This window comes from Heterodontus francisci, chromosome 27 (genome assembly GCF_036365525.1).
Source record: "Heterodontus francisci isolate sHetFra1 chromosome 27, sHetFra1.hap1, whole genome shotgun sequence".
Lineage (NCBI taxonomy): Eukaryota > Metazoa > Chordata > Chondrichthyes > Heterodontiformes > Heterodontidae > Heterodontus > Heterodontus francisci.
The window spans coordinates 37,123,452-37,195,540 of NC_090397.1; positions in this window are offsets into that span (position 1 = coordinate 37,123,452).

Consider the following 72,089-nt stretch of genomic DNA (forward strand, 5'->3'; position numbering starts at 1 on the left):
GCTGATTACCACCTACCGTCCTCCTTCGGCTAATGAGTCAGTACTCCTCCATGTTGAACAGCACTTGGAGGAAGCACTGAGGGTGGCGAGGGCACAAAATGCACTCTGGGTGGGGGACTTCACTGTCCATCACCAAGAGTGGCTCGGTAGCACCACTACTGACCGAGCTGGCCGAGTCCTTAAGGACATATCTGCTAGACTGGGTATGTGGCAGGTGGTGAGGGAACCAACAAGAGGGGAAAACATACTTGACCTCATCCCCACCAAACTGCCTGCCGCAGATGCATCTGTCCATGACTGTATTGGTAGGAGTGGCCACCGCACAGTCCTTGTGGAGACGACGTCCCGCCTTCACATCGAGGATACCGTCCATCGTGTTGTGTGGCATTACCACCGTGCTAAATGGGATAGATTTCGAACAGATCTAGCAATGCAAAACTGGGCATTCACGAGGCGCTGTGGGCCATCAGCAGCAGCAGAATTGTACTCAACCATAATCTGTAACCTCATGGCCCAGCATATCCCCCACTCTACCATTACCATCAAGCCAAGAGATCAACCCTGGTTCAATGAAGAGTGCAGGAGGGCATGCAAGGAGCAACACCAGGCATATCTCAAAATGAGGTGTCAACCTGGTGAAGCTACAACACAGGACTATCTGCGTGCCAAATTGCGTAAGCAGCATGCGATAGACAGAGCTAAGCGATCCCATAACCAACGGATCAGATCTAAGCTCTACAGTCCTGCCACATCCAGCCGTGAATGGTGGTGGACAATTAAACAACTGACAGGAGGAGGAAGCTCCACAAATATCCCCATTCTCTACAATGGGGGAGCCCAGCACATCATTGCGAAAGATAAGGTTGAAGCATGTGCAACAATCTTCAGCCAGAAGTGCCGAGTTGATGATCCATCTCGGCATCCTCCTGAAGTCCCCAGCATCACAGATGCCAGACTTCTGCCAACTTGATTCACTCCGCGTGATATCAAGAAACGACTGAAAGCACTGGATACTGCAAAAGCTATTGGCCCTGACAATATTCCGGCAATAGTACCGAAGACCCGTGCTCCAGAACCAGCCGCGCCCCTAGCCAAGCTGTGCCAGTACAGCTACAACACTGGCATCTACCCTGCAATCAGGAAAATTGCCCAGATATGTCCTGTACACAAAAGGCAGGACAAGTCCAACTCGGACAATTACCGCCCCATCAGCCTACTCTCAATCATCAGTAAAGTGATGGAAGGTGTCATCAACAGTGCCATCAAGCGGCACTTGCTTAGCAATAACCTGCTCAGTGATGCTCAGTTGGGTTCCGCCAGGGCCACTCAGCTCCTGACCGCATTACAGCCTTGGTTCAAACATGGACAAGAGAGCTGAACTCAGGAGGTGAGGTGAGAGTGACTGCCCTTGACAACAAGGGAGCATTTGACTGAGTATGGCATCAAGGAGCCCCAGCAAAACTGAGGTCAATGGGAATCAGGGGGAAAACCCTCCGCTGGCTGGAGTCATACCTTGCACAAAGGTAGATGGTTGTGGTTGTTGGGGTTCAATCATCTGAGCTCCAGGACATCACTGCAGGAATTCCTCAGGATAGTTTCCTAGACCCAACCATCTTCAGCTGCTTCATCAATGACCTTCCTTCAATCATAAGGTCAGAAATGGGGATGTTCGCTGATGATTGCACAATATTCAGCACCATTCGTGACTCCTCAGATACTGAAGCAGTCCGTGTAGAAATGCAGCAAGACCTGGACAATATCCAGGCTTGGGCTGATAAGTGGCAAGTAACATTCGCGCCACACAAGTGCCAGGCAATGACCATCTTCAACAAGAGAGAATCTAACCATCTCCTCTTGACATTCAATGGCGTTACCATCGCTGAATCCCCCACTGTCGACATCTTAGGGGCTACCATTGACCAGAAACTGAACTGGAGTAGCCATATAAATACTGTGGCTACAAGAGCAGGTCAGAGGCTAGGAATCCTGAGGCGAGTAACTCACCTCCCGACTCCCCAAAGCCTGTCCACCAGCTACAAGGCACAAGTCAGGAGTGTGATGGAATACTCTCCACTTGCCTGGATGGGTGCTGCTCCAACAACACTCAAGAAGCTCGACACCATCCAGGACAAAGCAGCCCACTAGATTGGCACCCCATCTACAAACATTCACTCCCTCCACTACCGACGCACAGTGGCAGCAGTGTGTACAATCTACAAGATGCACTGCAGCAACGCACTAAGGCTCCTTCGATAGCACCTTCCAAACCCGCGATCTCTACCAACTAGAAGGACAAGGGCAGCAAATGCATGGGAACATCACCACCTGCAAGTTCTCCTCCAAGTCACACACCATCCTGACTTGGAACTATATCACCGTTCCTTCACTGTCGCTGGGTCAAAATCCTGGAACTCCCTTCCTAACAGCACTGTGGGTACACCTACCCCAAATGGACTGCAGCAGTTCAAGAAGGCAGTTCACCACCACCTTCTCAAGGGCAATTAGAAATGGGCAATAAATGCTGGCCTGGCCAGTGACGCCCACATCCCATGAATGAATTTTTTAAAAATTTACTATTTATGACATTTCACCTGTAAATTTATTCTGTGTTTCCCCTAATGGCCCTATCGCTATCTTAATTATACTGTTGTTATTTGTGTGTCTGTAGAATCCTATTTCTTTTTATATTCTTTGATAATTTTATTTTGTAGTTCCTCTTTGCCTTCCTAATTATGTTTTAGACATCGTTCCTAACCTGTTCATATTCATTTTTGTCATCCTCTCCTTTATTGTCTATGTACTTATTGCATACCTTTACTTTAGTTTCAGTTTTAACCTGATATCTTTAGTCATCTATTGTGTTTCATTACTGGCTAGTGTTTGATTATTTTAGTGGATTAAATTTCTCAAATTCTAATGATCAACTTTTTAAATATTTCCCACAGCTGTTCTCTCTCTTTGTTTCATAATCGTTTTATTTTTCAGTTTACCCACCCTGTTCCATCCTCATTCTCTCATCATTAGCTTTTTTCAATTTATTATGGTCTTTGTCTTATTTATATCTCCCTCAGTTATTATGTTGTGAATATTATTGTCTATTCCCTAGACTTGCTTCTTTCATCTGCTCGGGCTCACTTCTCAGTCTTAGATCCAGCAGTTGAGCTTCTTACGTACTGGGTAAGAAAGGAATCCTGTACACACTGGAAAGCTCCATTCCCTCTTCCCCTTCCAGTTTACTTGGAGGCAATTGAAATCTCCTAAGATTATTATTCTTTGTATTTTACGCATTTCATAGATTTGTCTGCACATTTCTCCCTCCATTCCCCTTCTACAATTAGGTAGATCCTGAAGAACATGATCAATCCCTTCTTATCCTGTATTTCAATCTTCATGGATTCTGTTTCTTTCTTAATGTTAGTTATGTCCTTTTTTGTACTACCATTAAGTTATCTTTCATTAGTACAGCTACCCCACCCTCTGCAATTATTTGGATGGCACTGCATGTTATTTACTGCAGGGACCAAATGTTATTAAAGTCTTTGCCAAATGTTTGCTGCTATATGTACTGTGATCAATTCTACGAGAACAACTTGTTAATCTGTTCCCCTGATATATTCTATTCAGAGTAAGAATGGCACCTAATCATAATTGTGGTGCACTATCAAATATCAGGTGAGGAAAATTAGCAGATAGACACTACATGAGTATCATGTAATTCTCAATCTATTAATAATAAATTACCCTATAGAATATGATAGTTGCAGATTATGAATAGAAACATTCTGCTGCCTTATAAACATGTTAATCATGTCTTTTGTTCTGCAGTAAACTCTCTTGATTTTAATTAATTTAGGTGAATTAATGTGCTCTGCTATGACTGTCAGTTTACAGAGCAACATACAGCAGCAATTCGAAGCAAAAACATAATTGGTAAAAAGCATAACATCAGCCAAATAACTAGCTCATGCATATTTAAATGAAGGCATGACCCCAAATCAAATCATTGATGAACTGAAAGGGCATTTATTATTGTGTTCGTTTATAAACCATTTAGTTTTTCTTCCCCCACAATGCATCTCTGCCCAACAAAACTGGTGGTGGGGAATTTATATCCAGCAGCTATTCATGCAGTTTTGCAACCAGGGGAAGCATAGGAATAATATATTTAATCGTTCTTTCAAATTGTACTGTACTCCTTTGGAGAACCAGTCATATTTCATTGTTTTAGCTGAAATTGTAAACTTAATTAGGGTTAATTTTTGTGCGTCTCCAGCTGATCATTGTTCCTGCTGATATCAAAAAGCGCAAGCAATTCAGCAAGCTTTTAAATAACTGGGCAAAAGGTTTAATAAGGTAGTCATAGTTTCAGATCACCCAGTGGGGCAAAAATTGGTATACGTTGCACCTATTTTTCATGTGTAAAACAAGCAGAAAAGATACCAATTTAGCAGTGGGTTGGACGCATATGTTTGTCCCACTCCCACATTCATGGCGACCAAAGTTTAGGCATCACTGGTAGATATCTAAACAGGGACTCAGTCTCTTTTATATGTAAATTAGAGACAAATACTTGTTGAAGGACCCCTTCCACAAATGAAGTCATGCCATGAGTGGAGCAGGTGTCAGATTGTTCAGCAGCTGCCAACTAAAGGTAAGGCTTTGATTTTGTTTTTCAAAAATACCTTCTTATGAAGTCTGAAGGGCCATGAGTGCTCCCCTGAATCTGCAGGAGTCGTACCCTGCCCCTCTTCCCTTTCCATGCCATATGCCACAGCAATCCCCTTCCAGGACTTAATCTGAAGACAAGATCTGTGGAGCAAAATTGGTTTTTCGTGTGGGGCAAGCTGCCTGCGGTGGCAGCTCACCCCGAGAATGCAGACAAAATCTGAGGACCAATTTCTGGCCTATTGTTTCAGGCCCAGACTAATTTCTACCCCTCTACTTTTAACATTTAGGATATGATGTGCAGAATTTCTAGATAAATATAATCTAGTTCTTGAGAAAGCTGTAATTTTTGAAAGAGTAATTTTATACCTAAATCACTGTAAACTGTTATTGTAATTATTTTTCTGAATGAGTTATGTGAACATGTTTGAAAATGATTGATTATCTATTGGATTATATACATTTTTCTGCTTCATTGGAGAAAGTTGAAATTCATCCTGTGTATGATTTATTATTTATTAACATGACATTTATTCTGTATTGTTGCTGAAGGTGTTCAACCAAAACTGTAGAGAAATACTTATACGTGGCCACATGTAGCTATGCACTAATCTTTTGATAACTGTCAGTCTGTAATTTTTCACTACCAATATTGCATTCTTAAATACAAAGGCTGCAAAATTCAGCTCTATAGCACTTGCCTTTTCGGCGTTATGTTGCTGCCTTGGGTGCAAAATGACATTGCATCCCACACGCATGACTTATCATGCAGACTGCGCCGGACACCATCTTGTTGAGGTCACTAGCACGGATGCCAGGACCATGTGCCGGAAGTATATAGACAGGTCATGGCATCAGTCAGCATGTAACTCTGATTTGACACTAGAGTTGCCATTTTCAGCCTCAACGCTCGAGCTACCACTCTCTGTTAAACATGCACAGCTGAACATGCATTCAGCAGCAGAAAGGACCGCTCCCCAATAAGCACTATTTAAAGGGATCATCAAGCACTTTTAGGTGAACTGTTGATTGATTTTTACTGGCTGTTACTGAGAGTGTAAAAATGCTGCAAGCTTTCTACCACAATTTAAGGTTGGTGAAATCAATAGGGAGTAGTGTTGCATATGGTGGAAGCCTTGGTTCTGACTTCAAGGGTTCTGCTCAGACCACTTGATCCCAGTCATGGGTTCTGTTGTTACCACCCCCCTTGGCCTGCAGCATGACAGGGAGGTTGAGAAGAGGCAATACAAAAAAGGACAAGTTGCTCAGAGAGGGAGGAAGGGAAGGGAAGGAGAGGAGCCCGCTCAGTAGAAGCCCTTATCCGCTCAGGGTCTTCAGGGAGCATTTTGTTTACCTCAGCCTCAGCAAGGAACGGTGTTTGCAACATTTCCATTTTATGAAATGTCATGCAGACCCCCACCTGCCAAGAATGAGGCATATTAATTTCGTCATATAAACATTGATTTGAAACTGTTGTTGGAGTGAATAAAGAGATCAAACCTTTGACTGGAGGACATTTGTATACTAAGAGATGGTGCTTGAGGTGACAAAGGACTACTCACTGGTCCATTTGGTCCAAATGGATTTTGATCACCAGACATTGAAGGTGTAAGGAAGCGCTTTCCAGGGACTGCTAAAATATGCAATCCACAAACCTCGCAGGACAGACTGTTCCAAATAAAGTGCTAGTCACATAACTAAACTGCTGGGCAACCTGGAGTTGATTGGAATTGTGCCACACAGAAAGGAACAGAAGGCAGTTTGCAACTGAAGCTGGAACAAGGAAGCCTCTCTCCTGGCTGTCTCTCTCTCACTTTCTCCCAAGTCACCATGGAAGACATGTAAACCTCAAGAGAGAAAAGACTCCTACATCGAACCAAGTTGAAGCATGAACTGGGCCCCAACGAACAACAGGACTTACCAGCAACCAAAGACTCTACGTTGAACTCAAAAGACAGTAAATAACTAACAGATATTGCCTCAAACTTTTCCCCTTTACTCTTTCTACTTTTTCTGTCTCGACCTGCATGTGTGTTTATCTCGTATGCATGCTAGCGTGGTCATGTCACATTCTTTTGGGCCTCCTTATCTCGAGAGACAATGGATACGCGCCTGGAGGTGGTCAGTGGTTTGTGAAGCAGCGCCTGGAGTGGCTATAAAGGCCAATTCTGGAGTGACAGGCTCTTCCACAAGTGCTGCAGAGAAATTTGTTTGTTGGGGCTGTTGCACAGTTGGCTCTCCCCTTGCGCCTCTGTCTTTTTTCCTGCCAACTACTAAGTCTCTTCGACTCGCCACATGTCACATATTCGTAGTTATTAACCGGATTAGAGTTTAAGATTAATAAACTTCCACCTTTCTTGTTTAAATCTAAGGAAACCTGTCTGATTTCTTTGACTTACAAGTGGAGCAATGAACAAGGATTCACTGAGGGGGGAGCTGAAAACACAGTGTTTCTAAAATTAAACCCTATTAGGGTTAAGCAGGCAAAGACTGAGAGCGAACCCCTAGACCCTTTCTCACTTGATCGGAACGGAAGGAAGTGCTCACTGAAATCTGTCACCTCTTGCAGGCTGACCTGCTGTCTCAAAGCAGGGTAAAGATGATGTTGCCAGTGGCTGTAAAGCCATCCATCGCCATGAAATTCTTCACTTTGAGATCCTTCCAAGCTGAAGCAGGCAGCCTCTCTAACATTTCCCAGTGCCATCCACTGCAGTACAAGGGAGGTCACTGCCGCCCATTATGCCTGGAAAGGAGAATACATAGCATTCTTTCCAGTGTGAAGAAGGCAGGGCATGCAAATGGCTTTACCAGGATCGTGGGCTTCCACATGATGCAGGGTGTATTTGACTGCACCACCTGGCTTTGTGGGCATCCCATCTAAACCACTCAGGTTAGGACTCACTATACAGTTGGTATGCAATCATGCTCAGCACATCATGTAGGTGAATGCCCGCTATCCTGTCAGCAGTCATGATGTATTTATTCTGCGCCAGTCCATGGTACCATCAGTATTTGAGCCACCATAGGAGACCTAGTGGCTATCCACTGACCAGCTGACTCATGACTCCGGTGTGTAACCATACAACATGCATATTACAAAGCCATGCTGTCACACAAAATATCATTGAGCAGACCATTAAGGTGCTTAAGCAACACTTCTACTGCCTGGTCAACTTTGGAGGAGCCCTGCAGAAGCCGACAGTGTGTGTCACAATTTGTCATGGTCTACTGTATCCTGCACAATCTCGCCATCATGAGTGCACAGCCCTTGCCACCAGGTATACAGCGTGTAGCTGAGGAGGAAGGGCAGAAGAAACCAACACATCCCCTTTCCAGCCAGGCTGTCTGTAATTGACTTATATGACTAAGGTATCATCGAATGCAACCACAATTCCGCATTCACCAACAGTCCCACACCTTACCTTCTCTCTGTTACTGACCATTATAGTATCCTGTTGGCCACAGTGCTGAAATAAAAGCCAGCACAAAACATCCATTCCAAAACAACTTCATCAAACAAAAACATCCAATCTTCCATGCAGAAGTCAAACTGAACTAATCACCCTTGTACATTCCCTTAGTGCCTGTCTTCCAGGTGCCTTTGCCTGGTCTTGTGCTCCTATGCTGTGCTACCCCACTGACTGCAGCATGGCTGGAAAAAAGCTGCTGATTCTCAATGGAGAAGACTGGCCTTGAAGAAAGACCTCGAGCAACTCTGGCCCAGCATATCTCCTACTTAGGACTGCACCACCAGTTTGGGTTGGCTGGCAGACAGACAAGAACAAGGGCACTGGGGGAGTGTCGGTGTTAGGAGGACAGATGCTTTCATCCTAAGGGTGGACAGCAGGTTGTTCCATGGAGTCATTGCCACTACCCCAAGGTGGCACCTCAGCTTACACAGGTGGTGAACGAACCAACAAAAGGGAAATCCTGCTTGACCTCACCCTCACAATCAACCTGCTGCAGATGCATCTGTCCATGATAGTATTGGTAGAAGTGACCACCGCACAGTCCCTGTGAAGACAAAGACCCTACTTCACACTGAGGATACTGTCCATTGTGTTGTGTGGCACTACAACTGTGCTAAATGGGATAGATTCAGAACAGATCTAGCAAACTCAAAACTGGGCTGCCATGAGGTGCTGTGGGCCATCAGCAGCAGCAGAATTGTATTCAACCACAATCTGTAACCTGGTGGCTCAGCATATCCCCCACTCTACCATTACCATCAAGCCAAGGGATCAAGGCTGGTTTGCTAAGGAGTGCAGGACAGCATTCAAGGAGCACCATCAGACATACCTAAAAATGAGATGCCAACCTGGTCAAGCAACAACAGAGGACGACATGCATGCTAAACGGCAGAAGGAGCATGTGGTAGACAGAGCTAAGCGATCTCACAACCAGCAGATCAGATCAAAGTTCTGCAGTCCTGCTACATCCAGTCATGAAAGGTGGTGGACAATTAAAGTAACTGAAGGAGAAGGCTCAACAAACATTCCCATCCTCAATGATAGGGGAGCCCAGCAAGTCAGTGCAAAAGACAAGGCTGAAACATTTGCAACCATCTTCAGCCAGAAGTGACGAGTAGATGATCCATCTCGGCATCCTCCTGAGGTCCCCAACAGATGCCAGTCTTCAGCCAATTCGAATCATTCCACACAATATCAAGAAACGGCTAAATGCACTGGTTACAGCAAAGGCTATGGACCCTGACAGCATCCCGGCAATAGTACTGAAAACTTGTGCTCCAGAACTAGCTGCACCCCTAGCCAAGCTGTTCCGGTACAACTACAAATCTGGCATCTACCTGACAATGTGGAAAATTGCCCATGTTGTCCTGTGCACAAAAAGCAGAACAAATCTAATCTGTGAATCAGCAAAGTGATGGAAGTTGTCGTTGACAGTGCTATCAAGTGGCAGTTACACAGCAATAACCTGCTCACCAATGCTCAGTTTAGGTTTCACCAGGGCCACGGCTCCAGAACTCATTACAGACTTACTCCAATCATGGACAAAAGAGCTGAATTCAAGAGGTGAAGAGAGAGTGACTGCCCTTGACTTCAAGGCAGCATCTGACCGAGTATGGCATCAAGGAGCCCTAGCAAAATTGAAGTCAACGGGAATCAGGTGAAAATTCTCTACTGGTTCAAGTCATACCTAGTACAAAGGAAGATGGTTGTGATTGTTGGAGGCCCCAGAACATCACTGCAGGAGTTCCTCAGGGTAATGTCCTTGGCCCAACCATCTTCAGCTGCTTCATTAATAAACTTCTCTTCATCATACAGTCAGAAGTGGGTACATTTGCTGCTGATTGGAACTGAACATTGTGTATTTGTGACACCTCCAGATACTGAGACAGTCCATGTTCACAGGCAGCAAGACCTGGACAAAATTCAGGTCTTGGGCAGATAAGTAGCAAGTTACATTTGCGCACACAAGTGCCAGGTAATGATCATCTCCAGCGAGAGAATCTAACCGTCTCCCCTTGACATTCAATGGCATTACCATTGCTGAAACTACTATCAACATCCTGCAGGTTACCATTGACCAGAAACTTAACTGGACCAGCCATATAAATACTGTGGCTACAAGAGCAGGTCAGAGGCTGGGAATTTTGCAGTAAGTAACTCACCTCCCGACTCCCCAAAGCCTGTTCACCATCTACAAGGCACAAGTCAGGAGTGTGATGGAATACTCTCCACTTGCCTGGTGGAGTGCAGCTCCAACAACACTCAAGAAGCTCGACACCATCCAGACAAAGCAGCCCGCTTGATTGGCACACCATCCACAAACATTCACTCCCTCCACTACCGACGCACAGTGGCAGCAGTGTGTATCCCGTCTACAAGATGCACTGCAGCAATGCGTCAAAGCTCCTTAGATAGCACCTTCCAAACCCACAACCTCTACCACCTAGAAGGACAAGGGCAGCGGATGTATGGTAACACCACCACCTGCAAGTTCCCCTCCAAGCCACATACCATCCTGACTTGGAACTATATCGCCGTTCCTTCACTGTCAATGGATCAAAATCCTGGAACTCCCTTCCGAACAGCACTGTTGGTATACCTACCCCACACGGACTGCAGCGGTTCAAGAGGCAGCTCACCACCACCTTTTCAAGGCCAATTAGGGATGGGCAATAAATTCTGGCCTTGACAGTGATGCCCACATCCCATCAATGAATAAAAAGAATACATCCAGGACAAAGCAACCAACTTGATTGGCACCCCGTCCACCACCTTAAACATTCAGTCCCTCTACCACTGGCGCACAGTGGCAGCAGTGTGTACCATATACAAGATGCACTGTAGCAACTCACCAAGCCCCCTTCGACAGCACCTACCAAACCCGTGACATCTACCACCCAGAAGGATAAGGGCAACAGACGCATGGGATCACCATCACCTGCAAGTTCCCCTCCAAGTTGCACATCATCCTGATTTAGAATTATATTGTCATTCCTTCGCTGTTGCTGTGTCAAAAACCTGGAACTCCCTTCCTAACAGCACTGTGGGTGTACCTACACCACATGGACTGCAGCTGTTCAAGAAGGTGGCTCACTATTGTCTTCTCAAGGGCAATTAGCGATGGGCAACAAATGCTAGCCTTGCCACCGATGCTTACTTCCCATGGATTTTTTAATTCTTTCTAGTCATCTCTTGGAGGACAGGTTACTGGACTGCTGTGATACCCTGATAGCCCCTTTGAACACTGGTATCTGCAGCCATGGTGGCAGTTGTCTAAGCCAGCATGGCAATAAGCTGGCCTTGCATGACAGCAGTCAGAGCTTCCAGTGCTGCACTCAGATGTTGGGTGGCTTCTGCTTGCGCTGTAATGGAAGCTGAGACATTGGCCATCGGCTGCTGCATCATGGTAGGGTCAGCATGTTCTCATGGAGTTGGCCATCACTTATATGCTAGAAAGGATGGGCTCCAAGCTCTGCACAAAGCCCTGTGCCATGTTCCTCCATGCTCCTTGATTGTTTCAGCAGGCTTTCTGGTAGGCCTGCCAATGCAACAAGCGTTTCAGTGTGCATATCTATCAGCCTTTTTCTCTACGCCACCCCATTGCAGTCCTCATCTGAGTCCTCTGCAGCAAAATTTGTGTGCAATCTCACCTTCTGTGGAGCTGGCAGCTGTAATACCCTTTCCCACTGCTCTGGCTGCAGGCCACTTGTGCCCCGGACTCAACACGTGAAGAGCCCACCTCTATGCTGCCTTCTAAACTACATGCACTGTCAGTATCTGAGTAGGTGGTTGCAAGTGTGAGATCGTGTGATGGTGCTTCAGCATCATCTTCAGTGCCTTCTTCCTTTTGCTCTTCAAGCTCCTGTACCACTGCTTGGCAAGGTGGCAGTCCTTGGGTATCTGAAACAAGAAAGGCACAAGGGTGGGTTGCTGTGAAGGAAGGGGGAAGCAAGTGGTACATGTTTACACCATCTGAAGCTTGAGAATCAGAAGAGATTGTGGGATGAGGGGAAGTTGGATGTGAGAAGGAGGATTAGATAGGAGCATACCCCATCACTTTCAATCCTTTCAGCCCTGCCACAGGCCAAAGCCTCAGTCGTGCCTGCTCCAATGATGACAAGCACATCTCCTGTACCAACATCAGTTAAGTGTTTCTGTCTCTGGTTAAGCACCAACTTGTACTGCAAGTGAGAGGGAAGTGTGTCAAAGAGTGTGGAGCAATGTGTTTGCATCATGTGCCTGTCATGGTTGACTAGCTGGCAGCACGTACAACGTCTGAGATGTAGGTGTGAGGCTTGCAGCATTGCTAAGTGTGTAACGGTAAGGTGAAGCTATGAATGTGAGATATGAGTCATAACTGATGGAGATTGTTGGAAAGTGAGTGATGGGAGTGTGGTGCATTGAACAGTGTGTGAGGCTGGTGGTGCAGTTGATGGAATGGGGCATTTGAAGATGCATTCACTAACCTTGACCATTCGTGTGAGTTCATTGAACTTCTTGCAGCACTGCATCCAGGTCCTCGGGGATACACTAGTTGCATTGACCTGCATGGCGTTCTGCTCCCATTGCCTTCTCAGAGATTGTCTGAACAATCTCCCGGCCCCTCTGAATAGAGGAGGTCTCTGGTCCTGTTCACTTCCTGCACCAAGGCCTCTGCTATTACATTGGAAAAGCTTGAAGCCCGCTCTCTGCTATGTTGTGCCATTCCGGTTTCAAGTCACTTCTGCAATGAATTCCAGCACCGGTTCTAACCAAAATGCACCTCCCCTTTAAGAGATGCAAGCTGGCTTTAAGTCATGAACTCGTGCCAATTGCTCAAGATTTTGTTTTCCCTACTCGAGCATGCATCCACTCAACAGAGTGCTTAGTGCTGGATGCACATTGCAATCATGTAAATGAGCAAGCAACATGAAGTTCATCGTGCATTGCGATTCCCCCATCCATCTTTGGGCAGTATCCAAATTTTCCTCCAAAATCTGATTGCTTCTGAGTTGAAAAGCTGCAATGCCTTACTCAATCCTTCAATAAAATGGCTTTGGCTATTATTTAATTTAAGCCCCAAGTGTCTAAAAGTGTTGCACCTTCATACACTTCCTGTTGTGTAACAGTTACTTCCTGTCACAGTCACACTTTTGTAACTTCACTCTTCTGCTGTCACACTTTGCTCATTGACTCCAAGTCACACCACAGGTCATGGAACAGACTAATTATGTACATATTTCTTGAAGGTAGCAATTGGCTAACAATGGGAAAGCAGTGGGGGCGGGCAGGATAGTGGTATCGGGTGAGGCAAAAGGGCCCTGTTGATGGAGGAGGCCGACAAGAAAAGAATTACATCAGAGGGGCCTAATGGTCTTAAAGGGGTCTTGGTTCAAACTTACCTGAACCTTACCATCCCCAATACTACTATACCAGTCAAGACAGACCCGTTCTACCAAACTTGGTCCCTCTTCATTCTTTGATGCCAACCTCCAGTTCTCCTGGACATGAACCTCAATTCAGATGATTCCTCCAAATCAAAATTGCAGATTCCTGCTTCCAGGGCTCATTAACCCCCAGAGCAGACTTCTAGAGCCCTGACCACTTCCATTTTCCCCATAGTGATCTTGCCGAAACATATAAGATTCTGAGGGGCTTGACAAGGTAGATGCTGAGGGGATGTTTCCCCTCATGGGGGAATCTAGAACTGGGGGCCACAGTTTTCAGAATAAGGGGTCTCTCATTTAAGACAGAGATGAGGAGGAGTGTCTTCTCTCAGAAGGTCAGTAATGTTTGGAATTCACTACCCCAGAGAGCAGTGGATGCTGGGTCATTGAATACATTCAAGGCTGAGCTAGACAGATTTTTGATCTACAAGGGAGTCAAAGGTTATGGAGGGCAGGCAGGAAAGTGCAGTTAAGGTCACGATCAGATCAGCCATGACTTTATTGAATGGCAGAGCAGGCTCGAGGGGCCGAATGGCCTACTCCTGCTCCTATTTCTTATGTTCTTATATAGAAACTGGACACCAGCCCCCAAGCTCCAGGAACCTCCTCAAAATACTGTTTGATCCTGCGACTGTCAGAACTCAGGTTAAAACTTGTAATACATCTGACTTTTTCCAGTTCTGACAAAAAGTCATTGACTCTTTGTTTTTCTCCACAGATGCTGCCTGACCTGCTGAGTATTTCCAGCATTTTCTTTTTTTTTTATTTCAGATTTCCAGCATCTGCAGTATTTTTGCTTCCAAGCAGGTTGTGACTGTAGCAAAAGAAGTCACATGATTTTCACTTCTAGTTACTTTTCAGTATTGCAAACTGCAGAGGATACATGTGAAATTACTTCAGTGAGTGCTTATACTGTATTATTTTCTTAGTAACATAAGACACATGCACAATTTGATGACATACTTGAAGTGTATTCTAAGGGCAGTTTTTGCTTTGAGACACCAAGTTATTCATCAGCATCCTCTGATTTTCATAGATTTATAATATAATATTATTTGTTTTGTAATTTGCAGATCCAATTAACATGCTACAAAACCATGCCTTAAAGTCACTTAGATCAGCAGAGGACATAGTTAGATTCTGCTGTTGTCTTATTGATTCTTTGGGTTTGATTAAGTCCATCCTCTGCAAATCCATGATGACCTTCAATGTGTTTACATTTTAGAAGCTGTAATTAGGATCCGTTTGAGCAATGAATATCGAATACACGGCAAAGTAGAACTTCAAATGTCAAACCTTATGATTCATGCTATCCTTTAACATACAAATGGTTTGAGAAAAAAACACATTTTTAAGGCAATCTGGTAAGAATCCAAATAATCTGTCTCTCACACACACACGCACACACGCACACACACATCCTATTAAAAGTTCATGGAATGTTTGTTGCAGGTTTGCTAAATGCAGCATGGCTGATGAGCTGCAGTAATGTATTTCCCTCCAAGTCTATTTTGCATCATTAGTTGGAATGACACTGATGACATTTTTCTGAAATAAGCGAGAAGATTCGACATTTAATTTTTAATTGGTTTTTGTAGAAAATATGGCAACGTTATGCCAGAATACACTGTGTTTAGAATCCTGACAAACACGTAAGTAGTTTGCCAGGAAATAGGATGCACGGTAAAAGGTTGTTCTTGCACCAGGAATTTTGTGTATTAGGTGTTAAAAATAGCTCATTTAGAAATCTATGTACCATAGTTGGATTAATCATTTTATTCTTCAATCAATGTATCGAGTGGAATGTGTAATGAGTGGCTGATGCGATGCTGTCTATTTGCGATGCTGGCCAAGGTGAATTTCTATTCCATTGTGACTGTTACACCCTGCTTAATCCACCAGGAGCCATGTTTGTGAAAAGAGACCCACTAGACATCTTTCCCTCTATTTCCATCAAGATTAAAATTTGAACTCATGCCTCTACACCAGTGGTTCTCAAATGTTTTTGTCCACAGACCACCTAAGTAAGGCAAAAGACCACAAGGACCGCCTACTGGTCCTACCCCATTCACTTCCACTTGCCGCTGCAAGAAAACCCATCAGAATTAATGAGAAAAATGGCACTGCTTTTGATGAGACACCGATGAGGTGACGTCTGGTCCTAAGCCGGAGAGATTCAGTCTCATGTCGGGCTCCACATTCAGCCAGTTCCTCATTGATTTCTGTCCCACAAGTGTTGAGAATCCGATTTCACAATTGTAAGTTGTAACAGTAACATAAATCTTGATTATAAAATGACATTGTTGTTGCTCATGCTTAGGGAGACTCGTGTCATGCACGCAGGAGCCGGTCTGGTTGTGTGACGTCACGTGAGTGGTGGGGTAAGGGTTTTGGCCTGTTTGATCTGATGGCCTTACCTGTGGTGTTGCACATCAGTGACTTGCATTTTGGACCAGCCTGGGTACTAACCACACTTTGAGAACCACTGATCTACACGAGTCCAACATTTGAACAGTACAGCTAATAGGATATCCATCTGCTTAAATCATTAAATAAAGATATTTTATAAATCGTCCCAGTAATGGGAATTTATGATACCTTCTTTCAGTTGTGTAAGGCCCAAGAGTCAGAAGTACCCAAAGTAGTGACAATCATCGTTTATACAGGTGAAAGAAGAGTTTTAATGGTATGATGTTTTATTTATTCTAATTACATTCTGTTAATTAGACATATTCCAGAATGCATTTAACTGCTGTTAGTTATTCCTTTTATTGCAATAGTTCCATCTGCAGGTTGTTGCTAACATTTCTAGAATGCTTTTTTTCGAGGAGATGGAGTGGAGATTTTCATGTGATTTCTAAACCAAGTCAGTAATGTCATATGAAAATTCTACAGTCTCTGGAGAAACCAATGGATAGGCATCACCAGGCTTTGATTTACTTTTCTTATTAATCATGTGCTCTGAAAAGTATTATCAAAGCTCCTGCCCATCTTCCAAACAAAAAAAAAGAGAAACATGGATATCAACAGCTTTGCAGTCACACAATACAGAGATTCTGTACATCTTGCTGAAGTCAATCTATAGTCAAATACTTATAAGAAATATTCCAGCACTGAGGTCTCCCCTCAGCAGTCATCAGATTTTAAAGCCTCACTATTTTCATCAAGGAGCATAAAAATATGCAGGACCAGACAAGGCCACTGTGGTCTATCAGATTTTTCTCAAAGTTAAAAAAGACCATTCTTCATCTCATAAACCGCTCGATCAGATGTTTTACCAAGAGGCTAACCAGCTTCCTTTTGTATTTTCCAACAATATCTCCACTGTCTCCCTGAGCACTCTGTCCCACATGCTCACCATCCTCCGTTTAAACCCAAGCTGTCTGTTCATATTCCTTCTCCTGGAGTTACAGATTATACAAATCATTTTATCAGGGTTTAGTAATCCAAACCCACTTAAACGCTAAAACTATGATAAGATCCTCTTACTAAAACTACTCTAGTGTCCCTATAGAAGGCCTTAGTTAGGCCCTGCATAGAATATTGTGTCCAGTTCTGGTACCCATGTATGGTGGGAGATATGTCTTAGAAAAGGTTCAGAGGAGGGCTATTAGATTAATATCTAGTTTTAAAAAACCTTAACTATCACAATAGGCTCAGGGAGCAAAGTCTCTTTACTCTCAAAGCATAAACTTCAGAGAAACTTGATTTGAAATATATAAAATGATGAAGGAACTAGACTACACTGTATAAATGTGTACAGATTATTTGAATTTCCTGGAATTTGTTTTTTCCAAAATTAGCTTTGGCATTTTTAAGTTTGACTTTTTTGCCTGTGAGGCAATTCTATAGTTGTTGGTGGGCGGGAAGTGTTTGAGTCATATTGATCAATTGCAGCATGGCTGAATGGGTCAGAAACAATGAAGCAACTAATCTTTTTCTTTTCCTTCTTTCACATGTATGTATACACCAAGAGCTTTCTTTTCTCCGGTGTAAATATTCCGGGTTTTCTAAGTCTATCCTCAAAGCTCAAATGCCTAACACTCAGTGAGTTTAGTTTTGTTGTCCTCCTCTGTACCATCTCCCAAACCAGAATGTTCTCATTGTAGTAGAGTCACTAGAATTGTACACCATACTCCAGATTGTACAGAGCACTGGTTCAGTCCTATGTCAATAATGGCCCCGGGACTTATGTTCTATCTTCTGGCCATACAGAAGTTGATAAACCTTATTCATGTTTTGGATAAATTGACAACTCCTTGCTGAATAGAGAAGCATTGTTCATATCATCCACCAAACTGGAAAGAGGATCAGTACTTTCCAAATGGCTGACTTTAAATCTATTTAATGTTCAGACTTTAAGAGGAGGTGAAGGCATTGGAGAGGTTACAGAAAAGATTTACTAAAATGGTTCTAGGGATGAGGAATTACAGTTCATGGATGGACTAGAGAAGCATGGGTTGTTCTCCTTAGAGCAGAGAAGGCTAAAAGCAGATTTAATAGAAATGTTTAAAATCATGAGCAGTTTAGATAGAGTAAACAAAGAGAAACTGTTTCCAGTGGCTGAAGCATTAATAATGAAAGGGTACGGAGTTAAGTTGACTGGCAAAAGAACCAGAGGCAAACTGAGGAAAAACTTTTTTTAACGCAACTGAGTGGTTAGGATTAGGAATACAATGGTGATACAGTAGTAGATACAAATTCAATAGTAGCTTCAAAAAGAAGTAGATAAATATATGAATGAGAAAAAATTGCAGCGTTGTGGGGAAAATATAGGGGACTGGGTTGACTGCATTGTTTTTTGAAAGAGCAGGTATCGACTAGATGAGTCAATTAGCCTCCTTCTGTGCTGTACAATTAAATATTGGTAAGATTGAAGCCATTGTTTTCAGTCCCCGCTCCAAACTCCATTCCCTAGCTACTGACTCCATCCCTTTCCCTGGCAACAGCCTGAGATTAAGCCAGTCTGTTTGCAACCTTAGTGTCGCATTTGACCCCGAAATGAGCTTCCATCCTCATATTCGTGCTATCACTAAGACCGCCTATTTTCACCTCCGTATCTTTGCCCCATCTCAGCTCATCTGCTTCTGCAACCCTCATTCATGCCTCTAGACTTGACTATTTCAATGCACTCCAGGATGGTCTCCTGCATTCTACTCTCTATAACCTTGACGTCATCCAAAAGTCTGCTGCCCGTGTCTTAACTCGCATCAAGTGTCCTCTTTCTGTGCCTTAAACTTTCGATGATTCTATGATTCAAGTCCCATTTACCAAACATCTCTGTGCTTGCTTGCTGACCTACATTGCTGCAGGTCAAGCAACATCTTGATTTTAAAATTCTCATCTTTGTTTTCAAATCCCTCCATGGCTTCGCCCCTCCCTATCTCTGTAATCTCCTCCAGCCCTACAACCCTCCAAGTAACTGCGCTCCTCTAATTTTGGCATCTTGTGCATCTTTGATTTTAATCACTCCATCATTGGTGGCCATGCCTTCAGTTGTCTAGGCCCCAAGCTCTGGAATACCCTCCCTACACCTCTCCATCTTGCTTTCCTCCTTTAAGACACTCCTTAAAACCTATCTCTTTGCCCAAGCTTTTGTTCATCTGACCTAATATCTCCTTTTGTGGCTCGGTGTCATATCTTGTTTTATAATGCTCCTGTGAAGCACTTGGGACATTTTATTACGTAAAGACACTATCTAAATGTAAATTGTTGTTGTACTATTCTATGATTTCCTCTGAGTTTATGATGTTATGATTTTAAAAAGTTACATTTTCCCCCCAAGATAATATTTGTACTCCAACAATAAAATATAATTTAGTTTCAAAGTCATGTTTCTGTCAGTTCATCCAGTGGTATAAAATATATTGAAAATTGATTGGGCCTCACCAGTAAAGCTGGAACACTTGTTCAAACTGGAAGATAGAGGTTTGTTTCTATTATTATGGTTGGTGAGCTTGCTTGACATCAGGGCACACAGTAGAATATATCATTTCTGCAATTGTTACATGTACAGTAGAAAGAATTACTTTCATGTATTATGAAAAACAAGATCAGAGAGTGATGGATTGAGAATGGGCTTATTATTTCACTACTCCTTGCACATACAACTTTCATTTGTATAGTGCCTTTAATATTGTAAAACATCCCAAGATGCTTCAGAGGAGTATGATGAAACAAACTTTGATATTGAGCCAAAGAAGATGATATTAGCATAGGTGACCAAAAGCTTGGTCAAAGACATAGGGTTTAAGGAGGGTCTTAAAGGAGGAGAGAGAGAGAGGTAGCAAGGCAGAAAGATTTAGGGATGGAATTCCAGAGTTTAGGGCTAAAGTAATTGAAGGCAATGCTGCCAATGCTGGAGTGAAATTGGAGGTTAGCAACAGTGAAGCAGATATGTTTAAAATTTGCCAAATGATTTCTGAGCTTTCACAAACCTTTGACAGCAAGTTTTCAACAAAATGCCAAAGAGAACACATCCTAAGAAACACATCACAGTACGTTGATGATCAGAATTGCAAAATTAAATCAAATAAATAAAATAATTCTTGCAGCCCGCTGAAAATTAGTTCTTGCATGCAAACCCAGCACTGTTATTGTTCCTACAATTTGATTTGAGGTTTCAATTCTTATGGGTCACACAATTTTCTCTCACCCTCTTATCTTCGAGTATCCTAATTCAGAAGAACAGATTAAGGTGCTGTAGTATCATAGTCTGGGAGCAATCAATCAATTTCACACACAGTTATCAGTTTATGCAGCAAATGAAACAAAAAAAACGTCAACCAAAAGCTTTTCCCTTTAGACCCTTTGACAGTAGTCACGCATATTCATTGTTTCACAAACAAATGCTCAATTTGCACATCAAGCAGTGAAAGCTTAATGAATGTTACAGGGACTTGCATTTGCAGAGGATTTTTAAATATAATAGTAACACTGTCATTCAAATATCTTCCCTACCCTTGATCTACAATTAACATGAAGCTGTTGCTTACCTTACTCCTCTCTCTGTTCGGTGACACATGCCAAAAGCAGGTAAAATTGTGACTTGACAAAGGTATAAAGGACACATAATGAGCAATAGTGGATTGTAAAATATTATTCTATTCACCGGGACAAAACAAAATTGGCTTTCTGTGAAGTCTCACTTCTTTACAGCAAGGTGCACTTTGTACCACCAACAAACACCTGTACAGGATATATTTTGCAAAGTCCTGCACTGGCAACTTGCATACAGCCAGTGGATATTGGAAAATACTGGATATATCTGCAATACAGAGCTTTAAAAAAAAATTACCCTTAAGTGCACAGTCTGTACATTCTTAAAGGGAATTCACTGCAAACTAACCTTTCCATCCCAATGTAGTTGCATGATGCATGCACACATTATCACAGATACTGTGAACTGCACCTTGATACTTGTGTAGGACTCTATTAAGATGATGTGATAGATGGAATTGGACAGCAGTATCCAATACCAGCGTGAAGGGCTGAGGCCTCATATGCCCCTAATTCACTTTGCATCCCAATCTGACTGTCTTGCCGATCCTAATATCGTATTGTTTTCAGTATTGCCATAATTTTTCAGCCTTCAATGGCCAGATCCAGCAAAGGAAGTTGGTGTATGTGAAGAAAAAAAGATATTGGCAGCAAAGATTGGTCAGCCAGAAGTCATTATATACCCACAACCTGTCCCCCAATCGCAACCCAGTAGAGCTTCCAGTAAAATATGGACTATGTACTACAGGTGTTATTAAAATATTTAACTGAGCTGACCTTGCATTATCATTAGTAAACTGGTGGAAGGTTCTCTAACTTCAGGCGACTGATCAATTTTGAGAAGGTCCTTCAGATTTTAGAACAAAGCCACTTTGAGAAAGTTGATTTGGAGCTAAATTGGACAGCTTCTAAAAATGGGTGCGGCGATCGAGATGCCCATTTAACCCACACCCATTGCTTCCAATGCAGGCAGCATGTCAACTTTGTGTAACCTGCTAATTTGCATAATGGCTATGCACAGCCAGCACTAATCATGTGGAGTGGCTACACACCTCAGCAGAGGGCCCAAGTTTGTGCGAGATGAGCACCACTTAAAGCTAGCCTGCACTACTTAAAGCCAGGCTGCATGTCTGAAAGGGGAGGTGCATTCTATCAGGAGAAGGTGCTGGAATGGTTTGTGGAAGAGAGTCTGAGCAAGAAGAACAGTGAATTATGATGCAACAGGGGAGATAGCGTTCTCTAAGGTTTTCTGACGCTGCACTGGATGCCTTGGTGGAAAGGAGGAGAGTTGTGATCCATACACAAGGGGCCAGGAGGCCGTCCAGTGAAGTCAGTGAGACCAGTTAGCTGTGGCAGTCAATGCCAGGAGTCTATCTCCAAGTACCTGGAATCAATACTGTAAAAAGGTCAATAATGTCACATGAGTAGTCGATGTAACTTCAAATGCCATATCCCACCCTCTGCACTACCAGCCTCGCACACTGCTCGATGCACCACATCTCCATCAATCGCCTACGAACAACCTCTACCAATCACAACTCATAGCATTCATAGCTTCAGCTCACCCCCACACTGCTGTAAGTCTCACACCCACATCTTGCAACTTACACACCCAGCTATTCAACCATGACAGCCAAATCACCCAATCACATTGCACCACACTCACAGACACACTTCCCTCTCTCTTGCAGAACAAGTTGGCACATAACCAGAGCCAGCAGGACCTAACTGGTGGAGGACAAGCATGGCTGCATGTCCTTACCTTGACGGAGAGGGTGGTCACCATCATTGCAGCAGCCATTGCTGAGGCCATCAAAGGTGACAATATCCTCATAACTGATCCCACTTCCCCCTCATCTGAATTACAAGCTGCAGATGGTGTAAGCTTGCATCTCTTGCTTTCCACCACCCCCCACCCCATACTCATCACAACCCTATTCTTGTGCCTTTCTCCTTTCAGATATCCAAGAACTGCAACCTGGCCAGGAAATGATAGAAGAGGAAGAGATGGAAGAGCAGGAAGGCAGGACGAAGAAAAACCTTCCCTCACACTCATACTCAAAGCCACCGGCTAAGATAATGACACTGTGCGTACTTTAGGGGATAGCATAGTGGCAGGATCTGCATGTAGTGAGACACCGGGCACGAGCGGCCTATATCCAGAGTAGGGAACAAGGGTAGCACAGGTGTCAGCTTGCTGGAGTGTGATGTCGCACGCAAGTTCTGTTGCGGAGAACTCAGATGAAAACTTCAATGGGGTGGCCTACAGAAGAGTGCTGATGGGTATGCATAATGAAATGCTCACTGCATTGACAGGCCATCTAGAAAGCCTGCAGTCAGTGCAATGGAACATGGAGGAATCCAGCATAAACGGTGCCTGTGCAGCACTTGCAGCCCACTGTCTCCAGTGTGGAAGTGGTGGCTAACTCCATTAGCACACTGAGGACCCAGCTATGATGCAGTGTCTGATGGCCGATGTCTCAGCTTGCATTGCAGCACAAGCAGAAACTACCCAATGCCTGAGTGCTGCAACGGAAGCACAGACCTCTGTAATACAAGGTCAGCTTGCTGCCATGTAGGCTGAGACTGCTGCCATCATGACTGCAGATAGCAAAAAGGGTCTTGCAGGGTGTTACAGCATCCAGTAATCTGTCCTTTAACACATTACTAGGTTTGCTGAAGCACTGCCCAGAGAGTGCAAGTGCCTCCATGCAGCATGAACCTGCTGTCCTCTCTCAGGATGACAGCACTCCTCCTCCCACTGCTGCCACCCTGCCTGTGCCTTTGCTGTTGCCTGTCAGTCAATCAGTCAGTCAGCCCAGAGTGTTGCTGCTCATGCCGAGATGGTGCCTTCCAAAGCCAGGCCTTCTCGATCCAGAGCTGCTCGAAGTCGTCCTCCAAGGCCATCTGCAGTCTCCCCCACTGAAAGTCAGCAGCCTTCTACCAGCCACTGGGTAGCACTGAGTAGGATCACTATGGTGGGTTAAAGCACATGGAAGACAGGAACTAATGGAATGTACAAGGGTGAATAGCTGACGCTGTTTGCAATATGGCATAGTTTGAATTATAAATTTAGTTTGGAATGTTTATTTTGTGTCGCCTTTTATTTTAGCATTGTGGCCAAGCATGCACTGTGATGGTTAGTGACAGAGAAGAGAAGATGTGGGATTGTTTCTGAATGCGATTTGGGTTGCGTTCACTGGTATCACAGTCGGATAAGCTGATCACAGACAGCATGGCCAGAAAGCGGCTATGCTGGTTGCCTCCGCCCTCCCTCTTTCTCCTGCTCTTATTCCTCCTCTTCCTCTTCCATCACTCTTCTTCTTCCTCTTGCCCTCCTGATGGCAGACCACCGTGAATCTTGATACATGCTCTGCCGTGTAGAGCATGGCTCCTACAGAGCAATCCAGGCAGCAGAAATGTTGTTTCAGCACTCCAATGGTCTGCTGTATCACATTTCATATGGCAGCATGGCTTTCCTTGTATGCATGTTGCCAACATGCCAGCTTGTGCAGCAGAATCATCAAAGGATATCCCTGCTCATTCAGCAGCCACTCTCTAGTTTGTCAATGTGGCTTAAATGCAGGTGGCACACTAGACTACTGCAGAATGAAGGCATCATGCCAGGATACTGGGCATGGACCTGCATGATGTGTTGAGTATGGTCACACATCAGCTGGATGCTGAGGGAGTGGAATCCCTTTTGGTTGCCGTACCTCTCTGAGTTGTCGTACAGTGTCTGTAAAGTAACGTGTGTGCTGTCAATGACACACTGCACCATGGGGGAAGCCTGCAATCCTTGCAAAACCACATTCCCACTCCACCTGCTTCTCTCTGCAAGACAGAATGAAATGTCTTCGATTCTCTGAGAATACAGAGTCTCAGTTACCTCCCTTCTCCAACAGGCAGGTCGACAGTGAACTGGGAGATGTTACAAATATCACCTGCTCCAGCCTGTAAGGAGCCAGACACATAAAGGTTCATGGCCACAATCACCTTCACAGCACTGGCAATGCCATCATTATCCTGCTCTGAGGATGCAGTTGTGGTCATTATATTTCAGTGATGTTGTCCTTAGTGAAAAGCAGACGTCTGACATGTTGAACTGGAAATTGGCGTGCCCTGGTTTTTGGGTGCGTGGGTCGCTGTTTATGACCTGCCTGTGCCAGTTTAGATCGAGGTAGGAAACACACAAACTTGGTGTACCCACCTCATCTGAATGATTGTATCATTGGGCCTAGCTGCTCTTGCGCTGCTTCTCTCTTCTCCAAGCTGCCTACAGCCTCTGCACTCTGCAGGGTGGCCCGGCAGTGTTGTTTCCACACCACGTGCTGCAGGCAGGCTACTCCTCTTATAGGCTCACTCCCTATTAAAGGGCAGCTGCACACCTGAACTGAAGGAACCACAATGGCATAGCACACAAGGGAGCACATTTCCTGGCTCAATAGGGCCACATTGGAGGCTCTGGTGAGCGAGGTGGACTCCAGGAGGGACATATTGTTTCCCAGGATGGGCTGAAAGCCCTCATGCACTATCCTGAGGAAGAAATGGGAGCACATCACCAGGGAGGTTAACTCCAGGAGTCTGACCCGCAGGATGTGGCAGTAGTGCCAGGAAATAGTACAATGACCTCACATAGGTGGTCAAGATGAGTGAAAGCATCCTTACATTACATCTCATACCTACCTCACCACTAACCTCTCACTGTGCTCAATTCACCACAACCCCATTGCTCACCCAGCAGCACTATCTGGCACTCGGGACTCATGCCTGGCAATCACACACTGCACCTCACCAACACACGCCTTCCAATGCTGCCAGCATCACACCACCTCTTACTGCCTCCACAGACCTTCACCTATTCAGCTATGGCAGGCACATCATACAGCTATGGCAGGCAGGCACATCACACACAATCATTGAATGTCTTCCCTCTCTCTTGCAGGAAAAATAGTGCCCAACAAGTGGGAGCCCCAGAAAACCAAAGTGGGGGCTCCAAGACTCCATCCCCTAAAAACCTTGGAGGAGATGGTGCTCCTGACCATGGACTGGGAGGTGACATAGCTCATGGCATCTGGTCCTGCAGAGGCAGTCCAGGATGATGGTCGGTGATTGCCTTATGCTACCTCTGAGCTATCTCCTCACCCGATAATCCTGAGAAGTGGCATCAAGTGGAAACTTCAGATGGTGTGACCATGGAACTCCTGATTTCCTCCCCACCATCCCATCCATCATCCCAACCCTTCTGTTTTGCTTGTATGCTTTCAGACACCCAAGACCTACCACCTGGACAGCCTCAGCAGAGCCAGGAGGAACAGGAGGAGGAATCCCACAGCATTGATGAGGAGACCCTGGCACTTGATTAGACACTCACTGTCATCAACTCCACAAACTTTAGAGGCTAGCATAGAGTTGAGCTCTGCATATAGTAGGTAGCCAGGCACCGAGGGGCTGCAGCCAGGCCAGGTGGAAAGGGAAGCTGATGTGCCTGTTTCCCGGAGGAAGAGATCACAGATGAGTTCTGCTGCAGGGGACTCAGATGAGGACTCTGAAGTGGGGGGCATACAGGAGGACGCTGATGACCATGCTTGGAGCATTGGCAGGCCTGCCAGACGGCCTCCTGTCACAGTCAACATGGTAGAGGGCATCGTGCAGAGCTTGCAGCCCATCCTTTCCAGTGTGGAAGCAGTGATCAACTCCATGGCAGAATTAGAGGACCAAACCATGATGGAGCGTTTGGTGGCCGATGTCTCAGCTTCCACTGCAGCATAGGCAGAAGCCACCCAATGTCAGAGTGCTGCAGTAGAAGCTCATATGGAGTTCATGAGCTTCATGGTTGCTGCAATGCATACTCAGATTGCTGCCATAGTGCAGATCTCAGTGCTCAAAGGGACTTGCAGGCTCTCACAACAGTCCAGCAATCTGTGCTGCAACAGATTAGTAGGATTGCTGAGGTGCCACGCCATGGACATGGCAGTGGCCTCATGGAGGATGAACCCGCTGTCCTCTCTCAGGATGACAGCATTCATTCTCCCACCACTGCTACTCCACCAGTGCCCCTGCTGTTGCATCTCAGCCAGTCAACCCAGACTGCTGCCATCCATGCCAAAGTGATGCAGTCCAAAGCTGGGCCCCAAGGTGCAGAGCTGCTAGGGTCACCCTCCAAGGCCATCTGCAGTCTCCCCCAGTGAAAGTCAGCAAACTTCCACCAGCCATGTTGCTGACACTGGAGTCACTCCTCATAGGAGCACTAGGACAGGCAAAAACACCTGCAGGACAGGCACTAAGGAAATGCACAAGGGTGAATAGTTCATTGTTGCTTGTATAATTGCGTGTATTGTTCCAGAAAGATGTTTTGTGAAGATTTAATGGTAGCTTTTATTGTTCAGTGTTGATTAAGGGAACATTGCAATGGTGCTTGTGAAATGAATGTGAGGGTAGTGAATGGTGCTTTCATGTTGGGATGGGGAAGTTGTTAAAGTGGCAGTGGAGCCTCACAATTCACTCTTTCACAGTCCGTTCACTTACACGATGTCCAAGATACCTCCTCTCTGCCTCCTTTAGTTCCTGCTACTCTCTCCCTCCTCACTGAGCTTCTCCTTTCTGCTTCCTCCATTCCATTTCCTGGTCATGTTGCAGACCAGGAGGCACTGCAGCAACTGCCCCCATACCTGGATCAGGTACCCCTCTCTCCTCTTTGACTGTATTCAGAAACTGGCAAAAAAGCACCTCCAAGAATGTAGCACAGTGCTTCCACCAACTTTAGCTAAGCAAAGCTTAGAAAGAAACACCTCTCCTGCAACTTGTGGAGTGACACTTTAATTAGCACAAGCCCAGGTTCCACCTTGCAGTTGCATGCCTGATCTTTGTTGAGCGATACTTGAACTTGTGGGCTGGATCTGCATGGTCCAAGTTTCCAATCCTGGCATCGCAGCAGCCAGTTCAGCTGTGTGGCATCAGAATAGCATTCATTCAAGGTCCTCAGTTGCACGCATGGGACAGACCTGTGTGCACCTTTCTAATGCAGCACATCACTCCCGCTGTGCAGGAAAGGGGCCAGAAGCACATCTCAACCCCATGAAGCATAGATAGGCCTCTGTAGTACCACTCAAAGTGGTGCTACAGCAATGAATTTCTAGCCCACTGTTCATTGCTGTGGTTCAGGTAGGAGAATTACTCCCTCGACACCTTGAGTGGATATGGTCTCTTGTCGAGAGACCTTCTCCCCCTCTCCTCTTCCCTCTTCCAGCAATTTGTCCTGCTCTGTGTTATATGAACATATGAATTAGGAGCAGGAGTAGGCCACTTGGCCTTTTGAGCCTGCTCCGTCATTCAATAAGTTCATGACAGAACTGATTACTCCACATTGTCACCTACCCCCAATAACGTTCCACCCCCTTGATTATCAAGAATCTATCAACCTCTGCCTTAAAAATATTCTAAGACTCTGCTTCCACCGCCTTTTGAGGAAGAGAATTCCAAAGACTCACGACCCTCTGAGAAAGAAAAATTTCTCCTCATCTCTGTCTTAAATGGGTGACCCCTTATTTTTAAACAGTGACCCCTAGTTCTAGATTCTCCCACAAAGGGAAACATCCTTTCCACATACACCCTGTCAAGACCCCTCAGGATCTTATACGTTTCAATCAAGTCACCTCTCACTCTTCTAAATTCCAGCGGATACAAGCCTAGCCTGTCCAATCTTTCCTCGTAAGACAGCCTGCCCATTCCAAGTATTAATCTAGTAAACCTTCTCTGTACTGTCTCCAATGCATTTACATCCTTCCTTAAATAAGGAGACCAGTACTGTACATGGTACTCCAGATGTGGTCTCACGAATGCCCTGTATAGCTGAAGCATAACCTCCTTACTTTTGTATTCAATTCCCCTCGTGATAAACAATAACATTCCTAATTATGTGCTGTACCTGCATACTAACCTGTTATGATTCATGCACTAGAACACCCAGATCCCTCTGCATCTCAGAGCTCAGCAATCTCTTACCATTTAGATAATATGCTTATTTTTTATTCTTCCTGCCAAAGTGGACAATATCACACTTTCCCACATTATACTCCATTTGTAGGTCTTTGCCCATTCACTTAACCAATCTATATCCCTATGTAGCCCTCTTATGTCCTCTTCACAAGTTACTTTCCAACCTATTTTTCTGTCATCAGCAAATTTAGCAACCATACCTTTGGTCCCTTCATCTAAGTAATTTATATAAATTGCAAAAAGTTGAGCACCCAGCATAGATCCCTGTGGGATACCACTCGTTACATCTTGCCAACCAAAAATGACCCAGGTATGCCTACTCTCTGTTTCCTGTTAGCTAGCAAATCTTCTATCCATGCCAATATGTTATCCCCTACACCATGAGCTTTTATTTTCTGCAATAACCTTTGATGTGGCACCTTATCAAATGCCTTCTGGAAATCTAAGTACAATGCATCCACCGGTTCCACTTTATCCACAGCACATGTAATTCCCTCAAAGAACTCCAATAAATTGGTTAAACATGATTTCCTTTTCACAAAACCATGTTGACTCTGCCTGATTACCTTGATTTTTTCTTAATGCCCTGATATAACGTCTTTAATAATAGCTTCTAACATTTTCTCCAAGACAGATGTTAAGCTCCGTCACCTCTGCTTATTCTCCCTGTCGTAGTTAAAGGGGAATGTGTACTAATGCACCCATGTCTGGTATTATGAAAGTGCTTCCATTTTTGTTAAATATTTTTGAGGACTCATTTAAATTGTGGAAATGGATTCATTTTGGAAGACCGAAGATTTCATAGATGCTGGACTTTGTTTTTTGTTGAAAGTTCACTGAAAGGACACTTGAGATGTTGTGTTTGAAAACAACTTTTACTGGATATCACATGTCTTAAGATAAATAAACAACAGAAACATTAGTGACTTGAGGAGATGTTTACGGAGAAGTGACATGTCAAGATTTATGAGGGTCAGGAGGTGATTTTGCTTCTGAGATGTTGTTTTGGTTCATTTGGGGTGTGGACAGTATTGAAAAGCAGCTGGTTCTGAACCCTGCTGTAAAGAAATCCTGTACCTCTCTGAGACCCTGACAAATCCAGTGTGTCAGTTCCTCTTTCGCTAGCTCTTTGAAATAACCCTGCGAATCCAGAGTGTGATAACTGAAACCCTGATGCCACATTTCTCCTGGAAAGCCTACCAGGCTGCTTCTGAAAAGATCCCAGTGACCCATCTCCGTATACTTGGATGTCAAACCAAAAGGGACAACTGACATCCTTCCATATCTTCTCTTTTTTTTCAAGAATTAGCAAGTATTTGGCCAAAGTATTTTTTTGTCCATTTTTTTGTAAAAGAACTTTGCAGAGAAAATTATTTTATTTTTCTTTAAGCAATGTGTGTGTGAGTGTTTGTGTAGGGGGGTATTTAAAAAGGGAACTTTCATATTTCAATCTGTGTGTTAATGCTTTGCTTCATTACTGGATAAGTCTTGTTTTATAATAAACTGATAATTTTGTTGTTTATGAAAGAAACCTGGTTGGTGTATTTTTTGGGGGGATAAAGAGTAGAGTATCTGATTGACCATATTGGTAACTGGGTAAACATTTAAAATATATGTTGTGACCTATGGAGAAGTGAGACTAAAAAAGACAATGTACTCCTCCCACCTTGGTCATAACACTGGGAGAAAGTGTTTAGAATCCTGAAGGCAGAACAATGTTTTTTCAGCACATGCCACACCCTGTAGCATTTAGCTCCTTCTACTAATTCAGCAGCAGCCAGTAGAAATCAAACACCAACTAACCTGAAAGTGGTTAATAATCTCTTTTAAATAGCACTGGTGGGGTTGTGGGGGGTGGGGGTGGGGGGAGGGGGGTGGGAGGTTGGTGGTGGTGGTTGTGCTTCCTGCTGTTGATCGCATGTTCAGCTCTCCATGTTTAAGAGACAGCATTAGCTGGAATATTAAGCTCCAAAATGACAGAGCTGATGTCAAATCAGTACTGCACGCTGATTGAAGTCACGACCTACTGACAACAGCAACAACAACCACCTCTTATATTTATATAGCGACTTTAACATAATGAAACGTCCCAAGACGCTTTACAGGAGCATTAAAAAAACAAATATGACACCGCACCACAAAAGGAGCTATTAGGTCAGATGACCAAAAGCTTGGTCAATAAGGTAGGTTTTATGGAGTGTCTTAAAGAAGGAAAGCGAGGTGGAGAGGCGGAGAAGTGTAGGGAGGGTATTCCAGAGCTTGGGGCTGAGGCAACTGAAGGCGCAGCCTTCAACGATGGAGCGATTAAAATCAGGGATGCACCAGAGGCTGGAATTAAATGAGTGCAGATATTTGGGACTGGAGGAGATTACAGAGAAAGGGAGGGGTGAGGCCATGGAGGGATTTGAAAACAAGGATGAGAATTTTTAGATCAAGACTTTGCTTGACCGGGAGACAGTGTAGGTCAGCGAGCACAGGGGTGATAGGTGAACGGGACTTGGTGCCAGTTAAAACACAGGCAACAGAGTTTTGGCTGACCTCAAGTTTACGGAGAGTAGAATGTGGGAAACCATCCAAGAGTGCATTGGAATAGTCAAGTCTAGAGGTAACGAAGGCATGAATGAGGGAATACTCTGCATACTTCCAGTGGACACTCCCTGCACGTGCACTGATGCCCTCACCAAAATGTCCTCTGGTGTAGCTTGCACCGGAAGTGTGTGCATGCGCCACAGATACTATTCTGGAGTCAAAACTACTCGTAGTGCCATAAAAACTGGCACTAAGGAGCCAGGTTTTGTGGCCCAGAGTCCAATCCCAACCCAGAGTCAGTTCTTTGCAAGCTTTTCATTCCACCCTATTCACAAACTCAGTTCCTGCCACTAAAGCATACAAGCAAATACAGTACCATGCAACTGATATGCTAAGGTAAATTTTTAATGTTGCTGATGACAGTATTGTAATGTATGCACCCCTTTGCTTTCTCTAAGTATGTGCGAGAAACCAGATCCACAGCCTAGTCAGTCAGACATGCTACCAATGCACTGCATCCAGGATCAAACGTTTCTATCTCCACAAATACGAGTTCAGATACATCTATCCCTGGAGATTCATTTTAGTAGTTTAGAGGGTACTTCAGCAAATATATTACAGAGCACAGCTAGCCAGGCGCTGGTAGCATGAAGAACAATAGGGAACCAGTTGAGTTTTTATAATGATCCACAGACCTTTGTGGTTATACTTCTAGTGCTACCCCATAAATTATTCAATTTTATTGAATTCAATTTTGCAGCTTGCTTTGGTGAGATTTTTATTCATGGTGTGTGAAAGTAAATCACATAGCACCACTTCTAGCAGTGCTATGCAGGCCTACCTCCATTGTAGAAACTCAGGAGGCACTGCTGGTTGCTTTCCAGATGACCCATGTAGCATGAGGCAACTGCAGTGGCGTACACAGGTACATCCCATGCATGCGCCCGAAAGGCTTGAAAGGACGAGATCAAGGCACAAAAACCTCAAAAGTAAAGGTAGTCAACTGTAGATAACAAAAGAAGTTAAGGATTGTATAAGATTAAAAGAAAAGGCCTATAAAGTTGCCAGAAATAGTAGTAAACCTGAGGATTGGGAAGATTTTAGAATACAGCAAAGGAGGACAAAGAAACTGATTAAGAAAGGAAAAATAGAATATGAATGTAAGCTAGCAAAAAATATAAAAATGGACTGTAAAAGCTTCTATAGGTACGTAAAAAGGAAATGTTTGGCTAAGACAAATGTGGGTCCATTACAGGCAGAGTCAGGAGAATTTATAATGGGGAATAGAGAAATGGCAGAGAAGCTAAATGATGACTTTGTGTCTGTCTTCACTGAGAAAGATAAAAGAAATCTACCAGAATTAAAGATCCAAGGGATTAAGGGGAATGAGGAACTGAAGGAAATTAGTATTAGTAAGAAGGTTGTATTGGAGAAATTAATGGGGGTGAAGGTTGATAAGTCCTGGGGACCTGATATTCTATATCCCAGAGTGTTGAAAGAGGAAGCTATGGAGATAGTGGATGCATTGGTGATCATCTTCCAAAATTCTATAGATTCTGGTACGGTTCCTGCAGCTTGGAAGGTCACAAATGCCACCCCACTATTTAAGAAGGAAAGGAGAGAGAAAACAGGGAATTACAGACCTGTTAGCCTTACATCAGTCATTGGGAAAACACTAGAAGCTATTCTAAAGGATGTGATAAATGGACACTTGGATAATAATGATCCGATTCGGCATAGTCAACAGGGTTTTATGAATGAGAAATCATGTTTGACGAACCTGTTGGAGTTTTTTGAGGATGTTACTAACAGATTTGATAAAGGGAAGTCAGTGGACATAGTATGCTTGGACTTTCAGGAGGCTTTTGATAAAGTCCCCCACAGATCGATTAGCAAAATTAAAGCACATGGGATAGGAGATAATACACTGGCACGGATTAAGGATTGGTTAACAGGCAGAAAAACAACGTTTTCACGTTGGCAGGCTGTGACTAATGGGCTACCACAGGGATCAGTGCTTGAGCCCCAGCTGTTCACAATATATATCAATGATTTGGATGTGGGGACCAAATGTAATATTTCCAAGTTCACAAATGACACAAAACTAGGTGGGAATGTGTGTTGTGAGGAAGATGCAAAGCAGCTTCAATGGGATTTGGACAGACTTAATGAGTGGGCAAGAACGTGGCAGATGGAATATAATGTAGACAGATGTGAGGTTATCCACTTTGGTAGGAAGAACAGATGTGCAGAATATTTCTTAAATGGTAAGAGATTTGAAAGTGTAGATGTACAAAGGGATCTGGGTGTCCTTGTCAATAAGTCACTGAAAGCTAACATACAGGTGCAGCAAGCAATTAGGAAGGCTAATGGTATGTTAGCCTTTATTGTAAGAGGATTTGAGTACAGGAGTAGTGAAGTCTTGCTTCAATTGTATAGAACCTTGGTTAGACTGCACCTGGAGTACTGTGTGCAGTTTTGGTCCCCTTCCCTTAGGAAGGATATTATTGCCATAGAGGGAGTGCAACAAAGGTTCACCAGACTTGTTCCTGAGATGGCGGGACTGTCCTATGAAGAGAGATTGGGGAAACTGGACCCGTATTCTCTAGAGTTTCAAAGAATGAGAGTTGAAACCTGCAAAATACTTAAAAGGGATAGACAGGGTAGAGTTTGCTGAGATGTTTTCCCTGGTTGGGGAGTCTAGAACCAGGGAACACAATTTCAGTATAAAGGAGAAGCCATTACGACAGAGATGAGGAGAAATTTCTTTACTCAGAAGGTTATGAATCTTTGGAATTGTCTACCCCGGAGGGCTGTGGAAGCTCAGTCGTTCAGTATGTTTAAAGCAGAGATTGACAGATTTCTAAATACAAATGACATAAGGGGATATGAGGATAGTGTGGGTAAAAGGCATTGAAGTGGATGATCAGCTATGATCATATTGAATGGCAGGACAAGCTCGATGGGCTGAATGGCTTACTCCTGCTCCTATGTTCCTATGTCAAGCTAATGCAATGCATGAATACTAAAATTGTCCAACGATTATATAGGGAATGCCTTCTTTATTCACTTCTGAAACAACAAGTGATAGGAAGTCAAATAGGCCCTGTTCTGGGGCTATTTAAAGGGCCATTCAGCAAGTTGCAGCTGAGGTGCTTTTGACTTACTTGTGCTCAGGCAAAGTTGGTGGAAGTACTGTGATGAGTTGCTCGAGGAGTTCAAGTGTTTCTGCTCACTACAGAAAGTCGGAGAATTGCATTGGCTTCTGTAAATATGGGGGCAAAAGAAGATAAGAACATAAGAAATAGGAGCAGGAGTAGGCCATTCGGCCCCTTGAGCCTACTCTGCCATTCAATAAGATCATGGCTGATCTAATTGTGGTCTTAACTCCACTTTCCTTCCTGCCCCTCCAACCATAACCCTTGACTCCCTTGTAGATCAAAAATCTGCCTAACTCAACCTTGAAAATATTCAATGACCCAACCTTCACTGCTCTCTGGGTTAGAGAATTCCAAAGATTAATGACCCTGAGAGAAGAAGTTCCTCCTCATCTCCATCTTAAATGAGAGACCCCTTATTTTGAAACTGTGTCCCTGAGTTCTAGATTCCCCCACAAGGGGAACCATCCTCTCAGCATCTACCTTGTCAAGCCCCCTCAGAATCTTATATGTTTCAATAAGATCACCTCTCATTCTTCGAAACTCCAACCTCTCAACCTTTCCTCATAAGGCAGCCCCTTCATCCCAGGAATCAACCTAGTGAACCTTCTCTGACCTGCCTCCAAAGCACGTACATCTCTCCTTAAATAACAAGACAAAACTGTAGGTCGAACTGTAGGTGTGGTCTCACCAACGCCCTGTACCTACTTTTATACTCCATCCCCCTTGCAACGAAGACCAACATTCCATTTGCCTTCCTAATTATTTGCTGTACCTGCATGCTACCTTTTTGTGATTCATGTATAAGGACACCCAGATCCCTCTGTACCGCAGCATTCTTCAGTCTCTTGCCATTTAAATAATATTCTACTTTTCTATTCTTCCTGCCAAAGTGGACAACCTCACATTTTCCCACATTAAACTACATCTACCAAGTTTTTGCCCACTCATTTAATCTATATATATATATATCCCTTTGCAGACTCTTTGTATCCTTCTCACAACTTGCTTTCCTACCTATAGAATAACAGCAGTATGAGCCTGCATGGTAGCAGCCAGGGATCTCATGATCTCTGTCAGAACTTCCACCCCAGCACTGATACATTGGCTGCACCTGTGCATCAGTGGAAGCTGAGACAATGGACAGCAGATGCTTCATCATGGGTCAGTCTGGCAGTGCTGCCATGGAGATGCCCACCACTTCCATGGTGGAAAGGATGGGCTCCATGCTCTGTGTGATGCCCTGTGCCATGGTGGAGCCAGACTCCTCCATGCTCCTAACCAGTGACTGGGGACCATTTAGAAGGTCTGCCAATGCACCAAGCATGTCTGTGTGCATTTTTATTAGCGTTTTCCTACAGTCCACCCCAACAAAGTCCTCACCTAGAGAGTGAGAATGGGGAATTAATAGTATGTAATAAAGAAATGGCAGATGAAATGAAAAACTATTTTGCTTCTGTCTTCACTATAGAGGATACAAAAAACATTCCAGTAATATCTGTAAATCAGGAGGTGGAAGGAAGTGAGAAACTTGGTGAAATTACAATCACCAGGGAAGCAGTACTGAGCAAACTGATGGAGCTGCGGACTGACAAGTCTTCGGGTCCTGATGGACTTCATCCTAGGGTCTTAAAAGAGGTGGCTAATGAGGTAGTAGATGCTTTGGTGTTAATTTTTCAAAATTCACTAGATTCTGGAAAGGCTCCATCAGACTGGAAAGTAGCAAATATAACCCCTGTATTCAAGAAGGGGGGGGAGGCAGAAAACAGGTAACTATAGGCCAGTTAGCTTGACATCTGGGTGGGGAAGGTGTTAGAATTGATCATTAAGGAGGTTATAGCTGGGCACTTAGAAAAACTCAAGGTAATCGGGAATAGTCAGCATGGTTATGTGAAAGGGAAATCATGTTTAACCAATTTATTGGAGTTCTTTAAAGGAGTAACATGCACTGTGGATAAAGGGGAGCCTATTGACATACTGCACTTGGATTTTCAGAAGGCATTCGACAAGGTGCCACATAAAAGGTTATTGCGCAAAGGAGGAACTCATGGTGTAGGGGGTAACATATTAACATGGATAGAAGATTGGCTGGCTGGCTGGCAGAAAACAGAGAGTATGCATAAATGGGTCCTTTTCTGATTGGCAGGATGTGATGAGTGGAGTCCTGCAGGGGTCTGTGCTGGGTCCTCAACTTTTTACAATTTGTATGAGTGACTGAGATGAGGGGAACGATGGCATGGTAGCTAAATTCGCAGATGACACAAAGATAGGTTGTGAAAAGGACATAAGGAGGTAGCAGACTGATATAGATAATGGGTGGGCAAAAATCTGGCAGATGGAGTACAACGTGGGAAGATGTGAAGTTGTTCACTTTGGTAGGAAGAATAAAAAAGCAGAGAGATCTAGGTGTTCTAGTGCATGAATCACAAAAAGTTAGTATGCAGGCACAGCAGATAATAAAGAGGGCTAATGGAACACAAAGAACAAAGAACAGTACAGCACAGGAACAGGCCATTCGGCCCTCCAAGCCTGCACCGATCTTGATGCCTAAAACCTTCTGCATTTCTGGGGTCTGTATCCCTCTATTCCCATCCTATTCATGTATTTGTCAAGATGCCTCATAAACGTTGCTATTGTACCTGCTTCCACCACCTCCCCCGGCAGCAAGTTCCAGGCACTCACCACCCTCTGTGTAAAAGAACTTGCCTCGCACATCCCCTCTAAACTTTGCCACTCACACCTTAAACCTATGTCCCCTCATAACTGACTCTTCCACCCTGGGAAAAAGCTTCGGACTATCCAGAATGGTATCCTTTATTACAAGAAGAATTGAAAATAAAAGTAAGGATGTTCTGCTTCAATTATACAGGGCATCGGTGAGACCACATCTCAAATACTGTGTGCAATTTTGGTCCGCTTATTTAAGGAAGGATGTAAATGCGTTGGAGGCAGTTCAGAGGATGTTGACTAGATTAATACCTGGAATGAGCGAGTTGTCTTGTGAGGAAAGGTTGGGCAGACTGGGCTTGTTTTCACTGGAGTTTAGAAGAGTGAGGGGAGAGTTGATTGAAGTATATAAGATGCTGAAAGGTCTTGACAAGGTGGAAGTGGAAAGATTGTGGGGGAGTCTAGAACTAGGGGGCATTATTTTAAAATTAGGCGTCGCCCTTTTAGGACAGAGATGAGAATTTTTTTCTCTCAGTGGGTTGTGCAACTTTGGAACTCTCGGCTTCAGAAGGTGCTGAAGGTGGGGACATTGACTATTTTTAAGGCAGAGGTAGATAGTTTCTTGTTAGGCAAGGGAATCAAAGGTTATCGGGGGTAGATGGGAGTGTGGAACTTGAGACGCAAACAGATCAGCCGTGATCTTATTGAATGGCAGAGCAGGCTCAAGGGGCCAAATGGCTTAATTCTGCTCCTAATTCGTATGTATCTGAGCCCCTGTAGCAGACCTGGTATATGACCTTGTCCTCCAGGGAGTTCACAGACGAGCTGGCCTATCTCTCTGTCCTGGTTGCAGCCCATTTGTGCCCAGTGACTCACCACATGCAGATCCCAAATCTAAACTATCCTCTAACATGCGTGCTGTGCCAATATCCAAGCTGGTAGTTTCAAGTGTTAGGTTTAGTGACCGTGTTTCTTCCTGAAAGATATCTTTCTCCTCTCACCCTTCCACTTGTTTTTACAAGGGCTGAGCAACTGGCAGTTTCTGGCTAACTGCAAGCTCAAAAACTATAGGGGAGGATAAGGATACGGAAAGAGAAGCTGGGCAGTAAATCACCAGGTTCACGGTCACACAATCTGCAGTTTCCATTTCATAGCACTTTTCAGGAGGAGGATGAGGAGTGAATGGAGAAGGTGCTTAGGGAAGCTACTTACTGTCGTCCAGGATGGCGTTCCCTGCACCAGATGCCACTGGCTCTGCAGCAGTGCTGTCCATGATCTGAAGGACCAGCTTCTTCAGGGAGCTGAGGGGATATATTCATCCTGTTTCTCCACTGATCTTCTGCCTGTTGAGTGCCACCTTCTCCTGCAAGAGAGAGGGCAAAATGCCAGTGGCAGTGTGTCAATGCATTTGAGCGATGCCTGCCATAGCTGAATAGTTGGAGGTATGTGGAGGCCTGGAGAGATGTGTGCATGGCTAGCATGATTAGAAGGTTTATATGGGTGTGGCATAATCACAGAATCATAGAATGATACAGTGCAGAAGAGGCCCTTCGGCCCATCGAGTCTGCACCGATACATTAAAGACAACTGACCTGTCTACCTAATTCCATTTGCCAGCACTTGGCCCATAGCCTTGAATATTATGACGTGCCAAGTGCTCATCCAGGTACTTTTAAAGGATGTGAGGCAACCCGCCTCTACCACCCTTCCAGGCAGTGCATTGCAGACCGTCACCACCCTCTGGCTAAAAAGGTTCTTCCTCAAATCCCCCTTAAACCTCCTGCCCCTCACCTTAAACATGTGTCCCCTAGTAACTGAGCCTTCAACTAAGGGGAACAGCTGCTCCCTATCCACCCTGTCCATGCCTCTCATAATCTTGTACACCTCGAACAGGTCACCCCTCAGTCTTCTCTGCTCCAGCGAAAACAACCCAAGCCTATCCAACCTCTCTTCATAGCTTAAATGTTCCATCCCAGGCAACATCCTGGTGAATCGCCTCTGCACCCCCTCCAGTGCAATCACATCCTTCCTATAATGTGACGAAGAGAATTGCACACAGTACTCCAGCTGTGGCCTTACCAAAGTTCTATACAACTCCAACATGACCTCCTTGCTTTTGTAATCTATGCCTCGATTGATAAAAGTCCCATATGCTTTTTTCACCACCCTATTAACCTGCCCGTCTGCCTTCAGAGATCTATGGACAAACACGGCAAGGTCCCTTTGTTCCTCGGAACTTCCCAGTGTCAGGCCATTCATTGAATACTTCCGTGTCACATTACTCCTTCCAAAGTGTATCACCTCACACTTTTCAGGGTTAAATTCCATCTGCCACTTTTCTGCCCATTTGACCATCCCGTCTATATCTTCCTGTAACCCAAGACACTCAACCTCACTGTTAACCACTCGGCCAATCTTTGTGTTATCCACGAATTTACTGATCCTACCCCCCACGTAGTCATCTATGTCGTTTATATAAATGACAAACAATGGAGGACCCAACACAGATCCCTGTGGTACGCCACTGGACACTGGCTTCCAGTCACTAAAACAGCCATCTGTCATCACTCTCTGTCTCCTACAGCTAAGCCAATTTTGAATCCACCTCATCAAGTTACCTTGTACCCCATGTGCATTTGCTTTCTTGATAAGTCTCCCATGTGGGACCTTGTCAAAGGCTTTGCTGAAATCCATGTAAACTACATCAACTGCACTACCCTCATCTACACACCTGGTCACATGCTTAAAAAATTCAATCAAATTTGTTAGGCATGACCTCCCTCTGACAAAGCCATGCTGACTATTCCTAATCAAATTTTGCTCTCCAAGTGGAAATAGATTCTCTCCTTCAGAATTTTCTCCAATAGTTTCCCGACCACTGACATGAGACTCACTGGTCTGTAGTTCCCTGGCTTATCTCTACAACCTTTATTAAATAATGGGACCACATTAGCTGTTCTCCAGTCCTCTGGCACCTCCCCCGTGGCCAGAGAGGAATTAAAAATTTGGGTCAGAGCCCCTGCAATCTCCACCCTCGCCTCCCACAGCATCCTAGGACACAAATCGTCCGGACCTGGAGATTTGTGCACTTTTAAGTCTGCCAAAACCTCCAATACCTTGTCACTCCCTATGACAATTTGCTCAAGAACCTCACAGTCTCTCTCTCTCTGAGTCCCATATCTACATCCTTATTCTCTTGGGTGAAGACAGATGTGAAGTATTCATTCAACATCCTACCAATGTCCTTTGGCTCCACCCACAGATTTCCCCCGGGTCTCTAATGGGTCCTCCTCTTACCTTGGTTTTCCTCTTCCCATTGATATACTTATAGAATATCTTGGGATTTTCCCTACTTTTACCAGCCAGAGCTTTCTCATATCCCCTCTTTGCTCTCCTAATTGCTTTCTTGAGCTCCATCCTATACTTTCTGTACTCCACTAATGCTTCCGTTGGTTTGCTCCCCTTGTATTTGCTGAAAGGCTCGCTTTTCCTTCTCATCGTACCCTGAATGTTTCAGGTCATCCATGGTTCTCTGGGCTTGTTGCTCCTACCTATTACCCTAGAGGGAACATGTTGGGCCTGTACCCTCCCCATTTCCTTTTTGAATGCCCCCCACTGCTCTTCTATAGATTTCCTGACAAGTAACTCTTTCCAGTCTACCTTGGCCAGATCCTGCCTTATTTTACTAAAATTCGCTCTCCCCCAATCCAAAAGCTTTTTTTTGCAACTTGTCTATTTCTTTCTCCATAACAAGCTTAAAGTGTACCATGTTGTGGTCGCTATTACCAAAATGCACCCCCACCAACACATCAACCAACTGTCCGGCTTCATTCCCCATAATTAGGTCCAGCACTGCACCCTCCCTTGTTGGATCCTCTACATATTGAGCTAAAAAGTTCTCCTGTATACATTTTAAGAACTCCACTCCATCTAAGCCCTTAACAGGATGACTATCCCAATTAATGTTGGGAAAGTTGAAATCACCTAATATAATTACCCGATTATTATTTTTACACACCTCTGCGAATTGCGCACATATTTGCTCCTCAATTTCCTGCTGACTATCTGGGGGTCTATAATAAACACCTGGCAATGTGGCTGTCCCTTTTTTATTCCTAAATTCTACTCATAAAGCTTCATTTGATGCCCCCTCCAAGATATCATCTCTCTTTACTGCAGTAACTAACTCCTTTACTAATATTGCAATGCTCCCTCCTCTTTTACCCCCTCCTCTGTCTTGCCTGAAGATTCTATATCCCGGGATATTGAGCTGCCAATCCTGTCCCTCCCTCAACCATGTCTCCGTGATGGCTACTATATCACAATTCCACGTGTCAATCCTTGCCCTTAACTCATCCGTTTTACCTGTAATACTTCTGGCATTAAAGTAGAGGCCATCCATCCTGGTCTTACTCCCTTGAAACTTACTTCCACTGTATTCCCTCTGACTTGTTTGCTTTCCTGTGTTTAGCTGTGTCCCTATTTTTCTAGGAGTTTGCATCCCCTCCCCCTGCAAAATTAGTTTAAACTCCTCCCAACAGCACTAGCATACCCACCAGCAAGGATGTTAGTCCCCCTCTGGTTCAAATGTAGACCATCCCGCTTGTACAGGTCCCACCTTCCCCAGAAATGGTCCCAGTGGTCCTGGAGTCTAAAACCCTCCCTCCTGCACCAACTCTTAAGCCATGCATTCATCTGTGCTATTCTCCTATTTCTATACTCACTAGCACGTGGCACTGGGAGTAATCAAGAGATTACAACCCGAGATGTCTTGCTTTTTAGTCTACTGCCTAACTCCCTGAATTCTTGATGCAAGACCTCATTCCTCTTTCTCCCCATGTCATTGGTACCAACATGTACCATGACCTCTACGTTATCACCCTCCCCCTTCAGGATGCCCTGCAGCCATTCAGTGACATCCCGGACCCTGGCACCAGGGAGGCAACACACCATCCTGGAGTCACATTGACAGCCACAGTAGTACCTATCTGTTGCCCTGACTATAGAATCCCCTATTACTATTGCTCTTCCTCTCTTTCCCCCTTCCTGTGCAGACAGGCTGCTTGTGATGCCAGAAGTTTGGCTCTGTCCGCACTCCCTGGAGGAACCAGCCTCATCAGCCTCCAAAATGGAATACCGATTTGCAAGCGAGACCCCAGGGGACTCCTGAACTACCTGCCTGTTTCTCTTGGACTGCCTGGTGGTCACCCATTCCCTTCCTTCCTCAAGTCCCTTCAGCTGCGGTGTGACCACCTCTCTAAACATGCTATCCACGATGCTCCCAGACGCGCGGATGCTCCTCAGTATTTCCAGCCGCCGTTACAGCTCTGAAACCCGAGCTTCCAGGAGCTGCAGCTGGATACACTTCTTGCACACATGCTGGTCCCGGGGACTGGAAATGTTCCCGGATTCCCACATGCAGCAAGAGGAACAAACCACGGCTTTAAGCTCTCCTGCCATGACTAAACCCTTTAAATTTAAAACTTTAGAAGACGATGATAATAAAAAAAATAAATCAACTAAGTCTTGCTAAAACAATGACTTACAATTCAATCCAGTTTGAAAAATACCCACCAGGACTTACTCACCAGTCAGCTGTGCTCTTTGGAAACTCTCGGCTCCCCTCACGCTCTTTGAGGACAGGTAGGAAATGAAAGGAGCTCCTCACTCCCTCCTCACCGAACTCCCTCAGTCACAAAACTCCCACTTTAAGCACTCTAATGCAAACAAAGTCAGCACTGTACGATGGCCCACTTTTATACTGTCTGACTCTAGCCCGTGAAAACTGGTTTAAGCCAGTAATCTAACTAACAAGGTGCAGCTGCAAGCAGAGCCTGAGTAAACTCTGTTTAAATCTGGTCTAAAAGTCATCTTCTCCAACCCAAACAGCAACTGTTAAGTTAATTTGCTAAATAAAAGAAAGATTAGACTTTAGATAAAACTAACCCTTCATTACCCTCAGTCACAAAACTCCCACTTTAGCATTCTAATGCAGCCCCAGTTTAGCACTCCAGTGCAAACCGTAATGTAAGGATGTTAGGGGGTGGGTCCTGAATTCAGTGAATTCTGCTGATGGGGGTGTGGTGCATTGAGCGGTGTGAGAGGTGTGGTGTGGTAGGTGAGAGATGTGGCACCAGTGCATTCACTCACCTTGACCATCCGAGTGAGGTCATTAAACGTTTTGCAGCACTGTTTCCAGGTCTGTGGTGCCTAGGCATTCACTACCCATGTCACTTCAATCTCACAGCAGAGTGAGTCCAGGCAGCAGCGCTGAATGTGGAAGCCCTCTCCTTCCAAATGGTGGGACATGGCTTCTCTGTCAGTGGTCACAAGCAATTATCCAACAGCCTGCAGTGGATTTCTGCAACTTCCCTTTTAAAAAGGGAAGGCTGAATGGTTTCTGAAGAAAGCTTCTTAGCCCCCTGGATTGTGCAGAGGACACTTGCACTGAAATGAAGACTGGGCCACCACACCTTACCATGCCACAATCATGGAAACAAGGTGGGTAGGCAAACCGTGACCCCGCACCCAAAAATCGGGGCAAATGAGTTTTGCACCCATTATCTTTGGATTGCTAGTCCAATATTATAAACATTACGTTACAGTACCTATGTGTTATATAAAATTTACTAAATTGGATATAACATACATGATGTTTTACATGAATACTATTAGGGCAAGGTCCAATATACCTTAAGTTAAATCTATATTCAGAACCTTATCAAAACTGTATCCTCACTTTGTATGGAACTACAAAGATGTATGAGTGTCAAAATCTGCGACTGACGTTACCACATTATTTAAAAAAAAATATGGTTCACTAGTATCACATCTATGTTGAGTTAAAACAATTCCATTTTAAATTGAAAAATTTATTTTGGCCCCAAATCACAGTGGACATAAATTGAATTTGGTTTATATAACTTCATTTGCCATAATGGGTTTTTATATTGCTCGAATCCTGATGCAATGCATAGGCTCTGACACAATTGTAGCATGCCTCAGTGAGTACTTGATAGGTCTGCATCTGAATCAGGTTCCCTCTCGTGTACCATTGGGCAAACAAAGTCTTTATCAGAATTGGGATGATTTATTCTTACTGAGAGAATGTAGCTCCCTCTTCATCAGACAGTAACAATGGGGAGGGTGTGCCAGCAATGCCAATCAATTAAAATTAATGGTCAATTCCTGAACTGGGACAGGAGGATGGAAAATGACCTGCAGTCATTCATGGATTAGGAAGGACAGTGAACCCATTTATTTCATCCATCCAGAAAGAACTTAAAGTACTCCCATTACAGCACAAATAGTTTCCCAAATGCTTCCAAGGCTTTCATCTCTACTGCAGCATCTTGAAATCCATTCAAATTTACCTTTTCTATTCCCTGAACTGTCTTAAATATCTTTATAATGTAATTTCAAAGATGCCTCCTTTCCAGGATAAAAAAAATGCTCCTGTCTTTCACCATAATTCAGACCTTTAATACTAGCGATTACCTTACATTACACTGTCTCAGCACCTGAATATCACTCCTGTTTCTCGGCAAACAGAACTGGAGACTCCAGTCAAAGTTCAGTCTAACCAGAGCACTGTATAGTTTGATCACAACTTCCTCTGGCTTGTATTCTCCTCTTTTATCCATGTCATTCAGCATTGTTGATTACTGCTCTGTTCTGCTTGGTCATGCTTAGCGTTTAGTCTGCTGAGACTCCTAGGTCTCTTTGAGCTTCATCCTTAACTACTTCAACACCAACCATAGAGTGAATGTGTCATTTATTTTTCCTTCCTATGTGCAGTACTTTGCACTTGGCTACATTAAATTTCACCAATATATTGTTAGTCAGTCCAACTATTTAGCACACCAAACCTACATATTAACTACTCGAGCTTCCAGATTTATGCACTTATTTGTCAAAAAAAGCAGTAAGATGGCATTGAGCACTAGAGTACAGCACTAGCAGTAATTGTGACAAAGTTGGAAAGATACAGTCTTGATCCCCTAATTTGCTCAGCTTCCCAATTTGAACCTGGGTTAGCAGGACGACACTGAATGAATGCTGCAGTGTCTCTTAATAGGGCGAAGGAAAATCAGACAATGTAATTCAGGGTGGAAGTGTAGGAGTAGACTTCCACTATTTGGGTAACAGAGGTATGAGGCTAGATGGACTAAAGAGCGCTGATAACAATAAGGAATTTTTAAAAATTAAAAACAGGAAAAAAGGTGATTCCACAACCTGGTGCACTAAGCAAGAAACACCTAAGAGAGATGAACTGGTCATTATCACCGTGCTATTTGTGGAACCTTGCTGTGCACAAATTGGCTGACGCGTTTCCGATATTACAACAGTGATTACACTTCAAGAAAGTACTTCATTTGCTGGAAAGCATTTTGGAACAACCTGAGGTTGTGAAAGCACAATATAAATGCAAGTCTTTCTTTTTTTAAATAATTCATGAACAGTGTACTGTTGAGTTCCTAAGATGTTCTCCCTACTGGATTAGCAGGATAGCAAAATATCCCTGTTATGAATGCTGGACTTTGTCGCATGATTATGGATTAAAAATGGCAATTTTTAATGTAGTTTAAGATCGCGTCAGAGAAGTCAGGTGACCTCAAACCAACTCTGCGTAAAGACAAGACAGGGATCATGTTTACCAGGACAACAAAAAACCCAGATCAAGGACCTTTTTGAAAAGAAGAGACTGCAAGGGTATAACACCTGAAGAACAAAAGGTTTCACCCTCCCAGACTTTCAAATCGTAAACAAAGAGTCAGTGGTTCTGAAAATGTAAATATGAATTGCAGTTGCTAACACCTGGAAACAATGGAAAGTCCAGGTGGCGCTCCTATAGCTAGACTTGTGGACTTTGCATATTGGAAAAGAGAAATGGATATTGACTTTTGATTCCAGATAAATTCAACAGATTTTCAGAAGGCAGGCAGGCTGTAAGGAAAACTGGAAGAAGACCAGCGGTGGCAGCCTCAGAGAGGAGAGAAGGAACACCTCTCAGAAGACTGATACAGTGAAAGGCAACTAAGACTTGAACCTGTTTTGAAAGTTGAGGTTTGCGGAGAAAGTAAAGACCAACAGGATTACCAGAGATCACCTTATTCATGGAAGTCCAAGTCAAAAGTGCTCAGAAAAGCGAACAAAGAGGACATTGACTCTGAGAACAGTCTGGGAGATCCAACCCATTGCAACTGGGAGGAGTTTGGGACATTTAGCTGCAAAGATTTTGCATCAAGGAGGACTGGGTATTGTATAAGCGTGGTATGAGGGTTTCAAGTGTTTTAGTAAGTGAAGATAATACCTTTCTCTGTAATTTGGGGTATCAGCTACTTTCAAAATACTATCTAGTTAATGGGGATTTTTAGTTTAGTTATTAGAATAAAATTCTTCAAATATGAAATCTTGTCAAGCAATTCTTTAAATTGGTCTGGGTGTTGATCTCATGTTTTAACCTTAACAGTCTCACTGAGGTCGTAACAAATTGGGCGCTTGTCCAGGAGACGAATTCGGAGGCTGTAAAATGGGTACATTGGAATTTGCTAGAACATAAACGAACAAGATTTCACATTCATTTTGGCTGGGTTAAATGGGAAATCAACATGAGTACCATTAATGTACAAGAATTTGTTAAGAGAGAAGATTTTACTCTCAGTATATTACAGCAGTTGAAAAAGGTCGATTTGGTTATGATATCAGCACATGTGGGGTTAGTATAAGCCCAGGGGCGAGGAAAGCAGAGATAATCCAAGATTTACTTCCTTGCTTGAAGCTGGTGAAAGAAGAAGTTTCCCCTCGTTTTGAAGTGGAACTAGCCAAAATTGAGTTAGAGAAGCTGAGATTGGAAAGGGAAAGAGGAAAAGCAAGAGAATAAAGAGAAAAGGAAAGAGAGGAAAGGGAAAAAGAAAGACAGGAAAGAGGAACGAGAAAGGGGCGGATGATTACAATTTGACATGAGAAAGCTTGAATTCGAAAGAGAAAGGGAAGAGAAAGAAAAAGAACAAGAATTGCGAAAATTGATATTAGATTATGAAGAGAGAATGGAAAAGCTTAGGTTACAGGAACAGGGAGTGGCAGGAAATTTTGAGGATGAATCCAATTTTACTCCTGGTTTTGATTTGGCAAGGAATATTCAATTAGTGCCTAAATTCCACGAGGAAGGAGTTGAAATGTACTTTGTGTCCTTTGAAAAAAATGCTACAAAGTTTCAATAGCTGAAAGAAAGCTAAACAATTTTATTGTAGTGTGTTAGTAGGAAAAGCATTAGAGGTACATTCAAAACTTTTGGAGGAACAGTCAAGTGGCTATGAAATGATTAAAACTGCAGTTCTCAATGCTTGAGTTGGTGCCAGAAGCTTACAGGCAAAAATTCAGGAATTTAAAAAAGAAAAAGAGCCAGTCATTTATGGGATTTGCTAGAGAGAAGGAAATGATATTTGATTGATGATATAGGTCCATGAAGATTGAGCAAGACTTTGAAAACCTTAAGGAAGCAATCCTTTTCGAGGAATTTAAAAATAGTATCTCTTCAGGAATATGCACCCACCTGGAAGAACATAAAGTTGATAAAATAAGGAATGCTGCAGTAATGGCAGATGATTACGAATTGACCCACAAAAGCAGTAGTTATAGGCCTCAGTTTGGAAACTTTCAGAGAAGTTGGAAAGATAGGAAAGTGGATAATAACAAGAGCTTTTATTTTCGTGAGAGAAGGGGTGAAGGAGAGGATACAGGCAACCCTCAGAGTGGTACAAAAAGATAGGCAGGAGACTCGGGTTGAGTCAAAAGGACCAAAGTGTTATTTTTGTAATAAAAGAGGGAATATAAAATCTGAATGTTGGAAGTTAAAAGGCAAATCAGTAGTTGTGGTCGGTTTACCAAAAGCCTTTCCTGAAAAGGATGCCCCAATAGGTGGTGCAGTTGACAAGCCAGTGGCTTTGGTGATGTTGAATAGTGAGCAGAGGTGTGCTCCCCTGTGTGCTAATGAATTAAGCCAGGTCCCTGAAGGTTATAGAAGTTTTGTGTTCAGGAGTAAGGTGTCCCCATTTCCGTCAGATGAGGCAGGCAAGTCGATTGTGCTGCTTAGAGATACAGGAGCAACCCAGTCATTAATGGTAGCAAAGGATGTAAATGTTGCTCCATGTAGTGCAATGAATGTGAAAGTCATAGTGCAGGGCATTAAGGGGTTATATATCCATTCCATTGCATAAGGTTAATTTGCAATGTGATTTAATCACCAGTCCAGTAACAGTGGGAATTGCCCCTGATTTGCATATTGAAGGGGTGGATTTGTTGCTGGGGATAAGGTATTGACATCTCCAGTAGTTTCAGAAAAGCCAGTTGAGGTTGCTGAAATGGAAGTTTTGCAGGAGGAATTTCCTGGAATATTCCCAAATTGTATCATGACTAGATCCCAGGCCCACAAGATGAGAAGGATTCAGTTGTTCTGGAGGACAATTCGGGTGTTTTGTTGGATGAAGTTTTTTTCAAGTATTTGAATGAGGACGTTGGTGAAAAAGACTCCAAGGCTAGCAATGGTGAATTGTTTAGCTGATCATCTTTGATTGAGGCACAACAGGCAGACCCTGACTTAAGAAGTTTGTCGCAAATGGTGTGTTCTGAGGCAGAAGCTGAAAAAGTCGCTGAGTGTTATTATGTCAAGAATGACATACTAATGAGAAAATGGAGACCTCCCCAGAGGCCCACAGATCAGGACCAGGCTGTAGCTCACCAGGTTGTTGTTCCCCGAGGGTACCACAGTGAAATTTTAATAATTGCCCATGAGATCCCAGTGGCAGGTCATGTGGGTGTTCAAAAGATAGGATAAGACAACATTTGTATTGGCCAGGTTTGCATAAAGATGTGGTTGAATTTTGCAGAACTTGCCATACATGTCAGGTAGTTGGGAAGCAACAGCCTTTGATTAAACCAGCCCCATTGATACCAATACCTGCATTTGATGAACCATTTAGTAGGGTTCTTGTGGATTGTGTTGGACCCCTACCACAACTTAGTCAGGTCACAAGTTTTTCCTAACCATCATGGATTTGTCCATTAGGCTTCCGGAGGCAATACTTTGGAAAATGATCAAATCAAAAGTTGTGATTGAGGGGTTAATTCTGTCTTTCTCTATTAATTGCCAAAATAAATTCAGTCAGGCCAGGGGTCAAAATTCATGTCAGGGTATTTCAAGAGGTCTTGTGTAATTTGGGTGTGAAGCAGCTTAAATCGTCCACTTAACACCCACAGTTACAAGGTGCTTTTGAAAGCTATCACCAAACCCTAAAAATTATGATAAAGGCCTAGTGTTTTGAGTATCCTCAAATTTGGTATAAAGAGTTAGCATTTTTATTATTTGCCACCAGGACACACCAAATGAGTCCACTGGTTTCAGTCCATTTGGTCTATGAGCATGAGGTTGGGGGTCCCCTTAAACTCATTAAGGAGGGATTTTTAGCACAGGAAGAGGAAACTATCCTCTTAGATTATGTAATAGAGTTTCAAGAGAGACTCTCAAAAGCTTGTGAGATGGACAGAGAACATCTCACGACTTCTCATCAAGTGCTGAAAACTCAAGTGGATAGAACAGTTAAGGCATGCAGTTTGCAGTCTGGAGACAAGGGCTGGAATTTTCCCCACTGCACCCCGCCCCCCCACCCAGGAGTAGTCTGGGAGGCGGGGTGGGGGGTGGTGGTGGTGCGGTCCCGTCACCTACCTGTCCCCGCTGCCATTTTACCATCAGTGGGGGAGGTGGCAAACAGCCTGCCCACCCCAGGCCAATTGATGCCCTTAAGTAGCCAATTATATGTGACTTAAGGGCTTCGTCCATCCGCCGCAGGTATATTACCAGCAGTGGACGGCCACTTTGCCACCTGGGAAGGCCACCCAGTTAAACACTGTGCCGCATGGAGAACCCCACCCCCAGCAACACAGGCTCCCCCCGCCCTCTCAATCAACACTCACCACCGCCCCCCTCCCCCTCACCAGGGCTCAGCTGGTTATCACCAGCAAGACCCGAAAGCCAATCATTTTTGGGGCCGGCACCCATGTTGCTCCTTTCGCTAGGTGCAGTCCCAGCAGTGGCCACCGCTACTGGTGCCGCTGCTGGGACTGAGGAGCTGCCGGCTCTCTGATTGGCCAACAGCTCTTGGAGCGTAAGTCCCAACCAAGGGCAATTAGGGGCCTGGGCCATGTAAAATTATAGTATGGCTTCCAGGCCCTGTAGAGACAGGCTCGGCCCCGACATTTTAGCCGCTGGACGGAGTCTCTGTCACAATGTAAAATTCTGGCCAAGGCATTAGTTTTGTTGCCTTTGCCTGGGGAACCACTGAAAGCTAGGTTCAGTTAACCTTACTTCATTAAGAGGAAACATAGTGAGGTGAATTATTTGGTTAGTACCGTAGACAGATGGAAAAGTCAAAGAGTGTGTCACGTGAATATATTGAAAAGATACAATGACCGTGAACCTTGTCAGTCAGTAAATGTATGCCAAATGATAGAAGAGGAGGTTAAAGATAGTATTACTTTTAGTGAACTGGGTAAAAGGGCAGAGACTGAGAACTCTCAGATTAAATCTCCTGGAGTGTAACTGGCAAACACAGAAGTGTTAGAAAATTTAGATACAGTTCTACACTGTCTTTCCGAAAAGCATAAAAGGGACATACCTGAGCTGTTCAAAGAGTTTAAAGCAGCATGTGGAGAAAAGGCAGGATGAACTTCTTTGGCTATTCATGGGGTTGAAGTAGAGACAACTACACCCATTAAAGAGAACCCTTATCGACTCAATCCTGATAAATTGGCTCAGATGGTTCCAAAAGATTTTGTATTGATTATCAGAAAGTCAATGCAGTATCTGAAACACTCTTATCCAATCCCACCCTACCTTTAGGACATTGACCTGTGGAACATCTGGAGCTGAATGAGGGAGGACCTCAGGACCTGGAAGAGTAGACCTATCAATGAGCCAGGCCTACGTAACTCTTACGTATAGTCAGATTTGCTCATTCTTCAGACAAGTAATTTTATTTAAGAATGGTTTCCAAAATATTACTGTGACAGTGTCAAAACATAGCCTTGATCCAAATATTGCAACAATAACAAAATTTCAAACTCACTTAATAGTGCATTAAAATGAAGTTCCCATTTAATGTAGAATGTTCTAAAGATTTCAACATGTTCTCTTTATAATGACTAATTGTGTGGTGGCTACAAAGGCATGATTTTAAACCTGAGACTTAATAATACATGGATCTAGTGCTAATGGAACTTTTAATGAAAATTTAAAGCAAATGCATTCACGAAGGAGTAAGCTGGTAAACAGGATCCTCATACTATTAATTAGGAAGGAGTTGAATAAGTCTTTTATAGCAAACCCAATAGACACTTCAAATGCTTCCGTAAATCCTATCAAAGAGCCTTATGTCCTTTACTTCTAAATGTCATTTCTTCTACAGTTTTAGGGGCTTTCTTGGCCAAGAGGAAAGGCAATTACATTTGGTGACAGATAATAGTAATACATTGTTGGAATTAGATAAAGGATTAACATTGCAAGTGTGTTTTCTCTGATCAGTCTATGCAAATAAAGTTAAACATGAAGAAGAGAAATAAAATATAGACTGCTAAGATGATGCACAATGCCTGTCCAAATCAAAAATGCTGCATTATTATCATTTACAATCAATGAAATAGCTGTCATCTGTATTTCAGCAAATGGGGTTCAACAGATTAGTGCTTTGCCTTGGGTTGGTCATCCTATTTTTACAGATTCAATTAATGCTTTAAAGTAAAGGCTGAGCAATGAGATTTGCAGAGGCAGATTCTGTCAATATGGCCTCTGGGACTTTTTAACTATTGCTGCTTATAAGGTCATGGTAAGGGTGTCTGATCAATGAATACTCATAAATAACAATCATTCACTGTCTGAAACTATTGGTAGCATCTGTGAAATTTGGGAATACGATCCAATTAATTACACCTATTGCAGTCAAATAAAGAATTAGCACTATTCTTGTGCCTGAACACATGATAAATAATTGAAACGTCAGATATTGAATGACTTGGGGAATGAAGGCAGCAATCCAGAACTCATAAATAATTTACAAATTGTGCTGGAGTCAGGCTGGTTTATAGAGTACACTATTGGTCATATGACAGGCACTGTTTAGAGTGACATGGGGCCAGATTTCAGTTATACGGATGGCTCTGAGTCACTTTGTGGTGAAAGAAAAGCCCATCATGTGTGCTCAGAGCTCCATTCACTAACATCTGAATACGTGGATTTCCCTTTGCCAATGTCATTTTGAATCTGGCATCAAGTCAAGGGGGATCTCCAGGCGTCCAGCAGCAGTGATGTTATCAAGCAGGGAAAGCAGCCAATTACATTGAAGTATTTTCACAGACAGCAAACCAGGAAGTAAAAGTCACTGAATCCCTTTACTTTTAATTTTAAGTTTTACAGATAGCAAAATAAATGATTGGGACATACACATAGGATTAAGGTAGAAGCTAAAATATCATAACTAAACTTAAAAATGAAAAATATGTGGAATTTATCATAATGGAAAAATTTAGTTTCAACAAATATCAAATTACTCTTTTAGGTCCACTGTTTAACAGTAATCAGGAAGTTTGCACACTGTTAAAAACCCAGTTACACCTCATTCAACAAGATGTAACTTTTACAGTGAGACTAGGAGCAGAAAAGTGGAAGTTCTCATCAGTTCAGTGATTTCTATTTGATTGCATTCTGGGGGAACTGCAACAACGCACCCTACGGGGAAGCATAGAATCACTGACAGCAGCTTCTGGATTTCTACATTTAACTCTGCATGTGCAGACTCCAGACGTTTCTGTCAATTTCAGAGAAGTAATGACGGTGATCACTATCACTTTTGCCATCATTACTACTGCACAATCGGGCCCATGATTTCAATCCATTCAGTTTTCAATATTGTTATGAAACATACTCTTAAATAAAATCAATAGTTATTGCTTTTCTTTCTGTGGTGATTTTAATTCCTTCAATTTACACAATTTTTAAAATCTAAATGAAGGTTACATCAGAGATTCTAGATTGAAATCTTGGCGAGCAGGGTTACATAACCACCAGGAAGATTCAATTACAAAGGATGAAATAAAATGGTTTCACAGAAAATAGACTTTTAAACATTTTAGACCATTTTGTAAAAAATTTAAACTATCTATTTTGGATAATATAACTTTTAATGTTTAACACTAATTTAGCTCAGTGTATAGTTATGTATTCTAGCTTCAATGCAGGGAACTAAATGCTCCTAAAGTATCCTAAACTGTGTTTTTGTGATTAGTTAAGTAAATGGCAAATAACATTCATCTGTCTAGTGTGTTTGTTTCTGGAATAACAATGTTAGGTTTGGATGATATTAATAATGAGGGACATATTCTTGAGATATAGATGGTATTAGTACCCCAATATAGTGTTGGGCCATATCTTTGCCATATCTTTGACAATGTCTGCCGTATCTATTAGTAATTTGGCTAATTAACATTCGAAATAAGACTTACGGTGGCTCATGGCTCTGAAATAGAAGAAAATTTAGTCTTTAAGACTTTTAATTATATTCCTACAGTAAAGTAAAAGAAAACACTTATTTGGATTATCATGCAAGCATTTCCACAAAACAATTACACAGACAGCTTTTTTCCTTATAAGACTTTGTAAATTATTTTGAAAATGATTATGTGATTCTAAAAATGTTATCGCATTATTATAATACAGCAAAATGTATGTAAAGGCCACATATTTAGAGGTGAATGTTGATGAAAATCAAAATTTTGTTTTTAGATCTATATTCAAAGAAACAATAGTGGATTGTATCCCCATAGTGATTTGATATTTTATCTTTCTAAATGAAACCCTGGTTCTTTAATCTTTGTAGCAGTATTCACTGGCCGAAATTTTACGCCACCCCAGCAAGTGTAAAATGGAGCGGGAGGCTCCGGGAGGCCTTCCTGATCCACTCCCGTCTCCACCCAACTTTACGTGGGTGGGTGAAAAACGGGCTGCCCACCCTGGCCAATCAAGACCCTTAAGTTGCCAATTAATGGCCACTTTAGGGCCTTCGCCCACCTCCACGGGGATTTACCCAAGCAGGTGTCCTGGAGCTGAGAAAGGCATCCCGGTGAAAGCTGGCAGCCTCTCAGAGCCCCGGGGGTGAGCCCTGACAAACGGGCACAGGGTGCCCGATTGAGGGCTGCCCCCGCTTCCCTAACCACCCCCCAAAACGACTACTTTTGCCTCGCCGGGCCCCGATCAATTACACCTGGCGAGGCAACCCAAACTTACCTACACTCCTGGCTCTCTGTCCTCGGCTGGGCTGCAGTCCTTTGTAACACCGGAGACACATAAAACCTCAGCATGTAGTGACACTTGGTGTTTGAATACTGGGGCTCTATGCACAGCTTGATGCACCTGCACATGAAAGTGGTCATCAAGATGAGAGTGACGTTGGGTTCATTTTTCCAGCCCTTATCCAGAGGTTTGAACATCGTGTCCCTCCGGACCCGGTCTATTTTAGATCTCCAATAAAGTGGAAAATGACTCAGGTGACCACCATGGTGCAGGAGTGGGGTATGGGCCAGACCTGCGCCACATATAGCAACAACGTGAGCGCCTCGCACCTGATGACCAGTTTTTTAACCACAATGGAGAGATCGTGGACCCTGGCTACTCGCTCCTTTCAGGTTTTGGCACATGCTGCAGTGCTTCCGAACCATATCCCCAGCACCTTCAGGTAGTCTGACCTGACAGTGAAGGGGACAAAGGATCGGTCGGCCCAGTTCCCAAAGAACATGGCCGCACTCTTGCTGTGGTTGACTTCAGCCCCCGAGGCCATTTCGAACTGGTCACAGATGCTCATCAGTTTGCGAACGGACAGCAGATCTGAGCAGATGACGGCGGCGGCGTCCATGTACAGGGAAGTTTTCACCTGAGTGCCTCCGCTGTCTGGGATTGTCACCCCTCTTATGCCCGCATCCTTCCTAATGGATTCAGCAAAAGGTTCAATACAGCAAACAAACAGGACAGGGGAGACAGGACAGCCCTGTCTGACTCCAGATTGGATCGGGAAACTTTCTGATACCCACCCATTTATTGAGACTGCGCTACTGATGTTTGTGTAGAGCAGTTTGATCCAATTGCAGATTCCCTCCCCATACCCCATTTTGGGGAGCACGTCCATCATATATGTGTGTGATATCCTGTCAAAAGCCTTCTCCTGGTCCAAGCTGATGAGGCAGGTGTCCACCCTCCTGTCCCATACATAAGCGATCATATCCCTGAGTAGCGTGAGACTATCAGAGATCTTCCTGCTGGGTACAGTGCAGGTCTGGTCTGGGTGAATCACCAACTCCAGAGCAGACTTGATCCAATTGGCGATGACTTTGGACAGAATCTTGTAGTCAACATTAAGCAGTGAGATGGGCCGCCAATTTCTTATTTCCGCCCTCTCCCCCTTCCGCTTGTAGATGAGGGTGATGATGCCTTTCCTCATGGATTCTGACATGCTGCCAGCCAGAAGCATACTCTTGCATACTCCAGCAGGTCTGGGCCGACCCAGTCCCAAAGAGCCAAATACAACTCAACCAGTAAGCTGTCACTTCCGGGAGTTCTACTCATCTTGAAGGACCTGACGGCATTTGTCAGCTCATCCAGAGTTAGCGGTTTGTCCAGTCTCTCCCTCATGCTGTCATCTAAGACCTCCGTGATAGATGACAGGAAGGACTGGGAAGCCATGCTGTCCGTGGGTTTCACACCAGCCTGTTCATCCTTTCCTGTTAGGTATACTCTCACTTTTCTGGTATCATCCTTCTAATTTTGTTTTCAGCCTCTCCAGTGCCTCTACATCCTTTTTATAATATGTGGACCAGAACTGTCCACAGTACTCTTGTATGATCTAACCGAAGTTCGATACAAGTTTAGTATAACGTCTCTACTTTTTAATTCTATCCCTCTAGAAATAAACCCTAGTGCTTGATTTGCTTTTTTAATGGTCTTATTAATCTGCATCCCTATTTTTAGTGATTTATTTACTTGTACCCCCAGATCCCTTTGCTCCTCTACCCCATTTAATTTCTGTTTTTGTTCAAAGTACTATGACCTCCTTATTTTTCTTAGCAAAATATACTACCTCACACTTGTCTATGTTGAAATTCTTTTGCCAATTATATGCCTATTCTGCAAGCACAAAATGCTGAATTCTATATTGTACATTGAAGTTCCATGCCTCACAGTACACCAAGCCACCGTTTATGCTATTCAGTTATAAGAAGATCTGCTTCACACTGTTGAATGCGTATTAATATGTTAATATTAATAGGATTTCTACTGAGTTTTTTAAATCAGGATTCCAGAGGCACAATGGAAAGGAATTAATCTTTTAAGAAAGTCACAATTGCAACATTTCTCTCCTGGATAAAATAAAATTATAGCCACTAATTGTTGCTTTCAAAACTCAACACATATTTGATGCACCAATTAATGCTGGGTAGTACAAAATTGATGCACATGAAAAATAAAGGAGAAAAGTAAATAGTTTTGTTATGTGACTGAACGGATATATTTTTGTGATACGGTGGAGCCATTCTGGAACTCTATTGATTAGTGAGGGTAGAAAGATGGAGTGTATGTTTGGTATTAGGTTTGTTATCTGATAGCAGGTGGACCACATACCCATGGAATATTTCAGTTAGCAGTTTATCGAGGCCCTCACCTCACCCGTCATCACTTTTGCATTGGTTAGCATCCTTCCAAGTATGAAAGATGATGGACTCACAGCAAATGATCTATTTAAGTGGGGTGTGCCTTTGCTGATGCCTGTGCAGGCCAATCCTTGAGAGGCAGGTTCTGCCACAAGTGCTGTATGTGAAGCTGCCAACTGACCCTGTGAGTTGTTGTTTTTGACATTGGCGCCTGTTGCCAAGCTGCTGTAGTAACTGGTCATCGTGGTAGTGCACTCCAGTCCACAGGATGTGTCGCCATGTCCCTCTTTCGCCAGCTAGTGACTCCCAGGTGTGATAGTCGACATTTAGGGCCTTTATGTCATGCTCATAAGCATCCTTGAAGTGGAGCTTTGGGTGTCCCACTGGTCGTCTGGCCCCAGCTACCTCACCATGCAGAAGGTCCTTGGGTATGCGACCATCTTCCATCCTGCGGATATGTCCGATCCATCGAAGCCGCCTCTGTTTGATCAGTGCAACACACTTGGAAGCTCTGCCTTTGAGAGGACTGCCACATTTGTGATTCTGTCCTGCCAGGATATACCCATAATGTGCCGCAGTCAGTGAAGATGGAAATTATTGAGCTACTTTTCCTGGTAGCTGTAAATCGCCCATGTTTCACAACCATACAGCAAGGTGCTGATAAGCCTTCTGAACCATCAGCTTGGTCATAAGGGTTGTTATCTTGGTGTTATCCCATGCACATTTCACAAATTGTCCAAAGGTGGTGTCTGGATGAGTTAGATGAAGAACCCTCATCACTGGAGCTCGAGAAGGCCATAGACCACCTCGCGAATAGGAGGGCACATGGCAAGGACGGAATCCCAGCCGAGCTGCTCAAGCACAGAAAGTCCCATCTATTGCCACACCTTTATGACCTTCTCCTTCTCTGCTGGAAAATAGGCTCTGTTCCACAGGAGATGCCTGATGCCAAAATCCAATACTGCTGAATAAAGCAGTTCCAGGCCTATCAAACTGATTAGCTAACGAAAACCTCTTTTAAGCAGTAGAGATAGGTATAGGGAACATGATGCCCTTGGACTTTTCTCTTTAGGTTTCACATTTTATCCTTACTAGTTCTTATATATTTAAATGATACATCCTGGCTCCCTGGGCAGTCCACTCTATGATTTGGCCAAGCACCTGGGTGACTACATCTATTACTATCTATTACACTGAGGCAGGTATCTTATACTGAAATGTCCTACTGTTGCCATGTAAACACAACTTAAGCTTGAATGCACTGAAATAGAAAAATAAAACTCAACTCCTGACTCTCCAAAGCCTGTCCACCATCTACAAGACACAAGTCATGAGTGTGATGGAATACTCCCCACTCACCTGGACAAGTGCAGCTCCAGCAACACCCAAGAAGTTTGATGCCATCCAAGACAAAGCTCCCCATTTGATTGGCACCCCATCCACCACCTTAAACATTCATTCCCTTCACATACAGACACGCCATGGTTGCAGTGAGTATAATCTACAAGATGCATCACAGCAACTTGTCAAGGCTCCTTCAACAGCTCTTTCCAAACTTGCAATCTCCAGCACCTAGAAGAACAAGGGCAGAAGATACATGGAAACACCACCACCTGCAATCTCCCCTTCAAGTCACAAACCATCCTGTCTTGGAAATATATTGCCATTCTTTCACTGTTGCTGGGCCAAAATCCTGGAACTCCCTCCCTGAAAGCACAGTGGGGGTACCTACACCACATGGATTGCCACGGTTCACCACCACTTTCTCGATGACAATTAGGGATGGGCAATAAATGCTGGCTTTGCTTGTGACATCCACATCCCACGAATGAATAAAAAAACAGGCAGTGTCACAATAAAGTATGTTTGTTTGTCCTCGCCTTCTATTGAGAAATCTGAGTGAAAGATCAAAGGTGATGAGGACAATTTTTCAACTTCGAGCTCACGGCATAAGGTCTCACCTGCCAGAAGTCCATGTCAGAAATTCTGGTGCCTGTGCCTTAATTTCAGATGCCTTGCAGGCCATCAGGAAATTACCCCATAACCCAGAGCATGTCACTCCACCTCCCCACCCCAACCCACCCTCGAGGGCATAAATTTGAGACCTTGGCTATTTTAACTTTGGGGCCTCATTAACAACCTGCAGGCCAGCTACCCATCCAAAATGGGTGTAAAGAGGTAGCTGGCCAGCTGTTAGAAAATAAAGATTGGGTGACCCAGAGGCTGCCCACTGACACGCAGGTCAGCTACAAGTGCATTTTAGCAAGGTCTGGCCTTAAAGAAGGAGTGGGGGAGGGAGCCCTTATGGAGGACATAGTGATATTTAAAATGTACCGCCGCTTCTTTTCCACCAGATTTTACTGAGTGGGATGGCCTCAGTTAACTATTCAGATGCCTTTGGGATCCGAATAACATCATTGTAGTTCTGTTTGCATGTATCAATGAAGGTCCTGCTTGAATCAGGCAGGTAGCTTGGGAGCCTAAATTAAGGGCCCAGTTAGAGTGTTGTTGAGCGGGAATGGAGTGGGAATGACACGGAATGTTTCCAGAGTGATCTTAACTGTACAGCTACCCTGTTCCCATCAGGTGGGGTGGGTTAAAGTTGGCCTCCAAAGTATCTAAGCATTCCTTACTTTTTTCTAAATGTGAAAACTAATATTAGAAAAGAAAGAGCCCGTCCACCTGGATGTCTTAATGCAGATCCCTGTGGACCATTCATTCTTTCTAAATTTCTATCTTGGATTCTGCCATAATCTCAACATGTATTATTATCGATAGGATTTATTTTATTTGTTTATATAAATACTGGACTGAGCCCATAACATAATGTTTTTTCACACTGTTGCTGACCCATCCATTGTTCTCCTACAGTCATTACATGTGTAGCTGCTTCATTACAGGGGGTCAACAACAGCAGCTGTATATGTTGTCATTTATATTATGTTATCCTAGCCTCTCTCTGTTTTATTTTATCCTGATGTAATCTTTATAAGTTTATTTTTGGGCTTTCCCTTCAACGCAGTCCCAATTTTTACTGCCCAAATCACCTGCATTTGTAGCTACTTGAGGGCAATGGGACTTCTGGTACCTTAGTAAATGACAGGATCAACAGTGTGTCTCCTTAACCAATAAAATCTAAGAATTGAGAAAGAAACAGAGGGTCAACGGAGAAGGAGGATGAATTTGAGCCAAATCAAGAACAGAAAGAGAAATAAAGAGAGGGAAAGAGAGATTGGATTAAGAGAGAATGATATTTGGGATAGCAAGGAAAGCAAGAAAAATATTTCTAACATCAATTTACTACATGCAGGAATGAGACTCAACAGATTAAATCCACTTTCTGGCCAGAGAGATTAATTGACATTGTATTAAAAATTATCACATTGTTAAAAGGTACTGACACTGTTAATTATGAGCTCTAACTTTCTGCAGCAAATTTAATGGGCAATCAATGTGGACATCCAACAAGGCCTTAAAAATAATGGGGATGTTGGGGGCGAGATGTCATTTATGTGAGGCAAATGGCAGAGTGGTGCAAATCGACAAACATTTTCTGGAGATATGTTATTTGCACTGCATGTTTTAATCACCCGAACCTGCTGTCTGATTTGCACGTTAATAAGGGAGAGTGTCATTCACATGCTGTTATTTTTCCAAAAAGATTTGGCCCATTATGTTATCCTCGCCTCCCTCAGTTTATTTTTGACTTTTGATGTAATGTTTTTAAGGTTATTTTGGGCTTTGCCTTCAAAGTGTTCCCAATTTTAACTATCCAAATCACTGGCACATCTTGTAGCTACTTGTCATCCATATGTATTCTGTTTTTATTTGCATTCACTACTGTGTCTTTTCCTATTTACAGCAATATATAGTGATATGTCCACTGTGATAATTATGGAACACAAAATGCCTTGTGACAGCATCAGATCTTTAACATTTGTTTTCCCTCCATGTGCTTTGTAGTGTATAGACAAAACAAATGTAATTAGTGTGAAAATAGATTATTACAAATACTATGTTATTGGGGATTCATGCAATTCATTAAATCCCCTTAGGTCTTTCTATATTTGAAGATCATAAATTGTAGGATTATACTGTGCTTTTTCTATGCTTTATACCAAACTAGAAAAGGTTAAAGGCGACCAGAATTGCTGCTTGAATAATCCTGACATTAGCAGCTACTTCAATAGTATTTAGGGCTGTATCAGTTAGCTTCAACAGAGTGCCATGTGGCTTTAGTGACATCTAGAGGTTTATATAAGCTGTTTAAATTCTCACAAGCATGTATATATCAGAAAGATCTTCAGAATCAGAGGAATAATGGGCATTCCAAAATGAGTCAATGGATGAACCTTAAAATGTGAAAGATTTGGTTAAAAAAAAAATTATCTAAACTATGTTCAACAAACTTAATTGAAAAAAGGATGAAAGTTAAAAATGTGCAGAGCCCTTGCTTGCCTTTTTGAGTTAGATGGGCAGTTTGGGGGGGGAATTCTCAATAAACTAGTTTAGCTGAATGTCAAACTGAATGATATTCAGAATTTCCAAGCCGCAAAATTTAGGAGGATACTATAATTAAAAAGAAAATATTTCTCCAAATTGTAGCTGATCAACTAAATTCTTCATTGTAGGACAAGGCTATTTGTTCAGTTAGATGCATGTTTAATTTTTTTTAGCTTCTTGGATGATTGGATTCCCCAAAGTACCCTCTAACATAATAAACTTCAAAAAAAAATTTCACAAATGTAAAGGATCATTTATTAAATTATAAATGTTGTCCTCTCAGGCTTATCATCAACACCACCAATGTCAGATCAAAAAATAGAATTGAGCACTTTTTAACAACTTTCAAAATGCATCGCATATTATTCGGTTCATTACTCTTGCTCCCGCACATGTCAAAGAGATCAGTCACATGAAGTTACACGCAAATTTTCTCTGTTGGGAGATCTTTTCTTTGCAGGAGAGGCTTGCAGAGACATTATTCAATGCTGCTGATATAATTTAAGAAATGAGAGCAGGGGAATGTGTTCCTTGTGTTGCTCTTGCCGTGTAAATGTAAGGATGTTTGTAAGAAGTTAACACTGTGCAAAGATATTAAGAGAAGAAAGATTTATTGATAGGACAGTATATTGTACCAGTGAGGAATAGTTATTCATGTATTCGGCAAAGTGGACATTTGGCAGGTCGTTGACAGACAAATCAAAAAGCAAGTACCATAAGGGAAGAAACAAAAGAAAAAAGAAAGTCTTTTTAAATGTTAAGTTCAATCTATATGTTAATTCTGTATGTCAGAGTTGTAATTTTGTGAGTTTAATTAATTGAGCTTAGTTTAGAGATACAGCACTGAAACAGGCCCTTCGGCCCACTGAGTCTGTGCCGACCATCAACCACCCATTTATACTAATCCTACACTAATCCCATATTCCTACCACATCCCCACCTGTCCCTATATTTCCCTACCACCTACCTATACTAGGGGCAATTTATAATGGCCAATTAACCTATCAACCTGCAAGTCTTTGGCATGTGGGAGGAAACCGGAGCACCCGGAGGAAACCCACGCAGACACAGGGAGAACTTGCAAACTCCACACAGGCAGTACCCAGAATTGAACCCGGGTTGCTGGAGCTGTGAGGCTGCGGTGCTAACCACTGCACCACTGTGCCGCCTCAAACTCTTGGGAATAAATATTTCTAATGCACTTTAAAGAACAGATTAAATGTTAACATATTTTTGTTTGCTGACTTCTTGTTATCACAGAATCGTTACAGCGCAGAAGGAGGCCATCGTGTCAGCACTAGCTCCCTGAAAGAGCAACTTGCTCAATTCTACTCCCCTGCCTTCTCCCTGTAATCCTGCACATTCTTCCTTTTCATATAACTATCCAATTCCCTTTTGAATGCTTCAATTGAATCTGCCTCCACCATATTCTCAGGCAGTGCATTCCAGACCTTAACCACTCACTGTGTGAAAAAGTCTTTCCTCATGTTATGCAGAAATTATTAGGAAAGGTACAAATCTGTTTGCTCTTTACTTAGATGCCAGAGCAATATCATTTCTCCACTTAAACTTGGAATTCATTTCTCCAAATAAGCCTGGGGAAATCTGGCAGAATTCAGGTGGTAAGCACAACAGGGGATATTGGCTAAAGAACAAGCTTTTGGGTAAACTATGTACCAGGAGAGTCGTATCAAGTCTGTCAATGTAGGAGGACGAAGATGGTGGTGATTAGAATAAGGACGACAAGAAGGAGACCATAGACAGCAAACATTCAGTTTCAGGACCAGGTACTATTTATCACAGCATGAGTACTGCTGACATGTGACTTATCTGAACTTTAGCGAGGAACAGCATGTAAGGGGGCTGCACTTCTGCAGCAATGCAAACTCTGACCTGTGTCACTTCCTTGAACCAGATCTGAAGCCAAGTAACAACATCCAGACATTCTAAATGAATGTGAAAGTGACAACCAACCTAACTTCTATGCCACTGGACGCTTCCACGCACCATTAGGAGAAATCATTTAGATCAGCCCCGATGCCGTTCACGGTTGAATCACTAAGATAACAGATGCTCTCTTCCTGCACTCAATGATATACATTAGGTTCAACAGCAGCATGCAAACACCAGCTGGAAAGGTAGAGCCAATTTCATCAATCGTATGGTATTCACCGAGTACAAGGCACAATTGATCGCATGCGCCATAAGCATATTAACAAAAGGATACTTTCATTCGTATCGCCTGCAATATTGAAGCAGTCGGTTCCTGCAGGCAGCAATAACTAGACAACATTCAGGCTTGGGCTGACAAGTGGCAAATAACATTTGCACCACACAAGTGTCAGGCAATGACCATTTCCAACAAGACGGAGTCTAACCACCTCCCCTTGACATTCAACGGCATTACCATCCTCAAATCTCCACCATCAACATTGACTAGAAACGTAACTAGACCAGCCACACAAATACTGTGGCTACAAGAGCTGGTCAGAGGCAAGCGATGCACAACCTCACTTCCCAAAGCCTTTCTACAAGTCACAAGTCAGGAGTGTGATGGAATCTTTCCATTTTCCTGGATCAGGGCAGCTCCAACAACACGCAAGAAACCTGACACCATCCATGACAATTCAGCCCGCTTTCTTGTTACTCCATCCACCTGCTTAAATATTCACTCCCTCCACCACAGGCACACCATGGCAGCAGTGTGTACCATCTACAAGATGCGCTGCTGCAACTCGCCAAGTCTCCTTCAGCAGCACCTTCCAAACCCGCGAGTTCCACCACCTAAAATGACAAGGGCAGCAGGAGCAAGGGAACACCACCACCTGCAAGTTCCTCTTTATGTTACACATCATCCTTCATCGTTAGTGGGTCAAAATCCTGCAACTCCCTACCTAAGAGCACTATGAGAGCACTTTCATCACATGGACTACAGCAGTTTAAGAAGACAACTCATCACCACCTTCTCAAGGGCAATGAGCGATGGGCAACAGATTCTGCCCGACCAGCAATGCCCACATCCTGTGAATGAATAGAAGAAAGCGCTATTGTCCCTGAAAATACAGCCAATTTGCAACCATCAAAAAAAAAGGCCAGTTCAAGCTTGTCTTCCAGTGAATGCCTATGGCATGCACATGTTATGGAAATTAAGCATTTCCTAGCTGTGCAAGATACTGAATGAAAAATTGGCTGCTGATTGACTTGTGTTATCGGCTGTAAATGTGCCTAATGACAGACTTGTGAAACATCCAACCATACTGGACACTACAAGGTATTTAATTGTAATTGACCAGTGCCTTGGCCTCCTAAAATGATAATTCCAACATTTGATCCACTTTTAAACATAAGCTAGACTGAATTCGCAGAATAGTTGTAACATGTCCCATACTTACAATATTGTCACACAAAAAGCCATTGCTTGCTGAAAAGAAGGACTCAGGAAAAGTATGAGTGAGAACATGAATCCTCTATAACACAAATGAAGTGCCCAATTAGCACTGATGCAATGGACACTGATCCAGGACTTTCTTTTTCCTTTGATACTGTACATGGCCCTTTCTGCAAACAGAAGGACAGAATACAGACCTTGTAAATACAGTTTAGCTGCAGTTGACCAGGTGTTTTTGGCACAATATAAAGTAGAGGTAATTTTCTGGCTTAGTGCTCCTGGTGGGGAATCCTACCTTGCAGGGGTATATGTCATAAATGCATGTACGCATTGAATGTGCTCATGTTAGATGCATAAAATCATAAAATTACTCTGAGTATTTCTCTTTAGTTCTGTATCATTTTTATTTTACACTAATTTTACATTACAATGTGCTGCAATCTTATGTGCTTAGCAGTTGTTTTTCTTAATGCTATAGCGCATATGTGCAACATGTTGAATGTTGCTGTGATGTTCCTTTCTGCTTACATATATTGGTGAGCTGTAGTCTTTCTCATTTACTAATCCCAACTGATATCTTCCCATCCGATCTCTCACGTGGACGTAAAAGATCCCATGGCACTATCTTGAAGAGGAGTAGAGGAGTAATCCCTCCTGTCTTGGCCAATATTTATCCCTCAGTCAACATCACAAAAAACAGATTATCAGATCTTTATCATATTGCTGTTTGTGGGACTTTGCTGTGTGCAAACTTGCTCTCATGTTTCCTATATTACAACAGTGACTATACTTCAGAAGTACTTCATTACCTGTAAAACACTTTGGGCATCCTGAGGTCATGAAGAGTGTTATATAAAAACAAATTTTTCTTTCTTTCCAACTGGAAGAAGGATTCATATGTATCAACAGTCTGGGTTTAATGTGAACCATCAGTTTGTTCAGGACATTGCTCGTTTTTGCAGGTAAAAAATTCTGCACTACTCTAGCTCTTCGCTTCTGTTACTGCAATTGCACATAAAACCTGTTGCACACTGTGGATGGAGAATGTTGCAAGATTAAGAATTCCCACCTCCAGTGGGCCACAGCATTCAATTCCATTGAGGAACAGAAGCAGGAGCTATGAGGTAGAAGTAGAAGTAGCAATCAGGAAGGAAAGAGGGAAGAAAGGAGAGGAAGTGGAGTTGAGGAAATGGGGAGGGAGAGATTGCCAGTATTAACTGAATGGAGAGGGAAGGCAGTGGAGAACTGTGCCAGGCCAAAGTAAGGAGTTGGGGTAGGAATGCTACCAGCATGAGCTGGAGGGGAGAAAATCATCAGCTTGAAATGCAAGGGTGTGTCTTATGATATTGCCACATTAAAAGACATTGCTTGCTGTAAAATAGCAAAGTAGGATTGAGGAAAAGGATGAGTGAGAACATGAATCCTCTATAGCACTGATGTGCTGGGAACGGATAGGAGAAGAAGGACTGGGGCAGGCAGGCAGAAGAGTCTAATCTGTGTGGTGAGAAGAAACAAAAGCTCTTGAATTCCTCCTTGAAGGTCATCCCTATTATGTTTCTAAGCAAGGCAAACTCCCTTTATTGCATTTTGGACTAGAATCTCAATGTCCTGATATCATCAGTGGCAGCATTCGTGACAAGATGATCCAACTAAACTGCTCCCCTGTATGTCAGAGGCCCCTACTCTTGATGTAATTACAGTGATGCTATGTTTGGTGGTGAAACACAAAAACTGCTTTGAACCAGATAAAAGTAGAATTCATTTCCACAGTAAGTGTATGTAAATATCATTACACCGATCAGGAAGGAACATTGTAATTTTGACAAATATCAGGAGCCATAGTAGCTGTACAGATTCACCATCTGCTTGTAGTGAGTAAAATGTTTCATTTTGTGGATTACAAGCCAGGCCTGGCACACCGGAGCAAGTCTTATTCTATCGAGAAAGGGACAATACACAATATGTTGATGAATGTAACTACACAGCGAAAAAGCAAATGCGGCACAGCTGTTAAAAATATTGCCAGCTCTAGTAGAGTATGACAAACATTACTAGCTGAAGTGGAAAAACAAAGTGAGTAGTTACACAAAGTCAGTTTTACTTGTGCTTTAAGATAGTTTGTGAAAAATCTTTCTCAGCTGCTAGTAATCATGTCTGTCATTTCTAGCTTGTTGTAATACTTCTGAAATAACTTCAAGACTTTTTTTATGTTCTATCAAGTTACTGGTGAAATTATTCATGTAAGTATCATGGGCATCTGAAACTTCCATGGATAAGCATTTCTTTTATTGCTCGGTAATTGCTACACATATCCATATATAGCAAGACAAAATAATTTCCAGTTATGTCAATATGTAATTGGTAGTGATCTTTGTTGCTTACCATGGCATTTTCTTCAAGTTTGCCACTTTTGGCCACACATGCTTTGGCATCCCACATGATTGCCCTCTATGAGTGCTGGGCTCTCTATTTTGTGATAATTTCATAAGATTGTAAGATCATAAGAAATAGGAGCAGGAGTAGGCTATTCAGCCCCTTGAGCCTTCTCCACCATTCAATAAGATGGCTGTTCTGATTGTGGCCATAATACCACTTTCCTGCTGGTCCCCGATAACCCTTGACTGCCTTCTAGATCAAAATTCTGCCTAACTCAGCCTTGAAGATATTCAATGACCCAGCCTCCACTGCTCTCTGGGGAAGAGAATTCAAAAGATTAATGACCCTCTGAGAGAAGAAATTCCTCCTCATCTACATCTTAAATGGGAGACTCCCTATTCTGAAACTGTGCCACCTAGCTCTAGATTCCCCCACCGGGGGAAACATTAGCATCCACCCTGTGAGGTCCCCTCAGGATCTTATATATTTCAATAAGATCACCTCTCATTCTTCTAAAGTCCAATGAGGATAGGCCCAACCTGCTTAACCTTTCATCATAAGACAATCCCCTCATCCCAGGAATTAGCCTAGTGAACCTTCTCTGAACTGCTTCCAATGCAAGTATATCCCTCTTTCAATAAGGAGGCCAAAACTGTATGCAGTACTCTAGGCGTGGCCTCACCAATGCCCTGTACAGTTGTAGCAAGGCTTCCCTACTTATATACTCCATCCCCCTTGTAATAAATACCAACATTACAGTTGCCTTCCTAATTTCTTGCTGTACCTGCATTCTGACTTTTTGTGATTCATGTACAAGGACCCCAGATCCCTCTATACCGCAGCATTTTGCAGTTCCTCTCCATTTAAATAATTTCTACTTTTCTATTCTTGCCACCAAAGTGGACAGCCTCATGTTTTTCCACATTATACCCCATCGACCAAATTTTTTCCCACTTATTTAACAAATGTATATCCCTTTGCAGACTCTTTGGGCTGAATTTTACCAGGCCCTCGACATCGGGGTCATGGCAGGGTGTCCCATAAAATACTTGCCGGAGCGGCCTGCCATGACCCCCGACACCAAGAAGGCCTCACCACATTTTACCGGCGACGGCGAGGCCTCGGTGCTGCCCCCCTTGGCACTTGCGGCAGGGCCCTCATTTAAATATTAAAATTAATTAAAACAAGACACAAATCAACTTAGCTTGTCCCCGTGCCTTCCCACGCCGATATTAAGGCTGCCAAATGGAAGTCCCGCGTCTTCAGAACTCTGGGGAGGGGGGGAGGAGTGAAGATTTCAGGGTGGGAGGTGGGGGAGAGGGGAGAACTATTGTAATTGGTTGTGGGGATGATGGGAAGGGGTTGAGGGTCAAAGGTTCTGAAGTTGGGGGGGAAGTTCACAAAATGCTTTTTTGGGGGGATATGTCACTGTAACACATGAGGGCTCAGTGGTGGGATGTGGGAGAAGAGACTCTAAGTTGAAATAAAAGTGTTCATCAGGTTGTAGTGAAGCAGCACCTTTAATTATTGAAATGAGATTGAAAGGCTTGAAGTCCTTTAAAAATGGCACCAGCGCCTGCGCGGTGACGTCAGACACCATTTTGGGGACGGAGCAGCCGCCCCCTTTATGTCATCAGGGGCGGCTGCTCCGCCCCCACCATTTAAATGAGCCCCTGCGCGAAATATCGCAGCAAAATGCGGTGCGCTCATAAAATTCAGCCCTTTGTGTCCTCCTCACAACTTGCTTTGGATCATCCCCAAATTTGGCTACAGTACACTCGGTCCCTTCATCCAAGTCATCAATTTAGATTGTAAATAGTTGAGGCCCCAAAACCTATCCCTGTAGCACTCCACTAGTTACAGTTTGCCAACCTGAAAATGCCCCATTTATCCCAACTCTCTGTTTCCTATTAGTTAGCAAATCCTCTATCCATGCTAATATATCACTCCCAACACCATGAGCTCTTATTTTACATAGTAACCTTTTAAGCAGCACCTTATCGAATGCCTTTTGGAAATTCAAATGCACTACATCGACTGGTTCCCCTTTATGCACCCTGCCTGTTACATTCTCAAAGAATGCTAATAAATTTGTCAAAGAGAATTTTCCTTTCATAAAACCATGTTGACTCCTCCTGATTATATTATGATTTTCTAAATGTCTTGCTACTGCTTCCTTAATAATGGTTCCAGCATTATATAGGCTAACTGGCCTATAATTTCCTGCTTTCTGTCTCCCACCTTCCATGAATACATTTCTGGTTTTCCAATCCAGTGGGACCTTTCCAGAATCCAGGGAATTTTGGAAGATAACAACCAATGCATCCTCTATCTGTGCGGCCACTTCTTTTAAGACCCTAGGATGCAGGGCATCAGGTCCAGCGGACTTGTCAGTCTTTAGTCCCATTAGTTTTCCTAGTACCTTTTCTCTAGAGTTGGTGATAGTTTTAATCTCCCCCCTCCCGTTTGCCTCTTGATTTTCTACTATTCTTGGGAAGTTTTTTGTGTCTTCTACTGTGAAGACAAATACAAAATAGTTGTTCAAAGTTTCGGCTATTTCTTTGTTTCCCATTATTAATTCCCCAGTCTCATCCTCTAATGGAACAATGCTTACTTTAGCTATTCTTTTCCTTTTTATATACCTGTGGAAGCTTTTTCTGTCTGTTTTTATATTTCTTGCTAGTTTAATATTCTAATTTTTCCCTTTTTTAGCCATCTTTGCCTGTTTCTAAAATTATCCCAATCTTCTGGCCTACTACTAATTTTGGCAGCATTGTATGCCTTTTCTTTCAATTTTATACCATCCTTAACTTTATTAATTAGCATCTTTCTCATAGAGTTCTTTCCAAATGGAATATATCTTTATTGTTCCACTGACCAGTGGAGGGCCTTTCTCCGTTCATTCACACTGGGCTGAATTGTACCGTGGGCGTCGAGACCCTGACGTCAGACCAAAAAGCAAGTCTCAAGCCCACACTTGCCAGCAGCAGGATGGGAGATGACCTCAGGGCCCACATCCAATTAGGATGGCAAGCAGGCTCATGATGCTGCCGGCCGAATCAAAGGGCTCCAATGGCACCCCCCCTCCCTCCAGGCTGCCGCAGGGAAGCCACCTCCATAAAGCTGGCTGCCCCACCACTGGCAAAATGCTGGCAGCCCCACTTATAGGCCCCTAATTGGGGCCTCACTTATGCAAATCAGCTGCCCGCCTCTGCGGAGTGGGCAGCCGATCTGCATTCCGTCCTGCCTCCAGCCTGCGACTAGGAAACTTCCTATTTTACCAGCCTGCCTGCCTCTGTCCCCGCCACCCGGGGACTGGTAACATTCAGCCCACTGTTGACAACAGAGGTTCTCAACCTTTTTGCTTCTAAGGCCCCCCATCTTGTGTTATAAAAATTCCTCTGGCTCTCTGTTTTTCTGTATAAAATTTAATTATAAAGTTAAACATATATATTATTTTTTTTTTGCTTACTTAATGTGAAACCTGAATGGTGAATGGCCTGCCTCATCTGTAATTAGCATAATCTTGTGGAAAGGCCCAAGAACCACATCACTTGTAAGTGGTGGTCCATTGGTATTCAATGGAGGGGCTACAGAGCATTTCTGGTACACTATGACCAGAAAATTTCTGAGCTTGCAGTGTGGTGGGAAAATGTCATCAAGAATTTGTCCCAGCTTTCATCATAAAATGAAAAGTAACATATCCCACAAAGAGCTGCGTGTTTCTACATCTACACAGAACTCAACATAAGCGGAGATGTCTATAAGAAAAAAATGAATAAATATTCAATATCTTTCTTTAAAAGTTAGGAAGAAAATTCTCAAAGGGGTTTGTTCATTTTTGGTCGCTGGAAAGTTTGCAATTGACGGTCGAATGGAATCATGCAGAAAGCCTAGACACAGTATAAGAAGATGGCAGTCAGCTTTGCAGTAGCAAAATTAATGCAGCTTCTACTGCAGTCACACAAAGAAATAATTCAGTATTTATTCAGTTTGCTTTCCAATAGTTATTAAATTGAAATCAGTTTTAATGATAATAGAAGCCGAATGTGATACAGTGGCACACAACATGTAACCCGATGTTAAGATTAGTCTGACAGCACTGCCTCACCCCCATCAGAAATTATTGACTTCCAGCAACTGAATTGATTCCCACATGTGCCATTCAGGCACTTTACATGCAGATTAATTCATCCATTGTTTTGCCTCTTGTTGCATGCTCCAGGCTCTATAAAGGTTCTTGAGTGTTCTGCCCTCAGCTGCTGTCAGTACCTGAGTTGAGGTCACGTCCATGTCGACATTGTCAGATTTAACACAGAGGGGCTGTACCAGCGTCTTGCCCATCCCAGTCAGGGCGTGAGGTTCTGCCCACTCGTGTAAGTCTATGGAAATGTTGCAGCTGTACTGCAGACAATGCAGGCTCAGGCTCTGTGAGCTGGCACACGAGCTACATGGTAGCAGGTTGAAATAAACCCAACTTCTGATAGGCTCTGCAATCCTTGCCCTCAACCCTTATTGTTTGCCCTGATCTGCTTTCCCACAGCTCCACCCTCCTGTTGCAACTAAACGAACAAAGGGCAGAATCAGTGATAAGAGGTGGTGATGAGCCGCCAAGATCTTAAGCGCAGCGGCTCATTTAAATAGTCAGGGCAGCTGCCTCCCTCAATCCCGTGGACGGGAGGGGCTGTCCGTCCCCGTCAATGGTGTCAGCAGCCTGTGTACAGGCCCTGGCACCATTTTTAAAGGGCAGCCATCCCTGCCAGCATATTTAAATTTTTAAAGATACACCCCCCCAAAATTTATCAAATAACATTATAATGCCCCTTTCCCAACCCCCGAAACATTAACTATTTGCCCTTTCCCCCAAAACACTTGCCTTTTAAATCTGACCTTCCTGCCCCCCAAACTGCACACATTTTAAAGTTTATCCTTTCCCTCTATCCCTTACACCCATTACGTTTATTTGACCCCATTCTCCACCCCCGCACTGAAAATCTTAACTCTCCTCCCCCACCCCACCGCCCCACTCCACACAAGTGTCATGCCTGCTTTCCCCAGAAGGGGAATTGAAGGCGCTGGAATGCCGGCCACCGCACTGAAGATCGTGGCGGGTCCGGAAGATTGCCGGTATGTATATTTAAATGAATTCATTTTATTGATTTAA